The 71897-nt window shown below is 38.8% G+C and overlaps 6 protein-coding genes across 6 annotated transcripts; 5 read left to right on the forward strand and 1 right to left on the reverse strand.

The window, feature by feature from the left end:
* Positions 1-7709: 7709 nt before the first annotated feature.
* Positions 7710-20481, reverse strand: LOC132888881 (ladderlectin-like). The gene is made up of 9 exons (XM_060924977.1): positions 20435-20481; positions 9239-9315; positions 9066-9110; positions 8857-8898; positions 8717-8755; positions 8506-8597; positions 8155-8280; positions 7869-7992; positions 7710-7780 (listed from the first exon to the last, which is right to left on the reverse strand). The coding sequence occupies exons 1-9, from the start codon at positions 20479-20481 to the stop codon at positions 7710-7712; spliced, it is 663 nt and encodes a 220-aa protein (XP_060780960.1).
* Positions 20482-35433: 14952 nt separating this feature from the next.
* LOC132888882 (ladderlectin-like) lies at positions 35434-37464 on the forward strand. The gene is made up of 8 exons (XM_060924978.1): positions 35434-35482; positions 36054-36083; positions 36267-36308; positions 36410-36448; positions 36570-36661; positions 36886-37011; positions 37205-37304; positions 37394-37464. The coding sequence occupies exons 1-8, from the start codon at positions 35434-35436 to the stop codon at positions 37462-37464; spliced, it is 549 nt and encodes a 182-aa protein (XP_060780961.1).
* A 7142-nt stretch (positions 37465-44606) lies between these two features.
* On the forward strand, positions 44607-46641 carry LOC132888883 (ladderlectin-like). Its single transcript, XM_060924979.1, has 8 exons — positions 44607-44655; positions 45227-45256; positions 45444-45485; positions 45587-45625; positions 45747-45838; positions 46063-46188; positions 46382-46481; positions 46571-46641. The coding sequence occupies exons 1-8, from the start codon at positions 44607-44609 to the stop codon at positions 46639-46641; spliced, it is 549 nt and encodes a 182-aa protein (XP_060780962.1).
* Positions 46642-53781: 7140 nt separating this feature from the next.
* LOC132888884 (ladderlectin-like) lies at positions 53782-55806 on the forward strand. Its single transcript, XM_060924980.1, has 8 exons — positions 53782-53830; positions 54402-54431; positions 54611-54652; positions 54752-54790; positions 54912-55003; positions 55228-55353; positions 55547-55646; positions 55736-55806. Exons 1-8 carry the CDS (start codon positions 53782-53784, stop codon positions 55804-55806), a joined length of 549 nt encoding a protein of 182 aa, XP_060780963.1.
* Positions 55807-62947: 7141 nt separating this feature from the next.
* On the forward strand, positions 62948-64977 carry LOC132888885 (ladderlectin-like). The gene is made up of 8 exons (XM_060924981.1): positions 62948-62996; positions 63567-63596; positions 63780-63821; positions 63923-63961; positions 64083-64174; positions 64399-64524; positions 64718-64817; positions 64907-64977. Exons 1-8 carry the CDS (start codon positions 62948-62950, stop codon positions 64975-64977), a joined length of 549 nt encoding a protein of 182 aa, XP_060780964.1.
* Positions 64978-67804: 2827 nt separating this feature from the next.
* LOC132888886 (ladderlectin-like) lies at positions 67805-69098 on the forward strand. The gene is made up of 4 exons (XM_060924982.1): positions 67805-67903; positions 68522-68647; positions 68839-68938; positions 69028-69098. The coding sequence occupies exons 1-4, from the start codon at positions 67805-67807 to the stop codon at positions 69096-69098; spliced, it is 396 nt and encodes a 131-aa protein (XP_060780965.1).
* Positions 69099-71897: the final 2799 nt, after the last annotated feature.

Genomic DNA, 71897 nt, shown 5'->3' on the forward strand with positions numbered 1-71897 from the left:
CCACACGCTACCTTTTAATGTCCACTGCAGCAGTCCGGACTTTACCGTCATCACTAGTAATGACCTTACTGACCCGTCCTACTGGCCACATAGCTCTTGGCAGCTGACTGTCCATTACCAGGACAACCTGTCCAACCTTTAGGTCTTCTGATGAACCCTTCCACTTCTGTCGCAGTTGAAGATTGGGAAGGTATCTCTGGATGAACTGGTTCCAGAAGTGGTCGGCGATGACCTGGCTGTGTCGGTAGAGTCGTCGTCCCAGCGGAGCTTCAGGCCCGTACAAGGCCTGTGGCAGGGAGGCATCCCGTCGCCCCATAAGGAGTAGGTTTGGCGTGATCGGGTCCGCCACGTCTGACACGTAGCCCAGAGGTTTTGAATTAAGAATCCCTTCCACCTCCACCAACACGGTGGCAAGGACCTCCTCTGGAACAATTTGGTCGCGTAGCACAACCTGGAGAGAAGCCTTGACAGACTTGATCTCTCTTTCCCACGCTCCTCCGAAATGAGGCGCATGAGGTGGATTGTATCTGAAGGATATGCTCTGTCCGGCGAGCTGCTCCCTCAGGGAAGGTTCAAGTTGAGCAAAGGCTTCCTTGAGTTCTCTGTCTCCCCCTCGGAAGTTAGTGCCCTGGTCACAGAGAATCTCAAATGGCTTTCCCCGTCTTGCTACAAACCTCCGTAGGGCAAGGAGGAAAGAGTCACTGTCCATATGGCAAAGGAGGTCTAAGTGGACACACCTTGTACTCAGGCACTTAAATATGATGCCCCACCCTTTCTCCTGTCTTCTGCCTATTTTGATTGCATAGGGGCCAAAACAATCAACCCCAGTGGACCAGAAAGGAGGCTTATTCAAACGAAGTCGTGCAGAGGGTAAATCGGCCATTTGGGGAATCCCCGGTTTCTTGCGCCACTTGCAACACTCTGTACACTGCCTCTGATGCTTACGGATGGCTTGACGTCCACGCAGTATCCAATACGATCTTCGGACCTCTGCATAGACTCTTTCTGGTCCAGGATGAAGGAGATGATTGTCATACTCTCTAATCAGTAGGCGTGTGACCATGTGATCAGGTGATAGTACAATAGGATGAAGAGTGTCGTCCTCTAGATCCTCAGCCTTGCGAAGCCTCCCACCAACTCTTATCAGTCCAAGTTGGTCGAGCATTGGTGAGAGTGAGCTCAGTCGGCTATTGGTTGGTATGGCCTTTCCAGCTTTGAGAGCTGTCACCTCCTCTGGGAAGCTCTCTGTGTTCTCTGTAGGAGAGCCAGTTCGGCTGCAATGCGTTCAGAGGCGCTTGGGGGTGTGGAAGCCACCCCGTGAAGAGCCTGATGTGTGGTAAGTAGGAGGTCCTCCCAGGTCTGACAGGCAACCAAGTCAGGTAATGGTATGTCTGTAGTGGAGACGGTACCACAGAAACTGCCATGTCGGAGCTCGGTCGCATCATCCAGGACAGTGGAGGGACAGACAGGCCAGTGCTCTGGTGAGAGCTGTAGGAATGGAGGACCGCAATGCCAGTGACCAGGCTGTGAGAGCTGAGACAAAGTTAGACCTCGGGTTATGTCATCAGCTGGGTTATTCTTTGAATCAACATGCCTCCAGTTACTAGTCTCGACTAGGTCTTGGATTTCTGCAACGTGTTCCTACGAACACTTTGTATTGCTGGGACTCTGACTGAATCCATTTCAGAACAGTGGTGGAATCAGACCACATGATGGAGTGTGTAACGGGTACTGTGAGCTCAGTACTCAGTAATTTGGCAAGTTGTGCTCCAGTTAGGGCTGCACATAATTCCAAGTGTGGGATTGAAAGCTGGCGCTTGGGTGCAACACGGGACCGAGCCAGGATGAAGGAGACATGGGTCTGACCAGCTGGATCCAACACCTGGAGGTAAGCTACAGCTCCATAAGCGTTCTCGGATGCATCACAGAACACGTAACTCCACGTCTTCAGTTGTGATGTTGAATGGGGTGTAACGCCGAGGAATGGTAACATCCTGGAGATCAGTCAGCTCAGATTCCCATGCCTTCCACAGTGGGAGCAAGTCATCCTGAATGGGGTCATCCCATTGTCGCTCAGTCCGCCACAATGCCTGCACTAGTACTTTAGCCCTGGTGGTGTATGGGATAATGAACCCCAAAGGGTCGTACTGGCTAGCGAGTATGCGGTACACCGTTCTCATGGTCACTTCGGTGGTAGAGACTGATCTCTTCTTGTAACCGAGGACATCAAGTAGGCAGTTCCACTTCAGGCTGAGAGTGGATTCTTGGGGCTCCATTTTGTCTGCAGAGAGCCAAAGCTCACAGGCCTCGGATCTGGCCTCAGAAGGAAGATGAGCTACCACCTCTGGTACATTACAGGCCCACTGTCTGATGTCGAAGCCACCTTTGGCGAGAACTGCTCTCAACTTGTCGATGAGTGAGTGCTGCGGCCTGCTTAGGACATGATAAGGACTGGAGACAGTTGTCCACATAAAAGGCTGTCAAGACTGATTCCATCACATCTTCGTTGCCTTTCACATGGTCCTTGACGTGCCTTTGGACTGCGTAAGTGGTGCAACAGGGGCTGCATGTAGTCCTGAACGGTAGTACACGCCGCTCATAAATGTCCGGCGGACGGTCTTGCTCCATGTCTCTCCACAGGAAACGCAAGAAAGGCTGGTCTGAGGATAAAAGCCTAACTTGGTGAAACATTGCATGAATGTCACCACTGATAGCGACAGCATGCTCTCTGAATCGGAGCAGTATTCCTAGTAAAGGAGGGCCTAAGGTAGGGCCAGGCAACAGGTTGGCGTTGAGGTTGTGCTCCTGATATGTGAAGGAGCAATTAAACACTACTCTTGCCTTCCCATTATGGAACACCATGTGATGGGGAATATACCATGAGCCAGCGGTACTGTTAGCCTCCTCACTGGTGATCTTCACGGCGTATCCCTCCTCCAGCTTGTGTATTTCTCCGTTGTAGATGGTGGCCTGCTCAGGGTTGTGCGACAGCCGTCTCTCAGCCCTTCGTAGGAGAGGCATCACAGCAGAGGGTGAAGCTTGGAGTAAGGTATGGTCCTCTTTCCACAGGAGAGGTGTCACGTATCTCTCCACGCCATCCACATTGATCCGTACCGTGTCACTTTCCAACAGAGCAAGTGCGGAGCTGTCCTGCTTTGAGCGTATGATCTCTTTCTCATTGCGACGAGGCAGAGTGTCGAGTTGCCATAATTTCTCCACATTGTGTCGTAGCTCTTGAGCGGGCGACAGGAAGGAGGTGTGTAGGCATGAACTCTGATGACAGAGCTGTTGCAGGAACATCGCAGGCCCTTGGATGGCCCATCCCAGCTTTGTGCATACAGCAACAGGAGAGCCAGGTGAGCCCATGCGGACTGGATATATGGCAGTGATCAAATGTGAATTGTCCGACCCAATGAGGATCATCGGCTTAGCTTTGTGGAAAGGCTCGACTGGAACATCCCTCAGGTAGTGGTATTTCCTCTTCAGGACATCAGCTGGGCAGGACTGTTCAGCAAGGTTCAGCTCTGAAGCAGTGAATACATTCTTGAGCTTATGTCTGATGCCCAAGTTCGACATGGTTGATACCTCAAGTGTCACCGAGGCTCCTTTCAGGTGCACTATGTCCTGCCTGACAGTTCTCAAAGTTAGGAACTCGCACTCCCTCTTCAGGCCAAGCTTGTCAACTGCAGTGGGAAGTATGATCGTCCTTTCAGATCCATCATCAAGCAGGGTATGGGTATCCAGGATCTTGTTCCCATTGCGCAAGCGAACGGGAACAACTTTGAGCATCACTCAGCGTGAGTGACTTGCTTGATCCATGTAAACAACTGTGGATACAGTGCTGACGGTAAGGACACTGGGCTGTTGCGTAGATGCGACCTCATGCAAAGTCAATAGGTGCTGCTCTCCACCATACCTGTCAACCCTCCCGTTTTTCCCGGGAAATCCCTTATTTTGACTTATTTCCCGCTGTCTTCCCGTTTTTTTTTTTCCCGAAAATATCCTGTATTTTCACATTTATATAAAAGTCCCGTATTTTCACAATATAAAAAAGTCGGTAGGTCCAGAATTCATGACGCGCCTCTGACAGGAGTTTACAGCAGGAAGTCGGGCCATGAATTCACGTCCCCACCCTCTCAGGCATCAGTAATTACATAACTACGTCCGGAGGCGAGGCTGAACAAGTGATTAGGTCTGAGGTGAAGATGGCGATGCTAATAGCTAAGAAAAACATTAGCCTCTCTTTCTTTGATGATTTCAACAAGTGCGTGGCTGGAATGTTCCCAGACTCTTCCATCGCAAAGAAATTTTCCATGGGGAAAACGAAAGCCTCCCAAATAATCAAAGGTAAGCTACGCATGTTTACATTAAGTATGTCCTGGCTAAGACCTCATAAATAGCCTAGTGTAAACTAATTGGTGTATTAACTGTTTTATCCACTCATTGTCTATTTTATTTTCTATCTGAAACTTACCCATTTTAAATCACTCTTGGTTTAATATCTTATATTACTCCTATCTATCTATCTATCTATCTATCTATCTATCTATCTATCTATCGTTCTGAGGCCATGACTATTGTAAAGCCATAATAAATTGCAATGGAATTGAATTTATTGACTGGTTATATAATGACCTTTCTTATTTTAACATGCGTATTTTAGCCCTTAATTTGGGAAATAACTGGTACCACTGAAAGCAAATAAAAATAAATGTATAGTTTATTCACAAATGCACTCTATAAACCATAAGCATATTGAGTTTGGGTCTTGGCTATCACCAACATGCACCAGAGTACAGGAAATCACAAATACTAGATAGAAAATTGCCCCCCATTCAACTACACACCCACTTTTGGTGAAGGGTATGACTTTCCCTTATTTTGAGTTAAAAATCTGGGAAATATCCCTTTTTTTCAAACCTCAAAGTTGACAGGTATGCTCTCCACATGTGGCGCAAGGCTTCTTCAGAGTGCACTTGTCGGGTTTATGCCCTCTACCACACCTCTAGCAGTGGTTCTGTTCCTTTATCCAATCTGACTTCTGAGATGTATTCATGCTGGTGAATTCTGAACATCCACTCAGGTAGTGCTCGTTGGACTTGCAATATGGGCAAAAGGGCTTGAATCGCTCACGCTTGTGTCAGGACTATTTCATGTTTTTTCATGCTAGCATTTTTGTCTTTGTCTACCTTGTTTTTTGTCTGGATTATTTTGCTATTTTTTGTTTGTTTACTCTTTTTTGACTTTAATTAAATTATTTTTAATTTATTGGATTTTCTGGTGGGAGGCACGGTGGTGTAGTGGTTAGCGCTGCTGCCTCACAGCAAGAAGGTCTGGGTTCGAGCCCCGTGGCTGGCGAGGGCCTTTCTGTGCGGAGTTTGCATGTTCTCCCCGTGTCCACGTGGGTTTCCTCCAGGTGCTCTGGTTTCCCCCACAGTCCAAAGACATGCAGGTTAGGTTAACTGGTGACTCTAAATTGACCGTAGGTGTGACTGTGCCTGTGAATGGTTGTCTGTGTCTGTGTCAGCCCTGTGGTGACCTGGTGACTTGTCCAGGGTGTACCCCGCCTTTCGCCTGTAGTCAGCTGGGATAGGCTCCAGCTTGCCTGCGACCCTATAGAACAGGATAAAGTGGCTAGAGATGATATGAGATTTTCTGGTCTGTGTTCTGCTTTGGATCCAAACTCACCACATCTCACCATCCCTAACAGTTTATTCATCAGTTCTTTTCTTACTTTAATTCTGCTGCACCTTTAGCTTTCTGTCCTTCATCCACTATCTTTCAAAGGTGTAAACTTCTGCATTTTAAGATTTTGGTTATAGTTGTTCAGGTATTTACCTCAGCATTGCCTCAGCAATAATCGATGACAGTGTGATGTAAATAATAATGTGGAACGTCCATGAAAATTATTTCCTGTTGAGTTTATTCGCAAAGATTTTCATCCATCTGAATGAACTCATTCTTACTTCTAATTCAAACTGAGCTGTTTATATGGCCCTAAATTGGACACTCTCTATAGATAATCTTCATGTATATCCATGTTGCATGTAATTTGATTCAAAGTTATAGGCGTGAGGGGTTTAGTGCCAACCTTACCTTTACATGGAAATGCATGCGAGTCTGATCCCTAAGTTTAGAACTTTAATGAGATTGCTTGTGTTTTCTAAGGAGCTTTAAATTGCATCCTTCGCAGTAGAATATTATACAAGTGTCACTAGTAAATGGACAGCAAGAAGAAGACTTACTGATGACAGTTACATGACTCATAATTTCATAATTTCCCTGAACATGTTTCTGCTTGTTGAAAATTCCAAAAAATGCACACATCATCCACTTGTAAAACAGATATATAATGTCTTCAGTTGTCGTCAAATGCTAAATGGATGAAAGGCCATTGTTTCAGAATGAACCATAAAATAAAGCTTTTATCAATGTTTTACTTCAGTTTTTATTGTGTGATCTGCATCCTTGCTGAATTTCTCAGGTTGAATGAAGTAAGTCCACATCCTGTATCTGCCTCAGAATGTTAGTTTAATGTCAACCCTACTTCACAATCATTTTAAATAGGTTTATATGTGTAATATGAACTGTGTTTTCTTTCTGCACTGCAGAATGTCAGTCATCAGATATAAATGTTTATATGACTACCATTTTTATTTTTAATGGATTATATATAAATGAGCTTTAGGAAGGTGCTGCAACTTTACAGTACCCACAAGCAGGTTCCTTTAAGCTGTATAATAGTTTCAATGATGATCTTCACTCTATATTTATGGTTGGATTGAGTGATATCTACACAGTCTCCACTTCTCATCCCAATTGATCACTTAGAGGAGATTTAGGACTGATGTCACCATCACCAGAATGAAGACACAAACTGAAAGAATATCTTTAGGATGAATGGTGTTCATCTCTCCAGTACAATTCCAGAGACTTGTCAAATCTAAGGCAAGGCACACTGATGCTGTTGTGGTGGCTCATGGTGGCCCAACACCTTAGTAAGGCACTTTATGTTGGTTTTTATTTTAATTTGTCACCACTCATGCATTACGGTTGTCATTTGTTTGTTTTCAAAGTGCAATCAACTTAACCACTTTCTTCTAATTATTCATATATTTGAAATGTCTGTATTTAGTGCATGGAAACCCAACATTTAGAAAGATCACAATCAGCATAATATACATTTTTGATGCCATTGAACATTATTGGTTGAATTTCTGTATTCTATGAATGCTGCTGTTGACTACTATCAGGAATATTAAGTCTCAAGTGGGGGCAGTGATCAGGTTGCAGGAAGAAAAAATGAAATGAGTCTGAAATAACCTGGCAACTGTTTCTGATTTACTGCTTGGTAAAATCAATACCGGGTAACTGGTGCAGTTACGTTTATCCTGTGTTAGTTTCCCTACACTGTCTAATTCTATCTTGCATGTCTAGCATTATTTATTTTACCTCCTAAAGTTTTCATGTGACATATAATTTTAGCCATAAAATCCTTCTCATGTGGGAACAAAAGACTCATTCAGTGCACTTTTCATTTCACACAAAATGAGCATTACACACATCAAGTAGGAAAATGGTTATTTTATTCATTCAGCAACATATAGTGTTCATCAATCAAGTGTTCTCAAAACAAATAAAAAAAATTGTCTGATAATGAAATCAAATGATTGTTGATCTTCCTATTACCATGTACTCATTAATGTACTTTAGCATTTGCTTGGGTCAGTAGAACAGAAGAATGGATATCTATTTGCACAGTTAGTGTTAGACCAGCCAACTGGAAAAGAGAAAGCACAAACATTACAACCATGTTTAATCTGAATGAAAGCAGTCAACAACATAAATCAAGTGAGAACAAACTTTACCATTGTTCCTCATGATAACACACGGGTAGCTGGATACACTGCTTAGTGAGTACCAGTTACTGTAGGAGAACCAAGTTCTGTCAATCCAGCGCCATGTTCCATACAAAATCACATGTATTACATACTCATAAAAACAACTGACATCAACATAAATGGCTTAAGTAGTGCCTTTTTGGTCATTTTTATATCATTTTAATAAAGGAACATTTTATCATTTCAGGCGTGTAAATTCTCTAGATTAATTCAGATGCCTTTCAGTGATCATTGTAATTTGTAAGTGTATTACCTGGAGGTTGTAGGCACCAAGCCAAGTGTATGATATGCCCGTGACTCGAAGCAAATTCTGCAGGAAGCTATGTTCATCCAGGTTGTGTACAGATGCCAAACTTGCCTGTTCAGCTACACACTGTGTCTAACGACATAATTGGAAAGATAGAAGAAGACAATCAGCACAGCCCTGAAGCTAATCAGACTTTGTCATAAACAAATGCTTCATTTTTAAAACTATGCTTATTAATCAGTTCTTTTCTTACATTAATTCTACTGCACCTTTAGCTTTCTGTCCTTCATCCACCATCTTTCAAAGGTGTAAACTTCTGCATTTTAAGATTTTGGTTATAGCTGTTCAGGTATTTACCTCAGCGTTGTTCCAGGACTGAGTTGACCTCACAAACAGAAAGCAGCGTGTTCCATGTCTAAACCAGCCAGGACGACAGTAGCCTGACTTATCTGTGGACAATAATACACATCTCTGTGATATACATAGTGTTTCTACTGGTTTCACAGAATTTACAAATTTAAAAAATCTGTTTGATTGAGCAGTTTTTTCACTTGGTTATTCCAGTTACCTTCAGCAGCAAGTAGTTGTCTGAGCGCTTCCTCCTTATCTTCAGCAGAAAAATGATAATATATTATTACAGTCTTATTTATGGTTTTCAAAGCACCACAGGTATGCTTATAGCAAGAACTAATATACCAGTATACTGACCTGCATCAACCAACTTATCAACAACCAGCTCAGTAGTTTCCTCTGGAGAAAAGAGCCAGTTTAAGAATGAATGAATGTGTATTTATTTGTATGGAACTACCAGGAACTACCTTTATCTTTCACATGATGATAATAGTAACACAGTATAGAAAATATTTATTAGAGCATTTTATTTCATCCCAAACTGTTCACTGTTGATGGTCACTTACCTGGAAGTTTCTGATTCTGCTCAGGCTGAGTCTCATTTGCTGCAGCTACAAGAACAACATAAACAACAGTAACATTACCAACAACACTACACGAGTCACAATACAATTCACTGCATCACTGTTCCAGAGCAGCTGAAGTGTGTTATTCTCTGTAGTACTTCTTGCTGTCTCACCTGCAGCAGTCCTCAGTGTAAAGGCAGCACACACACAATCCAAACCTTCATGATGATGGTGATGGTGATCAGTGCAACTATAGAGAAAAGGACAAATAAATACATTTTTACGAATGTGATTCAAATCAAACAATTTCAGTTCAACATGTCCATCTTCCATCTCTCTTTATGATCATAGTATTAGAAGGTTCCATCTCGTATTCATTTTCAATCCAAATAGAAGCTTCACAAGATAGCGTTTTTAGTTCCCAATGCAGCTTAGAATAAGTTGAAAAGGTGTTTCAGTCTCATTAAGAAAAAGAGAAAATGTACCAATTTTTTAGGTCTCAGGTTGTATCTCTGTGGCTGATTGAGGGTAATCTGTTGAATGAAGCTCCCAGAGTGCTATATATACCAGTCCATCTCATTCGTTGCACTCAGCTCACCAGGAAACTTTGCTGAACATCCAGGAATATTTACCGCCAATTCATTCATGGTTAACTGTAAAATCCATTATCAAAGCCAGATCAGATATCTCTATGCCTACTCAAAAGTGATATCGACCCTGTTTTTCTGTGTTGACCTCTGTGCACTGGCAAACTAATTGAGATTGGGTCGCCAAAACAAAACCACTCAAGTGATGATAAATGCTATGTGCTACTGATGTGCAATAACACTGTCTTAAAATTGGATAGAGTTCAAACATAAATCACGTTCAGGAAGTTGTTGCACCAGTACAATAGCAGTAATCCTGAAAGCTCTATAATATTCTGAGTAATCATCTTCACCTTACCTTTATTGTTCCCTTTCATGACAAGTTTTTCTCGACATTGTTATTAATTCAGGACACACACATTTTCCCAATAAACAACTTTTTTTATATTTGTATGCCTTTTAATAATTTTTAATTGTTAAATGAATTGTTAAATTTTTTTTCAAAGGATAAGACACTTAATATTTTACAGTGTTTATAATATCTAAAATGTCAAAGGTGATTTCTTTAAAAATATGTTGTTTATTATTGAGGGGGTGGCATGGTGGTGTAGTGGTTAGCACTGTCGCCTCACAGCCGGAAGGTCCTTGGTTCAAGTCCAGTGGCCGACGAGGGCCTGTCTGTGTGGGTTTGCTCTGGTTTCCACTGAAGACATAGAGGTTAGGTTAGTTGGTGACTCTAAATTGACTGTAGGTGTGAATGGTTGTTTGTGTCAGCCCTGTGATGACCTGGTGACTTGTCCATGGTGTTCCCTGCCTCTTGCCCATAGTCAGCTGAGTTGGGCTGCAGCTTGTCTGCGACCCTGTACAGGATAAGCGGCTACGGATAATGGATGGATGATATTATTGATAGAAAAAATGTCTCATGATCCACCAGCAACCAACTGTTGTTCAAGGAAAATAATCAATGCCAGTATGGTCTAAATAATAATATGGAACATCCATGAAAATGCTTTCCTGTTAAGTTTATTCACAAAGATTTTTATCAAACTTAATGAACTCATTCTTATTTCAGACTCAAAGTGAGCTGTTTATATGTCCCTAAACTGGACACTCTGTAGATAATCTTCACGTATATCCATGTTGCATGTAATTTGATCCAAAGTCATAAGCGTGAGGGGTTTAGTGCCAACTTTACCTTCACAAGGAAATGCGTGTGAGTCTGATCCCCACATTTAGAACTTTAATGGGATTGCTTGTGATTTCTAAAGAGCTATAAATTATATTCTTCACTGTAGAATATTATATAGGTGTCACTTGTAAATGGACAGCAAGAAGAAGACTTCCTGACCTCAGTTAAGTGGCTCATCATTTCATAATTTCCCTGAACATGTTTCTGCTTGCTGAAAATTATAAAAAAAAAAAATGCACACACCGTCCACTTGTAAAACAGATAATGTCTTCACTTGTCTTCAAATGCTAAATGAATGAAAGGCCATTATTTCGGAATGAACCATAAAATAAAGCTTTTATCAATATTTTACTTCAGTTTTTATTGTGTGATCTGCATCCTTGCTGAATTTCTCAGGTTGAATGAAGTAAGTCCACATCCTGTATCTGCCTCAGAATGTTAGTTTAATGTCAACCCTACTTCACAATCATTTTAAATAGGTTTATATGTGTAATATGAACTGTGTTTTCTTTCTGCACTGCAGAATCCCAAAGTCAAAGTCATCAGATATAAATGTTTATATGACTACCATTTTTATTTTTAATGGATTATATATAAATGAGCTTTAGGAAGGTGTTGCAACTTTACAATACCCACAAGCAGATTCCTGTAAGCTATATAATAATGAGATGAGATCATCTTCACTCTATGTTTATGGTTCACTAGAGTGATATCTACACAGTCACCAACAGTCCAATAAATGTTATTTACCAGCTGGGAGGTTCGTATCGTGAAATACCGTGACCAAGGTCTTATTCAAGGCCGAGGTCACAGTATTTCACCATACGGACTGACCTTAAGCTGCTAAATAATATATTTATTTTTTTTTCTTTACCAAATTCTAACCGAAAACGAGAGCGCCCGAAAGGGAAAACCGAGCCGAGGTGAGCCGCCATTTTGAATCCTCATTCACGGCTGTAATGCAAATTGCTTCCTGCTCGGTATACAAGTGCACTTACATGGCAGGAAAAAAACTACATTTTGCCGCCTATCTAGTCCCCTATTTACAATCCCGATTCCAAAAAAGTTGGGACAAAGTACAAATTATAAATAAAAACGGAATGCAATGATGTGGAAGTTTCAAAATTCCATATTTTATTCAGAATAGAACATCGATGACATATCAAATGTTTAAACTGAGAAAATGTATCTTTTAAAGAGAAAAATTAGGTGATTTTAAATTTCATGACAACACATCTCAAAAAAGTTGGGACAAGGCCATGTTTACCACTGTGAGACATCCCCTTTTCTCTTTACAACAGTCTGTAAACGTCTGGGGACTGAGGAGACAAGTTGCTCAAGTTTAGGGATAGGAATGTTAACCCATTCTTGTCTAATGTAGGATTCTAGTTGTTCAACTGTCTTAGGTCTTTTTTGTCTCATCTTCTGTTTTATGATGCGCCAAATGTTTTCTATGGGTGAAAGATCTGGACTGCAGGCTGACCAGTTCAGTACCCGGACCCTTCTTCTACGCAGCCATGATGCTGTAATTGAAGCATACAAAAGTTTAGTGCAAGTTTACTGTAAGGATCTAGTAGGTTTCTGACATGGGCAAATGTTACACAAAACACAAACCAAAAAAAAAATACCCCCTAATTATTGACATTTTCTAAGGCAAGATTTTTCCGAGGTCAACTACCTATATTTTACTGGGGCTTTGTGCTATGCATTTGTAACTGCATTATAAATTGGAGTAGTGCTTACATGTATATCGCTTACAGTATGTCGCATCTTTATATTTTGTCTATGGTTCACATAAATGGTAGAAATATACGAAATGATCTGCACATACTCGTACATATTTGTAGTTGGTCTCGTTTATGTCTGATCTGTTCAGATTTGCAAGCCACTCTCTCTGTTGTCTACAGGTTAGATCTTCCATTTGGCGGCTTTCTCGCATTTTAACAGTGGGTAAACTAAAAATCTGGCTCCTGCATTAGCAGAATTGTTTGAGTAGCCGATAACTGCGCAATTTTGTGGCATTTTGTATGAAGGTACTTGTTCGCATGTGTTATTCCACAAAGATGGTGGACACAGCTAAATCAGAGAAGGTCATGGGACATGTGATGTCATGTGCAAACAGTCTATATGATTTCCTGTACAAAGTGAATGGGAGATATTTATCATGTTTATATTTCACTGACAGTTGATCAGGAAATATGACATAAATTGGGAAACTTTATATATTACTATAAAGATATGTACCTGTAAGGAACATGGGTTAAGTTGAGAAAATAAGGAGGTAATTAAAAAGAATAAAAAGTCAAGAGATCAGGGTTCCTACGCAGTATGTGTCAAGTGTATGTGAGCATCAGGGTTTCCCACACTTGAAAGGGAAGGACTCGGACACAGGATTCCACTCGTCTTGTGTTTTATTGGGTTTCAGTGGAACTGACGTTATAGTAGAATTGTGGTAGTAGTGGGTTTTCCCTGAAGAAAAGGTAGAAGTAGAACCAGAATCAGAAGTAGAAGCTAGAAGGTTGGAGCTTGAAGCCGAAGCTAGAAGGTGAAAAATCTTTAAACATACAAACATAAAATAAATGTATGAATAAATGCCTGTTTTTCTACAACAAAGCATGTATGAGTAAATGCTTGTTTTTCTATAACAAAGCCCAAGTTAATTAGGCAACAATATATAAATATTTATGTATAAGGTAAATTAAGTATATTTTAACCATTTTTAATCATTCAGGTAATATGTTGCTGAACAAATATAAATGAACAGAAAACCAGTTTTAAACTAAGAACCATTTTAACCATTAGCCCTTTCACAGGCAGTTTGTTCACTTTAACTGAAGATATTTTACTACACGCCACTGAGAAAGAAAGTTTAAACCATTAAACCAATCGCAGGTAAGGAACAAACATTTCTCATGCCCACGGATTACTGCGAGCGCAGCGTTTGCATATAAAAAAGTTCAGTGGGTTTACCGGTAGCCTTTTTTGTCCTTTTTTCCCTGATGTGCTGTAAAGTTTGTGTTAGTAGCGAATTCTCTTTGCAACTGCTGCGCTGCTGCTTCGTTACAAACTGAATGTCAATTCTGCCTATCGGTCTAGAACAGGGGTGCCAGGGTGAAATTGGTAAGGGGGCCAGATTTTTTTCAAGTGGGACCTTGGGGGCCGAATTACACTTTTGGCCTGAAAAGACCAGACACTAACTCAACAAAAGGACATTATTTTATATGATTTTTGAAGGCCTATACGCCCAAAAGGAATTGTAAAGCTATAGCCTCAAAATGAGGCGCACAATAACATGGCAGACAAAAGCAATTTACCCTCTGAAAATGTGACAGTCTAAGCATGCAAGTAGCCTACATTTATAAAAAAAAAATGCTACAGAAATGGACTAAGACACAAATAACACAAGTGTAAACTGTAAATGACTTAGATCAGATTTATTGATCTTGCACATCAAAAACATGTCAATGCATAGGCCTAATTAGGCCAATTAAAACGATTGGCAAGTAGGCCTAAACGAGTCAAAAGAAAGAAGAAGTGCCAGGGTAAATAATTCCACCAATAGGTCAAGTGACTAAATATCCAGTTGCATTAGTTTAAAAGAGCCAAATATGACTGAACATACCAATAAAAACAAACTACAGATGGCACATTAACTTTGCTGGTCAAGTCCCACATATATTTCCACACACCCATCCTGTTTATTCCCCCTCAAGCACACAGCACAAGGTTACATGGGGGAGAAATACCAGCTACATTTTACATGTGGAAGCCAGAAGTCTTTTACTTTTTACCAGCTTGTCGACATTGGGGGACAGACTCTGGGCAGTTGCTATTTTCATGACATCGTTGAGATGTCCATGGGTCAGACGACTACGCAGTTTCGATTTATTAATATTCATTACTGAAAATGCCTGTTCACATAAATATGTTGTCCCGAACATACAGAGTATTTTACCGGCAAAGGCCGTGATAATTGGGTACTCTGGTGGCAATGACTGATAGAAAGATTGGATTCCAACAGATGCGTATTTATCCTTGACGAATGCACCCTCCGAAAATGGCTTGGACACTTTTGCGATCTCCCACGCGATGATGTAGCTCGCCTTCACTGCCCCTAACATGAAATAAAATGTACAACAGAGATATTGAGATACCCCTCTTTGAAAACAGCCGCATTTAACATTAAAGGAGAACTGAAGATGATGTATGATATTAAAACGAACCTTCATGTGTCTCTCGAGACTTTGAGAAAGCTGCTTGCTGTTTTTGAAGGTTTGAGGCAAGCTCATTTAGCTTTTCAGTCCTGCGTTGCCCGGTGAATTGGCTGTATTTGTCGGCGTAATGTCTTTTGACATTGTATTCCTTCGGTACAGCCACTTGTTGCGAACAAATCAGACAAACAGGTTTTCCCCCTACTTCCCATAAAAAGTATTTCTCTCTCCATTTTTCCTGAAAGATGCGACCCTCAGAATCAACTTTTCTCTTTTTAGACAACATCTTGTGAACGAGCAACAACTAGCCTACTCTACATTAAATCCGGGTCATTGCACCTGCGTGTGCTGCAGCAAGCAGAGAGCAGCTAAAAACGAACCGATGGATTACACGAAAATGGAATCAAATTGAAACATTAGATTTAAAATCATTACGAAAAAAAAAACACAAAACATTAGATTTTTATTAATTTATTATTTAAAAAAAAAAAGTCTCATGAACCACCGGGCCGGATGTGATGACCAATCGGGCCGTATCCGGCCCGCGGGCCGTTACCATGGCACCCCAGGTCTAGAACGACCGCTGCCCTGCTAACTAGTGTTGTGATTGGCTGCCCTGCTAACTAGCGTTGTGATTGGCTGCCTGTTCAGCGCAGCGTGCGTGCGCTGGTAGCGCAGCGATTCAGCGTAGCAGGAAGTGGCGGAGGCAGCTGTCAATCATGTGAGCCTGCGTTCAGGCACTCCTTGTGGCAGGTCACCGCAACAGTATGGAAAATGGAAATTAGGGTATGGAGAAATATTTGTGTTTCCAGACCTTTGCCGCTACATAGTAAAATGAAGCTCAACATTCCGACATTCAGTTGAATTTTGCCAAAGAAATGTGTTGAAATGCGGAGGGAGGGAAACGGGTGTTCTGTTGTACTGGCATGCGCTCCGCCACACCCCCTGAACCTGCTTGCTTCTTGCAAGACTTTGGACAAGACGCGGGAAACCCCCCTGCTACAAAACGCCCCTTGAACACGCGTGAACACACATCATAGCTCCAGTCAGTGTAAAAATGCTTATGGCTTATTTGGCAGTGTTGCCAGAATTTGCTAGAAAAATAAGGCACATGGACCCTGAAAACAAGCGACCCAAGACAAAAAAACTGCCAACAAAAATATGAAGGCTGTGTACGCAAACATACATATAAAAATGTATACACACTTTGAATCATTGTGAAGTAGGTGGTTATTAAAATTCATTTCATTTTCAAGGTGTAATAGAATTTACAGACATCACTTTATTGTTTTATCACTGCCTCTAACTGATGTTTATAGTCTACGCTATGAGACCTGCAACAGTCACTGAAAGTGAATGTCCAAAAATACCAAGAGAATTGAATGTGATTTGCATTGTCAGCAGTGACTGGACCAGAATGGATGTCAGTTTGAGAACAGGCGGTGACTAAATAATATGTCTGTAAATTCTATTACTCTTTGAAAATTACATGGATTTTAACAAACACATACAGTACTTTACAGTGATTAAAAGTGTGTATACATTTTTTTCGGGACATCCTGTATGTGCTTGACATCTTCACACACCTGTGTTTTCATGTCTTGAAGTGTGCATCAGATATGTGTGCGTCAGAGTGGCATCCTGTATTTTGTGTAATGTGTATATATATTTATGACAAAAACAGGGCACTGATACAAATTTTAGGCCAAGCTAAATATGGTATGCATTTTGGTGGTATGTCATAATGTGAGTACCCGTTTGATTTTCAAGTAATTCTTTTAAATATATGAGTAGTTGTTTGTTCGCTGAAGTCTCCAAACCTGAGAATTTGAGTATGGAAAAAGTCTGGAATTTTAAATTTGAAAATGTGTAGGAACCCTGAGAGATACTTTTTTGGGGGCAAGTTTGATTGGATACGACAAACCAAACACGCAATACCTGTGGCAAGATGGTGACCAGCTGGCTTCACTATTCTCTACAGCAGGGGAACAGGTTATGAGCTCTCCAGATTTTTACATAGCGCTCAGTGGTTGATATACTGATGTCCTATCAACTGAGCTAACCAGGATGGGGGTTAATGCAAATGCAGAGACTGTTTTGTTGAACTGAGGGGTTCTTTATTCCATAAAAGTTCACCAATCCAGAAGCTTAGAAGTTCTCAGAAAAAAAAAATTCCAAATGCTAGGGGAGAGGTTTCAAGGTCATAACTCAAAAAACCAATTCAAATCCACAGTTTCGCAAACATGTAAATAACAGAGTCCAAGAGGGCAATCCACAGAGACAGACAAGACTGACAAACCAGGATATAGTCCGGGAGCCATGGGGTCGGACCCGGAATTTTTGGTTAAAGTTTTTTTTTTTGCTTTATCTTATAGATTTGAGGTAGCTCTTCAAGATTTAAGAGGGTGCCCGGTGATATCCCTTGGGCAATTTAATATATTAACCCTTTAATGCCCTATATGCCCAAATAATGGAAGAAAATACAAAAAAAAATAATATCAGTGTAAATACTGATATTAAATGCACCAAGTTGGCTGTATCTGATAGGTATTCACATTTTTCTCTATATTTGTCATTCAAATACATCAAATGTGGATTAATGAACCCTTTCATAACTTTTCCAAATTAGCGATTTTTATACAAGTATTACATAAACTCTACAGTTAATACAAAATAATGATCAATATCTATGTAAGAACTATACAGCATGCAAAAGAACTATATACAGCATGCACACACACACACACACACACACACACACACACACACACTAATGACCAATAACTATGTAAAAGAACTATATACAGCATGCATACACTCACACCAATGATCCACTATGTAAACGAAATATACAGCATGTATACACTCACACCAGTGATCCACTATGTAAAAGAACTACAGCATGCAATAGAACTATATACAGCATGCATACACTCACACCAGTGATCCACTATGTAAAAGAACTACTGTATATACAGCATGAAATAGAAATATATACAGCATGCATATACATTCACACCAGTGATCCACTATGTAAAAGAACTATATACAGCATGCAATATAACTACATACAGCATGCATATACACTCACACCAGTGATCCACTATGTAAAACTACAGTATGCAATATATCAAGCATGCAAAATGGCATATACAGCATGCGCACACACAAGAATAGCAAAAGATACTGATTTTCAATTAACCAAATTGGCTGTACAGTATTCACGCTTTACTGTCATTCAAATTAGTCAAACGTGTAATTGACCCTTTCATAAATTTGCAAAATTAACAATTTTGATACAAGAACTACAGTACATAAAGCATGTACGTGGATGCATGCATGCACACGCACACACATACACATGCACACACACTAATGAGCAATAATTATGTAAAATAATTACATACAGTATGCAAACACACACACAAAACACAAAAACTATTTAAGGAAAGAACTAAGAGTTCAGATGAAAAAAAAAACCCTCTAAACCCTTTGCCATTGCTTAGTGTCTGTAAAAATATGCTTATGTACTGGATGCCAGCTAGTACAGAGGAGAATGTTAAGTAAACCTTACTCCCCAACGTTTTAAAAGTCGTGCTAGTCAGTGGAAGAGCAGTGTGGTTTGGAGTGGGGGTGAATCGGGGACAATGCCCTGAATTTTACTAGGGAACCAGGAACATTACTATTTCAACAGTCAATATCGTAAAAATAAGCAATCTATTAGCTTAATGTATTAGCTTAAGGAAACCTTACTGCCCAACGTTTTAAAAGTCGTGCTAGTCAGTGGACTGGCTAGTGCACATGACTCTCAGTCCACAAGCAGTGTGGTTTGGAGTGGGGGTGAGGGTAAGGTTAACAGACTTTTGAGATGATAATCGGGGACAATGCCCTGAATTTTACTAGGGAACCAGGGACATTACTATTTCAACAGTCAATATCGTTAAAATAAGCAATCTATTAGCTTAATGTATTAGCTTAAAAAAATCAGTGACTAGCATTTACTAGGTGAGAGTTGGGTGTGCTAGCCAGTGTTGTGAAACTATGGGTCTAGTTCACTGGTGAGCAGTGAGTACATGTCACTGCTCTTTCATGATTACAGTCAAATAGTTTCTCTGCTTAGCTTATGCGTGCTGTGATCTTTTGGGGGAAGTGTGATTGACAGAGTTAGCAAGATAGCTACACAAGTTGGCTTGAATTAGCTAATTGTGTCCCTCAAATGCCCCTGCAGAAGTAAACACAAGGATGACAATGGAGTGTATGCCTAATAATTTAAGGCTCGCATTAACAACCAAAGTAATAGAGTAATAAAGGGCTTTTTGGTATAAGTCCCGCCCCCAATTGCATGGCCACACCCCCAACCATGGCTGGAACCCCACCCCCAGGCCTTAAACTCATCCTATTATGTTAACAAACACAAAAATAAGTATGATATATAGACTTTGGTGAACATAAAGTGAAGAATGTCAAAATGTCAGAATTTAGGCTATGACTGCAGCACATCCAACAATAAAGGGCCAATATCCGGAATTGCCCAAGGGATATCACCGGGCACCCTCTCTTATCTTAATGAGTAGACCTTGGACAACAACAAACAGCAAAAAAAAAAAAAACTTTAACCGACGAAGCCAGGTTCAGCCAAATTTGGGCCTTTGGCTCCCGGACTAATAGCACAGAGTCATAAAGCAGGAGGCTTGGGATAACAGGTTCCTTCCCAGAACAACAAAGAAAGACTAAGCAAGGAATAGTACTGATGGCTTGGTTTAAAAAGGGGTAAATGAGGTCACATGACAGACAACGAGGCACAGGTGAGGAGAGTTCGCACAAAGACACATAACAAATGGCAGATCATAATCTAAAATGGCCACCAGATGGCGACAACATTCCACAACCTTGACAGTTTCAGCTTTTTCCAGAGATATTCAGTAATAGGATTCAGATCAGGACTCATAGAAGGCCTCTTCAGAATGGGCCAATGTTTTTTTCTTCACCATTCTTGGATGCTTTTAAGGGTGTCCTTATCCTGTTGGAGGACCCATGTCTTGTGACCAAGACAGAGCTTTCTGACACTGGGTAGTACGTTTTGCTCCAGAATGCCTTGATAATTTCTGTTTTAAACTTTCTCTTTGAAGATATAGTTATAAAAATGTCCCTACTACTCCTCTTTCACGACTACTCACTCCCGCCACACCTTTTTGCCTGCGTCCTTGATGAAAAGTATAGTATTTTGTAAATTCATTTAGTTTAGTTTGTGGTACCACAACAAAAGATGACTTGTTGCTATAAGAAATAAATAATAATCTGTTATCTATTGATGAAAATCAATATACAGATTAATATGATGTCTGTTTTGACGACCTGCTTGGGGTATGCCTTGCCTCTCACCTGAAGTCAGCTGGGTCTAGCCCCAGCTTCACCCATGACCCGGCCATATCTGTGATATAGATAACAGATGAACAGATGAAATCTGATGTCACATAGTGACTGAGTGTGCTGCAGCTACAGTGGTGCTTGAAAGTTTGTGAACCCTTTAGAATTTTCTATATTTCTGCATAAATATGACCTAAAACATCATCAGATTGTCACACAAGCCCTAAAAGTAGATAAAGAGAACCCAGTTAAACAAATGAGACCAAAAGATTATACTTGGGCATTTATTTACTGAGGAAAATGATCGAATATTACATGTCGGGCGGCACGATGGTGTAGTGGTTAGCGCTGTTGCCTCACAGCAAGAAGGTCCGGGTTTGAGCCCTGTGGCCGGCGAGGGCCTTTCTGTGTGGAGTTTGCATGTTCTCCCCATGTCCGCGTGGGTTTCCTCCGGGTGCTCCGGTTTCCCCCACAGTCCAAAGACATGCAGGTTAGGTTAACTGGCGACTCTAAATTGACCGTAGGTGTGAATGTGAGTGTGAATGGTTGTCTGTGTCTATGTGCCAGCCCTGTGATGACCTGGCGACTTGTCCAAGGTGTACCCAGCCTTTCGCCCATAGTCAGCTGGGATAGGCTCCAGCTTGCCTGCGACCCTGTAGAACAGGATAAAGCAGCTAGAGATAATGAGATGAGATGTCTGTGAGTGGCAAAAGTATGTGAACCTCTAGGATTAGCAGTTAATTCGAAGGTGAAATTAGAGTCAGGTGTTTTCAATCAATGGGATGACAATCAGGTTTGAGTGGACACCCTGTTTTATTTAAAGAACAGGGATCTATCAAAGTCTGATCTTCACAATACATGTTTGTGGAAGTGTATCATGGCATGAACAAAGGAGATTTCTGAGGACCTCAGAAAAAGCGTTGTTGATGCTCATCAGGCTGGAAAAGGTTACAAAAGCATCTATAAAAAGTGTTTGGACTCCACCAATCTACAGACAGACAGATTGTGTACAAATGGAGGAAATTCAAGACCACTGTTACCCTCCCCAGGAGTGGTCGACCAACAAAGATCACTCCAAGAGCAAGGTGTGTAATAGTCGGCGAGATCACAAAGGACCCCAGGGTAACTTCTAAGCAACTGAAGGCCTCTCTCACATTGGCTAATGTTAATGTTCATGAGTCCACCATCAGAAGAACACTGAACAACAATGGTGTGCATGGCAGGGTTGCAAGGAGAAAGCCACTGCTCTCCAAAAAGAACATTGCTGCTCATCTGCAGTTTGCTCAAGATCATGTGGACAAGCCAGAAGGCTATTGGAGAAATGTTTTGTGGACAGATGAGATCAAAATAGAACTTTTTGGTTTAAATGAGAAGCCTTACGTTTGGAGAAAGGAAAACACTGCATTCCAGCGTAAGAACCTTATCCCATCTGTGAAGCATGGTGGTGGTAGTATCATGGCTTGGGCCTGTTTTGCTGCATCTGGGCCAGGACGGCTTGCCATCGTTGATGGAACAATGAATTCTGAGTTATACCAGCAAATTCTAAAGGAAAATGTCAGGACATCTGTCCATGAACTGAATCTCAAGAGAAGGTGGGTCATGCAGCAAGACAACGACCCTAAGCACACAAGTCATTCTACCAAAGAATGGTTAAAGAAGAAAAGTTAATGTTTTGGAATGGCCAAGTCAAAGTCCTGACCTTAATCCAATCGAAATGTTGTGGAAGGACCTGAAGCAAGCAGTTCATGTGAGGAAACCCACCAACACCGAGTGAAGCTGTTCTGTACGGAGGAATGGGCTAAAATTCCTCCAAGCCAGTGTGCAGGACTGACCAACAGTTACCAGAAACGTTTAGTTGCAGTTATTGCTGCACAAGGGGGTCACACCAGATACTGAAAGCAAAGGTTCACATACTTTTGCCACTCACAGATAAGTAATATTGGATCACTTTCCTCTATAAATAAATGACCAAGTATAATATTTTTGTCTCATTTGTTTAACTGGGTTCTCTTTATTTTTAAGACTTGTGTGAAAATCTGATGATGTTTTAGGTCACATTTATGCAGAAATATAGAAAATTCTAAAGGGTTCACAAACTTTCAAGCACCACTGTACTTTTTTTTGAGAAAGAGTTGGCAATACCATTCGTAATGACTTTGTTGACCTTTTATGAGTATTGTTACTGTGTAGAACACTGCTATTTGACATGTATATTATCTGTTGGTTATTTTTAACTACCCACGAATAAGCACTTAGAATGATCATAAAATATTTCAGAAAGGGTTCAAACCCACATTGCTGAATTTTTTTTTTTATTTTAAAATTTTGTAAAATAGATCCAAATTATAACCTTACTGTGCCCTCTTGAGTGAGACAAAAATCTAGTTATTTTTCATTTAAGCAAATCAAAAAAATAAAAGACAGCAGCACACAACCAATTAGGAAGGAAAAAAAAAATCTAGTTTTCAGATGTAGACCCAACACACTTAAATGTTATGTTCGACATAATACTGCACTGTTGGTACCAAGATTTTAAATACCATTTATTTAGTTTGTTGGGGTTTTATTTTGAATTTATTCCTTCCAATAAAAACAGAGTACCCAAATGTATTAATATGTTTTGGTATAACACCACCACCAGAGTAAAAAGAGATATCATCTAATTTGCACTCAATTTCTTCAACTTCAGGCATTTATTTGAGGTCAGGGTGAAAATTAATAAACAGACAAACATGACCAAGATAGCTAAACCAGAAAAAAAAATACCAAAACATAAAAAAAAAAAAACTACAGATTTTCTTGCAAAGGTTCCATTTATTGCGTACATTAGAGGACATCAGTACCTGCAAGACACACACCACACTTCATTATGGGAACATAAGCATCAATTAACAGGGTTTACAAAAAGAAGATGAAAAATAATATTTTAGGGCATTTCCTTTCATAGAAAGGACTTTAATAACTGCAGACAGATACATTAAAAAGGGTTTGGAATAAAGGTGGACATTATTAGTGGGCCTGTTTCAGTCCAATCATGCTTGCTTGTAAATCATTACTGAGTTTGAGATGTTTTGTTCCATTTCATTTATCTGTCATTAACTTGTGAACTGCAGTTTTAGTAACTAAATAATATGACAACATATATTATCAAAACATTTACAATATTGATTGCTGTGTTAACAACTATTAGTTGTCAAATACAAAGAGGGAGACATGTATAATTACTCTTTAGAAATGTGAATTAATAATGCAATTGCAAGTATGAGGGAAATATCACCATGGTGCAATGTGATGAGAAAAGACTGCACATGGACCTGAATAGATACCGACATGCATGAGAGTTTAAAAGTGCTGCTGATAACCCAAAAAAGACAAATTTGTGAAAGAAATCTAGGTTATTTTTCTGAGCACACAGGTGGGAGCACAATGCAGCTTTAACTGACATCATTTGATATCTCACAGGTTCACCTGAAGTACATTAAAAAAAAAAATCTTCATTCGGTATTTGATACGTTATAGATTATATATGTTACTGAATAATTTCATACTGAGAATAAACACAAACAAGCACACTGGTTAATGTGGGAGAACAGGGATTTCTAATACTGACCTCCATTCGAGTGTAATACTGTCAATGTGGCAAACAAAAATGTAAAAAAAAAAAGACATGGCTCCCACTTTTATGACAACAACAGTTTCACAAAATACTTATAAAAAGTTCCAGTTCATAAAAATAATTAAAGAAACAAAATCACCAACACTTAACCAAAAAGACAAACATAAAGCATATGGTCTTATGGTAAATATAGATTAGCAGGAAAGATTTGGTTGATCAATTGATAATGGGCTGCAATGTCTTGGAAATCCCCCCCCCCCCCCCCCCCCAACACCACTGTGGTTAGAACTCCAGCTCTGGCCATTTTTTTCTATCTCCATATTTTTCCACTTTGCCTGGCAGTTGGTCAAGTGTAAACACCATAGTTTTATAGTAATTGATAAAACAACCATTGGGCACCAATATTTATTTTTGAAGGACTTCATCAGCCCATTATTCTGTGTGTATGACCTCAGTATTCTGTCCTTCCGGGCTTAAAACACAAGTAACCTGTGGTTTGGTTATTTTGGAGAGGATTAAAGAAGACAAAATTATGATTGCATCTGTGCAACTCACCACAACTTGATTTGGTTGAACATTAGGGCAGAAACTTCTCAAGCATCACTGAGAGCTGTGTGACCACCAAAACACTAAACAGTCTCTGCTTGTTTCCTTAGTGTAGGGTTAAAAATGTACTTGGTGCACAGAGGAGAGACTTGGGAGACTCCCAGTAACAGGGTCTCAAGCTTGCATTAGTGTAACAAAGGCACAGGCGGTCCAAATCAGAGCAGCCAGCACAACAGTACACACACCAAAAACACATACACACACACCAGCCAACAGTTTGAACACACCTGCTCATAGGAGGATTTTCTTCATATGTACTATTTTACAACAAAAAGGATGTTACCATTATCAAATAACACAGATGGAATTATACAGTGGCCAAGAAGCATTTTTTTTTTTAATTCTTAACACTATTCCTGATAATGTTTTGCACACTCTTGGCATCTTCTCAACCAGCTTCACTGTGAATAAGCTTCACCAAGGAGGCATTTCGCAAACTTCCCAGCTAAGCCAGGCACTTGTTGGTTGCTTATCCAATGTTCAAAATGAAAACTACTTTTTGGGGGAAACATTTTACTCCAATCAATCAATCAATCAATCAATCAACTTCTTAAAATATATTCTAATTTAGAAATAGATTCATACAAGGGCATTAACTTCACTATTTACATTTGTCTTAGAAACCAGTTTCATCCATTAATCAAAATATCTTTAAGACAATGAAAAATATGCATCTAGTGTGTGTCCAAACTTTGCCTGGTAATCCATTCCTGTCCATTATGTACAACCCCAATTCCAAAAAAGTTGGGACACTGTGTAAACTGTAAATAAAAACAAAAGTGTGATAATTTGCAAATCATGGAAACCCTATATTTCTTTGAAAATAGTACAAAGACAGCAGATCACATGTTGAAACTGAGAAATTTTATTGTTTTTTGAATATGTGCTCATTTTGAATTTGATGTCAGCAACACGTTTCAAAAAAGTTGGGACGGGGCGTGTCTACCACTGTGTTGCATCACCTCTACTTTTAACAACACTCTGTAAACGTTTGGGAACTGAGGAGAGCAATTGCTGTAGTTTTGAAAGAGAAATGTTGTCCCATTTTTGCACGATACACAATTTCAGTTGCTCAACAGTTCGGGTCTCCTTTGTCATATTTTCAGCTTCATAATGCGCCAAATGTTTTAAATGGGAGATAGGTGTCGATTGCAGGCAGGCCAGTTTAGCACCCAGACTCTTACTACAGAACCATGCAGTTTTAATATGTGCAGAAAGCAGTTTGGCATTGCCTTGCTGAAAGAAGGAAGGCCTTCCCTGAAAGATATTTTGTCTGGATGGCAGCATGTTGTTCTGAAAATATGTATATCTCATTCAGCATTCATAATGCCTTCCAAGATGTGCAAGCTACCCAATGTCACGTACATTAATGCACCCTCATACCATCACAGACGCTGGCTTTTGAACTGTGCACTGATAACAAGCCGGATGGTCCCTCTCCTTTTTAGCCTGGAGGACGTGATGTCCAAGATTTCTAAAAAGAATTTCAGATTTCGATTCATCAGATCTCGGGACAATTTTCCACTTCACCTCAGTCCATCGTAAAAGAGCTCGGGCCCAGAGAAGGTAGCTGTGTTTCTGGATATTGTTTATATCTAGTTTTAACTTGCATTTGTGGATGCAGTAATGAACTGTTTTCACAGACGATGGTTTTCTGAAGTGTCCCTGAGCCCATACAGTGATTTCCACTACAGACATGTGTCTGCTTTTAATGCAGTGTCGCCTGAGGGCCTGAAGATCACAGGCATCCAATGTCAGTTTTCAGCTTTGTCTCTTGCATACAGAGATTTCTCCAGATTCTCTGAATCTTTTAATGATATTATGTACCATAGATAATGTGATCCCCAAATTCTTTGCAATTTTACATTGAGGAATGTTATTCTTAAATTGTTGTACTGTTTGCCCAAGCAGTCTTTTACAGAGCGGTGAACCCCTCCCCATCTTTACTTCTGACAGACTCCGCCTCTCTGGGATGCTCTTTTTATACCCAATCATTTTACTGACCTGTTGCCAATTAACCAAATTACTTTTTTTTTTAGCATTACACAACTTTTTCAGTCTTTTGTTGTCCCTGTCCCAAGTTTTCTGAAATGTGTTGCTGGCATCAAATTCAAAATGAGCATATATTTTTCAAAAAGCAATAAAATTTTTCAGTTTCAACATTTGATATGTTGTCTTTGTACTATTTTCAATGCAATACAGGGCTTCCATGATTTGCAAATTATCGCATTCTGATTTTACTGATGTTTTACAGAGTGTCCCAACTTTTTTGGAATCGGGGTTGTATTATGATATGGCTTGTATGTTCAGTTGTGTATTGAACACGGAGGACTGCTCATCTTTGGTTAATACAGTGGTTCCCAAACTTTTTGGCTGGGGACCCCCTTTTGGAATTCAGAATATTTTTGGGACCCCCTGACATCGACCCCCCACCACCACCCATTATGCAGTGGAATAAGTTCTTACCGGTACTACAATCTCCAGTGCGTCACTTTATTGTTTTCTTAAAACTCATTTTACCCGGTTTTTTTCCACAGGCGTTTTACACCTTTTTCATGAGATAGATAACTTCTTAATATTCTTAACTAGGGCCTACCTTGTTGTACCTATGTACAAAAAAGGACATTATAAAATATTTCAGTTTGTAAATATTTTACTGTGAGAACTTTCTTGTCAGGTCATTTAATTTGGAACTTGACTGAAAAATGCAAAATGATGGATTCCCTCCATGAGAACAAAAAAAAAAAATTCCAAACAGGGCTGAAGTAGTTGTCCTCTTCAGGGTGCTGACGAGCCATGCCACATGTGGAATGTGCTGCTCGTCTCCCTTTGGCCAGCCAAGTCACTTTGCAAAGCATGCTCACATTTAAATCACGAGCTTGCGCTCCTGTAGCCTACTAAAGCGGACTTAGTAAAACTGTGCGCTCAATGCTATTCAGCCGTGCCCCAGTTATAACAAGTTAAGTTAATTAAACTTAAATGCTTGATGGGAATGGAATTGCTATTTTAAGTACAACACACTAAATACCAAGTTGATTTAACTTAAAATATTTTGCTAAACCAATTGCTTTGTATAATCATTAAATGTAACATATTAAGTTCATTACACTAAATGCCAAGTTGGTTTAATGCAATATAAATAGCAATATTAACTTTAATGAACAAAAAAAGAAAACAAATGTACATTCTTTTTCTCTTTTATTGTAGATAGCACATTTACAAAAAAAAAGGAGCAGAAAAAAAAAACAATCAAATCCTGGATTCACAAGACTGACAGCATGGTGTTCATCTTTCTTAATGGCAGGACTGAGAAAATATGCATATACTATATAAGATTTTCACTGAAAGAAATATTTACTTTCAGAGAGAGAGAGGGAGAGAGAGACAGGAGGGCAGAGAGAGAGAAAGGATGGAAAAGGTAAGCAATAGTGATGAACTGACACACCAAAAACCTACTTAACCAAATAACATGTCCAAATAAATCCAAACAGTGATACACCAATGGACCGTCCCCCGATAGCAGAGGGTCGTTGAAACGACGTAGAGTTTTGGTCAGAATGGTCGGTTTCCGTTGTACGTCAGAAAATCAACGTTGAAACGGCGCCGTGAAACGTCGATTTCTCCGCCGTCTGAGAGGGTCGATTTATCACCGTTGAATCAACGTGGGTAAAGGTTGATCTGTCGACCGTCAGAGAAGGTTGAATATACGACGTTGAACCATCGTCACTTTTGCCGGCCAGTTTTCAACATTGGTAGGATGAGCAACTAATTTGGCCCGTAGCCAGGGGGGATCGGAGGGTTCGTTCGATCCCCCCCGCGACACCGCGCCCCGGACACACACGCCCCTCAAGAGCGATTACTGAAGATTTATTCATTTGTTCATGTCCGATGAATATACATTGATTCACATTTAAATTTACAATATCAAATCCAGACTAATCAAAAAAGAAAAGTAGACTAAGTGAGGACGAGTTAGAAAAACGGGTTCATTTCTCCTATGTTTATGTTTACACGTTTTGTTCAGACTGCTTTACACCCCAATCCAGTGGGTGGCGGTAATGCCCCCATTAGACCCCTTTCACTGACGTCACCCGAAACCGGAAGTAAACAAACCCTGCGCCACATTGGAAGACCAACAAACTCGTGATTTGGGGGAAATAAAGGCAGCGCGCGGTATGTGAACCCACGAGGCACTTGGTTCATCAAAAACCTACAATGGTAAACTTTTGTGCTGTGTTAGGGTTCTAACAAAGCTGATGGGAAAGGTGAAAAGAAGTCTTTCTACAGAATACCAGCTGTGATTGAGACAACAAGTAAACCAAGGAGCTTTCTGCCAGGAGACAGAGAGAGGATTTAGCTGCTTTATGCAGAGCGGATCTGAATACTTCTAGTCTATTTTGTTACTGGTAAGTCACTAGGCTAGAGTGTTGTAGAACATTTTTTTAAATGTTTACTGAATAAAAAACATCCTTAATTTTATCAAATATTCTCTACTCTTCATTTATTTCTTTTGTTTTAATTTTCCTCCCTCCATCCCTCTTTGGATTTTAAATATAGTTTTCCCCATGTCCAAATAATGAGGTAGGGTGGCATTTAGAAACCCATAGCCTACTGCTGACTTTCTTTATCAATGCTGCATCAAATTAATTTTGGTTATGTTTTTCTGTTTCCATGTACAGGTGTCTGCGCCGCAGGAGGAATAGGCCACAATTATAAATAAATCATAAAATGTTTCTAAGAACTTGTTCAAGTGTGTTCTGTTCCTTATAAATGTTAAAAGTTATGCCTCATTAGATAGCTTGACAAACATTAGGAGAGGTGCATTGTTGCATGCATTTTTATATCCTGTTGTACATTAAACAGGACGTAGCCTACGCACATTGATATAAATTAAGTTTCACTTTCATGGTTGAAGTATGCATGTGTGTGTTCATCCTAGGCAAGAGCCCCGATGCTTTATTGTTAGCTAGTTTAATTTAGCCTGTTTTGCTTAATTTGTAGCCTTACTGTTGTACATAAAACAGGAAGTAAAGTTGGATGAATCATCGCCGAAAATTCAACTATAAATCAACCGAAATACGTAGTTGAATAAAGGGTGAAAGGGGGTCTATTCTCTGTCGACCACCAGCCACTTTTCAACGTCGTTTCAACGGAAACTCGTATGAGCAAAGCGGTGTTGAATCAACGTCGGTGATCGACGGTGATTCGACGGCGTATAGGTCGAAGAACATGCCGATGATTCCACGTCGAATCAACGACCCTCTGCTATCTGGGTCGCCTTCCTTTCTCTCTCCTTCTCCCTTGTGCTGCGCAACGTGGAAGAGCGCGTTTTCTGTGCTGTCGGTCGGGTGTTCAATGCAGCTAACAGCAAGTGAGCACTTAGCTAATAGGGGAAGAATGTCAATTCTAACGTTAGCTACTTAATCGTACAATATATAATGATTAAACCTATGATATGGTTGTGCTGTATACTTACATTATCCGAAAAGTTTTCAAAAGTGTCCCATTCCAAATGTGCGCAGCTTCCCGATTTAAACTGTTTTTTTCTCATCCTTATACTTCCTGTTTCATGGACAGTAACGGATTTGCTTATTTAGTAATTTTAATACAGAATTTACTTTGCAATTATAATCAGACATTCCAACGCCCCCCCTAAAAAAAAAATTCGGATCTGCGCGATTCAGCCGTGAAAAAGGCGGCATCCGCCAAAAGGCGCGCTGTTTGCATCCCTGAACTGGGTTCTCTTTATCTACTTTTAGGACCTGTGTGAAAATCTGATGATGTTTTAGGTCATATTTATGCAGAAATATAGAAAACTCTAAAGGGTTCACAAACTTTCAAGCACCACTGTAAATTAAAAGCTCATGTTTCATATCTCAACACAATTGTAATTTTTGGAAATCAAGGTTTATTAATACCTGAGAAGCCATTGCTTTGTGCAGACGTTAGCATGTCCTCAGTGATGTGAATACAGAGGTCTTGACTGAGCTCCAATGCTAAATCTGTGAGCTCTTCATAGTCTTTAGGGTCATCAACCAACATCTCAATCTCTGCAGAAACACAAATGGTAAACACAAATGGTACTAAAATTGACCATGCAGATTATACAGCTCTGACTTAACATATTCTGTGTTGCTCCATACATCTCATCTCATTATCTCTAGCCGCTTTATCCTGTTCTACAGGGTCGTAGGCAAGCTGGAGCCTATCCCAGCTGACTACGGGCGAAAGGCGGGGTACACCCTGGACAAGTCGCCAGGTCATCACAGGGCTGACACAGACAACCATTCACACTCACATTCACACCTACGGTCAATTTAGAGTCACCAGTTAACCTAAACTGCATGTCTTTGGACTGTGGGGAAAACCGGAGCACCCGGAGGAAACCCACACGGACACGGGGAGAACATGCAAACTCCGCACAGAAAGGCCCTCACCGGCCACGGGGCTCGAACCCGGACCGTCTTGCTGTGAGGCGACAGCGCTAACCACTACACCACCGTGCCCCCCCACAGGCAATTATTTAAACAAAAAATCATATTAAAAAATTATTTATTTCAAATTTTAAAAGCGGCATGCATATGTAATAGCAGAGCAGTGCAGGATTGTGTCGCTTATCTATGCCGACTCATAAAATACTTAGTATTTTAGAAAATACTGAAATAGATGAAATAAAATCACAATTCCACCTTACCTTTGCATAGTTTTAGACCAAACTTTGTAGCATCTTTAGTGCTTTTCGGAACAGCATTTTCTTTCAAAATTTGTAATTCTTCCTCACTTATGGTAACAAAGTGTTTGGCTACCATTTTGCCGAGTCGCTTGCGGTGATTATTGAGAAATAGTCTGAATTTCTCGACCAATCAGCGTGCGCGATTTCCTATAAAATCACCTGCATATTTATACCAATACTACTTAGCTGTCAAGTGATAACACTCATCATTCCTCTTTACAATCCATTTTCCAGGAAATAATTTATTTTTAATACAACCCCGATTCCAAAAAAAGTTGGGACAAAGTACAAATTATAAATAAAAACGGAATGCAATAATTTACAAATCTCAAAAACTGATATTGTATTCACAATAGAACATAGACAACATATCAAATGTCGAAAGTGAGACATTTTGAAATTTCATGCCAAATATTGGCTCATTTGAAATTTCATGACAGCAACACATCTCAAAAAAGTTGGGACAGGGGCAATAAGAGGCTGAAAAAGTTAAAAGGTACAAAAAAGGAACAGCTGGAGGACCAAATTGCAACTCATTAGGTCAATTGGCAATAGGTCATTAACATGACTGGGTATAAAAAGAGCATCTTGGAGTGGCAACGGCTCTCGGAAGTAAAGATGGGAAGAGGATCACCAATCCCCCCTAATTCTGCGACGACAAATAGTGGAGCAATATCAGAAAGGAGTTTGACAGTGTAAAATTGCAAAGAGTTTGAACATATCATCATCTACAGTGCATAATATCATCAAAAGATTCAGAGAATCTGGAAGAATCTCTGCGTGTAAGGGTCAAGGCCGGAAAACCATATTGGGTGCCCGTGATCTTCAGGCCCCTAGACGGCACTGCATCACATACAGGCATGCTTCTGTATTGGAAATCACAAAATGGGCTCAGGAATATTTCCAGAGAACATTATCTGTGAACACAATTCACCGTGCCATCCGCCATTGCCAGCTAAAACTCTATAGTTCAAAGAAGAAGCCATATCTAAACATGATCCAGAAGCGCAGACGTCTTCTCTGGGCCAAGGCTCATTTAAAATGGACTGTGGCAAAGTGGAAAACTGTTCTGTGGTCAGACGAATCAAAATTTGAAGTTCTTTATGGAAATCAGGGACGCCGTGTCATTCGGACTAAAGAGGAAAAGGACGACCCAAGTTATCAGCGCTCAGTTCAGAAGCCTGCATCTCTGATGGCATGGGATTGCATTAGTGCGTGTGGCATGGGCAGCTTACACACCTGGAAAGACACCATCAATGCTGAAAGGTATATTCAGGTTCTAGAGCAACATATGCTCCCATCCAGACGACGTCTCTTTCAGGGAAGACCTTGCATTTTCCAACATGACAATGCCAAACCACATACTGCATCAATTACAGCATCATGGCTGCGTAGAAGAAGGATCCGGGTACTGAACTGGCCAGCCTGCGGTCCAGATCTTTCACCCATAGAAAACATTTGGCGCATCATAAAACGGAAGATACAACAAAAAAGACCTAAGACAGTTGAGCAACTAGAATCCTACATTAGACAAGAATGGGTTAACATTCCTATCCCTAAACTTGAGCAACTTGTCTCCTCAGTCCCCAGACGTTTACAGACTGTTGTAAAGAGAAAAGGGGATGTCTCACAGTGGTAAACATGGCCTTGTCCCAACTTTTTTGAGATGTGTTGTTGTCATGAAATTTAAAATCACCTAATTTTTCTCTTTAAAAGATACATTTTCTCAGTTTAAACATATGATATGTCATCAATGTTCTATTCTGAATAAAATATGGAATTTTGAAACTTCCACATCATTGCATTCCGTTTTTATTTACAATTTGCACTTTGTCCCAACATTTTTGGAATCGGGGTTATACATAGGGGACTAGATAGGCGGCAAAATGTAGTTTTTTTCTTGTCATGGAAGTGCACTTGTATACCGAGCAGGAAGCAATTTGCATTACAGCCGTGAATAAGGATTCAAAATGGTGGCTCGCCTCGGCTCGGTTTTCCCTTTCAGGCGCTCTCGTTTTCTGTTACAATTTGGTAAAGAAAAAAATAAATATATTATTTAGCAGCTTAAGGTCGGTCCGTATGTTGAAATACTGTGACCTCGGCCTTGAATAAGACCTTGGTCACGGTATTTCACGATACGGACCTCCCAGCTGGTAAATAACATATATTTATTGGACTGTTATTTGGTGACTGTGTAGATATCACTCTAGTGAACCATAAACATAGAGTGAAGATGATCTCATCTCATTATTATATAGCTTACAGGAATCTGCTTGTGGGTATTGTAAAGTTGCAGCACCTTCCTAAAGCTCATTTATATATAATCCATGAAAAATAAAAATGGTAGTCATATAAACATTTATATCTGATGACTTTGACTTTGGGATTCTGCAGTGCAGAAAGAAAACACAGTTCATATTACACATATAAACCTATTTAAAATGATTGTGAAGTAGGGTTGACATTAAACTAACATTCTGAGGCAGATACAGGATGTGGACTTGCTTCATTCAACCTGAGAAATTGAGCGAGGATGCAGATCACACAATAAAAACTGAAGTAAAACATTGATAAAAGCTTTATTTTATGGTTCATTCCGAAACAATGGCCTTTCATTCATTTAGCATTTGAAGACATTATATATCTGTTTTACAAGTGGATGGTGTGTGTATTTTTTTTTATAATTTTCAACAAGCAGAAACATGTTCAGGGAAATTATGAAATGATGAGCCACTTAACTGACGTCAGGAAGTCTTCTTCTTGCTGTTCATTTACAAGTGACACCTATATAATATTCTACAGTGAAGAATATAATTTAAAGCTCTTTAAAAAACACAAGCAATCCCATTAAAGTTCTAAATGTGAGGATCAGACTCACACGCATTTCCTCGTAAAGGTAAGGTTGGCACTAAACCCCTCACACCTATGACTTTGGATCAAATTACATGCAACATGGATATACGTGAAGATTATCTACAGAGTGTCCAGTTTAGGGACATATAAACAGCTCACTTTGAGTCTGAAATAAGAATGAGTTCATTCAGTTTGATGAAAATCTTTGTGAATAAACTTAACAGGAAATCATTTTCATGGATGTTCCATATTATTATTTAGACCACACTGGCATTGATTATTTTCCTCGAACAACAATTGGTTGCTGGTGGATCATGAAACATTTTTTCTATCAATAATATCATCCATCCATTATCCATAGCCGCTTATCCTGTACAGGGTCGCAGACAAGTTGCAGCCCATCTCAGCTGACTATGGGCAAGAGGCAGGGAACACCATGGACAAGTCACCAGGTCATCACAGGGCTGACACAAACAACCATTCACACCTACAGTCAATTTAGAGTCACCAACTAACCTAACCTCTATGTCTTCAGTGGAAACCAGAGCAAACCCACGCAGACAGAGCATGCAAACGCCACACAGAAAGGCCCTCATCGGCCACTGGACTTGAACTCAGGACCTTCCGGCTGTGAGGCGACAGTGCTAACCACTACACCACCATGCCACCTCCTCAATAATAATCAACATATTTTTAAAGAAATCACCTTTGACATTTTAGATATTATAAGCACTGTAAAATATTAAAAGTGTCTTATCCTTTGAAAAAAATTGAACAATTCATTTAACAATTAAAGCAAATTATTAAAGGCATACAAATATAAAAAAAGTTTGTTGATTGGGAAAATATATGTGTCCTGAATTAATAACAATGTCGAGAAAAACTTGTCATGAAAGGGAACGATAAAGATAAGGTGAAGATGATTACTCAGAATATTATAGAGCTTTCAGGATTACTGCTATTGTACTGGTGCAACAACTTCCTGAAGGTGATTTATGTTTGAACTCTATCCAATTTTAAGACAGTGTTATTGCACATCAGTAGCACATAGCATTTCTTATCGCTTGAGTGTTTTTGTTTTGGCGACCCAATCTCAATTAGTTTGCCAGTGCACAGAGGTCAACGCAGAAAAACAGGGTCGATATCACTTTTGAGTAGGCATAGAGATATCTGATCTGGCTTTGATAATGGATTTTACAGTTAACCATGAATGAATTGGCGGTAAATATTCCTGGATGTTCAGCAAAGTTTCCTGGTGAGCTGAGTGCAACTAATGAGATGGACTGGTATATATAGCACTCTGGGAGCCTCATTCAACAGATTACCCTCAATCAGCCACAGAGATACAACCTGAGAACCTGAGACCTAAAAAATCGGTACATTTTCTCTTTTTCTCAATGAGATTGAAACACATTTTCAACTTATTCTAAGCTGCATTGGGAACGAAAAACACTATCTTGTGAAGCTTCTATTTGGATTGAAAATGAATACGAGATGGAACCTTCTAATACTATGATCATAAAGAGAGATGGAAGATGGACATGTTGAACTGAAATTGTTTGATTTGAATCACATTCGTAAAAATGTATTTATTTGTCCTTTTCTCTATAGTTACACTGATCACCATCACCATCATCATGAAGGTTTGGATTGTGTGTGTGCTGCTGTGTGCTGCCTTTACACTGAGGACTGCTGCAGGTGAGACAGCAAGAAGTACTACAGAGAATAACACGCTTCAGCTGCTCTGGAACAGTGATGCAGTGAATTGTATTGTGACTCGTGTAGTGTTGTTGGTAATGTCACTGTTGTTTATGTTGTTTCTGTAGCTCAGCCTGAACAGAATCAGAAACTTGCAGGTTAGTGACCATTAACAGTGAACAGTTTGGGATAAAACAAAATGCTCTAATAAATATTTTCTAGGCTGTGTTACTATTATCATCATGTGAAAGTTAAAGGTAGTTCCTGGTAGTTCCATACAAATAAATACACATTCATTCATTCATTCATTCATTCATTCTTAAACTGGCTCTTTTCTCCAGAGGAAACTACTGAGGTGGTCGTTGATAAGTTGGTTGATGCAGGTCAGTATACTGGTATATTAGTTCTTGCTATAAGCATACCTGTGTTGCTTGGAAAACCATAAATAAAACTGTAATAATATATTATCATTTTTCTGCTGAAGATAAGGAGGAAGTGCTCAGACAACTACTTGCTGCTGAAGGTAACTGGAATAACCAAGTGAAAAAACTGCTCAATCAAACAGATTTTTAAAAATTGTAAATTCTATAAAACCAGTAGAAATACTGTATGCATGGAACAGAGATGTGTATTATTGTCCACAGATAAGTCAGGCTACTGTCGTCCTGGCTGGTTTAGACATGGAACACGCTGCTTTCTGTTTGTGAGGTCAAGTCAGACCTGGAACAACGCTGAGGTAAATACCTGAACAACTATAACCAAAATCTTAAAATGCAGAAGTTTACACCTTTGAAAGTTGGTGGATAAAGGACAGAAAGTTAAAGGTGCAGTAGAATTAAAGTAAGAAAGAACTGATGAATAAACATAGTTTTAAAAATGAAGCATTTGTTTATGACAAAGTCTGATTAGCTTCAGGGCTGTGCTGATTGTCTTCTTCTATCTTTCCAATTATGTCGTTAGACACAGTGTGTAGCTGAACAGGCAAGTTTGGCATCTGTACACAACCTGGATGAACATAGCTTCCTGCAGAATTTGCTTCGAGTCACGGGCATATCATACGCTTGGCTTGGTGCCTACAACCTCCAGGTAATACACTTACAAATTACAATGACCACTGAAAGGCATCTGAATTAATCTAGAGAATTTACACGCCTGAAATGATAAAATGTTCCTTTATTAAAATGATATAAAAATGACCAAAAAGGCACTACTTAAGCCATTTATGTTGATGTCAGTTGTTTTCATGAGTATGTAATACATGTGATTTTATATTTTGTAGGGAACATGGCGCTGGATTGACAGAACTCGGTTCTCCTACAGTAACTGGTACTCACTAAGCAGTGTATCCAGCTACCCGTGTGTTTTCATAAGGAACAATGGTAAAGTTTGTCCTCACTTGATTTACGTTGTTGACTGCTTTCATTCAGATTAAACATGATTGTAATGTTTGTGCTTTCTCTTTTTCCAGCTGGCTGGTCTAACACTAACTGTGCAAATAGATATCCATTCTTCTGTTCTACTGACCCAAGCAAATGCTAAAGTACATTAATGAGTACATGGATATAGGAAGATCAACAATCATTTGATTTCATTATCAGACACATATTTTTTTTATTTGTTTTGAGAACACTTGATTGATGAACACTATATGTTGCTGAATGAATAAAATAACCATTTTCCTACTTGAAGTAAGTGTGTAATGCTCATTTTGTGTGAAATGAAAAGTGCGCTGAATGAGTCTTTTGTTCCCACATGAGAAGGATTTTATGGCTAAAATTATATTTCACATGAAAACTTTAGGAGGTAAAATAAATAACGCTAGACATGCAAGATAGAATTAGACAGTGTAGGGAAACTAAACACAGGATAAACGTAACTGCACCAGTTACCCGGTATTGATTTTACCAAGCAGTAAATCAGAAACAGTTGCCAGGTTATTTCAGACTCATTTCATTTTTTCTTCCTGCAACCTGATCACTGCCCCCACTTGAGACTTAACATTCCAGCAGCATTTATAGAATACAGAAATTCAACCAAGAATGTTCAATGGCATCAAAAATGTATATTATGCTGATTGTGATCTTTCTAAATGCTGGGTTTCCATGCACTAAATACAGATATTTCAAATATATGAATAATTAGAAGAAAGTGGTTAAGTTGATTGCACTTTGAAAACAAACAAATGACAACCATAATGCATGAGTGGTGACAAATTAAAATAAAAACCAACTTAAAGTGCCTTACTAAGGTGTTGGGCCACCATGAGCCACCACAACAGCATCAGTGCACTGTAAACCCGGATAAGTTGAGTACACTTAAACGACTTTAGTAAAGCGATTGCCTTAAGTGGTTTAAGTTATGAAGAGTAGAGAAAATGAATTTGTCAAGTACAATCAACTTGAACGACTTAATTAATGAACTAAACAAAAACTGTGCAGTCTACTTAAGACTAGAATGCTCAGAACTTAATATGATAAGTCTAATTCACTTAACTGCTTTAATATTTAAAATCTTAATATCCTCTTCACTGTAAGCCCGGATAAGTTGAGTTTACTTAAAAAATTTGAGGAAACCAGTTGCCTTAAAAAAAATTAAGTAATGTATAATCAAAACTTGAGTGAATTAAACTTAAATGCTTGATGGGAATGGAATTGCTATTTTAAGTACAACACACTAAATACCAAGTTGATTTAACTTAAAATATTTTGCTAAACCAATTGCTTTGTATAATCATTAAATGTAACATATTAAGTTCATTACACTAAATGCCAAGTTGGTTTAATGCAATATAAATAGCAATATTAACTTTAATGAACAAAAAAAGAAAACAAATGTACATTCTTTTTCTCTTTTATTGTAGATAGCACATTTACAAAAAAAAAAGGAGCAGAAAAAAAAAACAATCAAATCCTGGATTCACAAGACTGACAGCATGGTGTTCATCTTTCTTAATGGCAGGACTGAGAAAATATGCATATACTATATAAGATTTTCACTGAAAGAAATATTTACTTTCAGAGAGAGAGAGGGAGAGAGAGACAGGAGGGCAGAGAGAGAGAAAGGATGGAAAAGGTAAGCAATAGTGATGAACTGACACACCAAAAACCTACTTAACCAAATAACATGTCCAAATAAATCCAAACAGTGATACACCAATGGACCGTCGCCTTCCTTTCTCTCTCCTTCTCCCTTGTGCTGCGCAACGTGGAAGAGCGCGTTTTCTGTGCTGTCGGTCGGGTGTTCAATGCAGCTAACAGCAAGTGAGCACTTAGCTAATAGGGGAAGAACGTCAATTCTAACGTTAGCTACTTAATCGTACAATATATAATGATTAAACCTATGATATGGTTGTGCTGTATACTTACATTATCCGAAAAGTTTTCAAAAGTGTCCCATTCCAAATGTGCGCAGCTTCCCGATTTAAACTGTTTTTTTCTCATCCTTATACTTCCTGTTTCATGGACAGTAACGGATTTGCTTATTTAGTAATTTTAATACAGAATTTACTTTGCAATTATAATCAGACATTCCAACGCCCCCCCTAAAAAAAAAATTCGGATCTGCGCGATTCAGCCGTGAAAAAGGCGGCATCCGCCAAAAGGCGCGCTGTTTGCATCCCTGAACTGGGTTCTCTTTATCTACTTTTAGGACCTGTGTGAAAATCTGTATAAAGTTTAAGGAGACGAGCAAAAATATTACTGTTACTGAATTCACAGAAGGAAAAGGAAAAGTACTGAGTTATGAAAAAATACTGATTATAATTCAAGATATTTAAAATGATTTAATCACTGAATTATAAAATTGTGTCACAATCAAATAAATAATGGGAATAATTGTTAAAATGTGGGGAACGCACATTATTATAATTATTATAGAGGGTGAGAGAGACAGACAGACGACACAGAGAGAGAGAGAGAGAGAGAGAGAGAGAGAGGAGACAGACAGACGACAGAGAGAGAGAGACAGACAGACAGATGACACACACACACACCAGGTTACAGACAACTTAACATATTCTGTGTTGCTCCATACATCTCATCTCATTATCTCTAGCCGCTTTATCCTGTTCTACAGGGTCGTAGGCAAGCTGGAGCCTATCCCAGCTGACTACGGGCGAAAGGCGGGGTACACCCTGGACAAGTCGCCAGGTCATCACAGGGCTGACACAGACAACCATTCACACTCACATTCACACCTACGGTCAATTTAGAGTCACCAGTTAACCTAAACTGCATGTCTTTGGACTGTGGGGAAAACCGGAGCACCCGGAGGAAACCCACACGGACACGGGGAGAACATGCAAACTCCGCACAGAAAGGCCCTCACCGGCCACGGGGCTCGAACCCGGACCGTCTTGCTGTGAGGCGACAGCGCTAACCACTACACCACCGTGCCCCCCCACAGGCAATTATTTAAACAAAAAATCATATTAAAAAATTATTTATTTCAAATTTTAAAAGCGGCATGCATATGTAATAGCAGAGCAGTGCAGGATTGTGTCGCTTATCTATGCCGACTCATAAAATACTTAGTATTTTAGAAAATACTGAAATAGATGAAATAAAATCACAATTCCACCTTACCTTTGCATAGTTTTAGACCAAACTTTGTAGCATCTTTAGTGCTTTTCGGAACAGCATTTTCTTTCAAAATTTGTAATTCTTCCTCACTTATGGTAACAAAGTGTTTGGCTACCATTTTGCCGAGTCGCTTGCGGTGATTATTGAGAAATAGTCTGAATTTCTCGACCAATCAGCGTGCGCGATTTCCTATAAAATCACCTGCATATTTATACCAATACTACTTAGCTGTCAAGTGATAACACTCATCATTCCTCTTTACAATCCATTTTCCAGGAAATAATTTATTTTTAATACAACCCCGATTCCAAAAAAAGTTGGGACAAAGTACAAATTATAAATAAAAACGGAATGCAATAATTTACAAATCTCAAAAACTGATATTGTATTCACAATAGAACATAGACAACATATCAAATGTCGAAAGTGAGACATTTTGAAATTTCATGCCAAATATTGGCTCATTTGAAATTTCATGACAGCAACACATCTCAAAAAAGTTGGGACAGGGGCAATAAGAGGCTGAAAAAGTTAAAAGGTACAAAAAAGGAACAGCTGGAGGACCAAATTGCAACTCATTAGGTCAATTGGCAATAGGTCATTAACATGACTGGGTATAAAAAGAGCATCTTGGAGTGGCAACGGCTCTCGGAAGTAAAGATGGGAAGAGGATCACCAATCCCCCCTAATTCTGCGACGACAAATAGTGGAGCAATATCAGAAAGGAGTTTGACAGTGTAAAATTGCAAAGAGTTTGAACATATCATCATCTACAGTGCATAATATCATCAAAAGATTCAGAGAATCTGGAAGAATCTCTGCGTGTAAGGGTCAAGGCCGGAAAACCATATTGGGTGCCCGTGATCTTCAGGCCCCTAGACGGCACTGCATCACATACAGGCATGCTTCTGTATTGGAAATCACAAAATGGGCTCAGGAATATTTCCAGAGAACATTATCTGTGAACACAATTCACCGTGCCATCCGCCATTGCCAGCTAAAACTCTATAGTTCAAAGAAGAAGCCATATCTAAACATGATCCAGAAGCGCAGACGTCTTCTCTGGGCCAAGGCTCATTTAAAATGGACTGTGGCAAAGTGGAAAACTGTTCTGTGGTCAGACGAATCAAAATTTGAAGTTCTTTATGGAAATCAGGGACGCCGTGTCATTCGGACTAAAGAGGAAAAGGACGACCCAAGTTATCAGCGCTCAGTTCAGAAGCCTGCATCTCTGATGGCATGGGATTGCATTAGTGCGTGTGGCATGGGCAGCTTACACACCTGGAAAGACACCATCAATGCTGAAAGGTATATTCAGGTTCTAGAGCAACATATGCTCCCATCCAGACGACGTCTCTTTCAGGGAAGACCTTGCATTTTCCAACATGACAATGCCAAACCACATACTGCATCAATTACAGCATCATGGCTGCGTAGAAGAAGGATCCGGGTACTGAACTGGCCAGCCTGCGGTCCAGATCTTTCACCCATAGAAAACATTTGGCGCATCATAAAACGGAAGATACAACAAAAAAGACCTAAGACAGTTGAGCAACTAGAATCCTACATTAGACAAGAATGGGTTAACATTCCTATCCCTAAACTTGAGCAACTTGTCTCCTCAGTCCCCAGACGTTTACAGACTGTTGTAAAGAGAAAAGGGGATGTCTCACAGTGGTAAACATGGCCTTGTCCCAACTTTTTTGAGATGTGTTGTTGTCATGAAATTTAAAATCACCTAATTTTTCTCTTTAAAAGATACATTTTCTCAGTTTAAACATATGATATGTCATCAATGTTCTATTCTGAATAAAATATGGAATTTTGAAACTTCCACATCATTGCATTCCGTTTTTATTTACAATTTGCACTTTGTCCCAACATTTTTGGAATCGGGGTTATACATAGGGGACTAGATAGGCGGCAAAATGTAGTTTTTTTCTTGTCATGGAAGTGCACTTGTATACCGAGCAGGAAGCAATTTGCATTACAGCCGTGAATAAGGATTCAAAATGGTGGCTCGCCTCGGCTCGGTTTTCCCTTTCAGGCGCTCTCGTTTTCTGTTACAATTTGGTAAAGAAAAAAATAAATATATTATTTAGCAGCTTAAGGTCGGTCCGTATGTTGAAATACTGTGACCTCGGCCTTGAATAAGACCTTGGTCACGGTATTTCACGATACGGACCTCCCAGCTGGTAAATAACATATATTTATTGGACTGTTATTTGGTGACTGTGTAGATATCACTCTAGTGAACCATAAACATAGAGTGAAGATGATCTCATCTCATTATTATATAGCTTACAGGAATCTGCTTGTGGGTATTGTAAAGTTGCAGCACCTTCCTAAAGCTCATTTATATATAATCCATGAAAAATAAAAATGGTAGTCATATAAACATTTATATCTGATGACTTTGACTTTGGGATTCTGCAGTGCAGAAAGAAAACACAGTTCATATTACACATATAAACCTATTTAAAATGATTGTGAAGTAGGGTTGACATTAAACTAACATTCTGAGGCAGATACAGGATGTGGACTTGCTTCATTCAACCTGAGAAATTGAGCGAGGATGCAGATCACACAATAAAAACTGAAGTAAAACATTGATAAAAGCTTTATTTTATGGTTCATTCCGAAACAATGGCCTTTCATTCATTTAGCATTTGAAGACATTATATATCTGTTTTACAAGTGGATGGTGTGTGTATTTTTTTTTATAATTTTCAACAAGCAGAAACATGTTCAGGGAAATTATGAAATGATGAGCCACTTAACTGACGTCAGGAAGTCTTCTTCTTGCTGTTCATTTACAAGTGACACCTATATAATATTCTACAGTGAAGAATATAATTTAAAGCTCTTTAAAAAACACAAGCAATCCCATTAAAGTTCTAAATGTGAGGATCAGACTCACACGCATTTCCTCGTAAAGGTAAGGTTGGCACTAAACCCCTCACACCTATGACTTTGGATCAAATTACATGCAACATGGATATACGTGAAGATTATCTACAGAGTGTCCAGTTTAGGGACATATAAACAGCTCACTTTGAGTCTGAAATAAGAATGAGTTCATTCAGTTTGATGAAAATCTTTGTGAATAAACTTAACAGGAAATCATTTTCATGGATGTTCCATATTATTATTTAGACCACACTGGCATTGATTATTTTCCTCGAACAACAATTGGTTGCTGGTGGATCATGAAACATTTTTTCTATCAATAATATCATCCATCCATTATCCATAGCCGCTTATCCTGTACAGGGTCGCAGACAAGTTGCAGCCCATCTCAGCTGACTATGGGCAAGAGGCAGGGAACACCATGGACAAGTCACCAGGTCATCACAGGGCTGACACAAACAACCATTCACACCTACAGTCAATTTAGAGTCACCAACTAACCTAACCTCTATGTCTTCAGTGGAAACCAGAGCAAACCCACGCAGACAGAGCATGCAAACGCCACACAGAAAGGCCCTCATCGGCCACTGGACTTGAACTCAGGACCTTCCGGCTGTGAGGCGACAGTGCTAACCACTACACCACCATGCCACCTCCTCAATAATAATCAACATATTTTTAAAGAAATCACCTTTGACATTTTAGATATTATAAGCACTGTAAAATATTAAAAGTGTCTTATCCTTTGAAAAAAATTGAACAATTCATTTAACAATTAAAGCAAATTATTAAAGGCATACAAATATAAAAAAAGTTTGTTGATTGGGAAAATATATGTGTCCTGAATTAATAACAATGTCGAGAAAAACTTGTCATGAAAGGGAACGATAAAGATAAGGTGAAGATGATTACTCAGAATATTATAGAGCTTTCAGGATTACTGCTATTGTACTGGTGCAACAACTTCCTGAAGGTGATTTATGTTTGAACTCTATCCAATTTTAAGACAGTGTTATTGCACATCAGTAGCACATAGCATTTCTTATCGCTTGAGTGTTTTTGTTTTGGCGACCCAATCTCAATTAGTTTGCCAGTGCACAGAGGTCAACGCAGAAAAACAGGGTCGATATCACTTTTGAGTAGGCATAGAGATATCTGATCTGGCTTTGATAATGGATTTTACAGTTAACCATGAATGAATTGGCGGTAAATATTCCTGGATGTTCAGCAAAGTTTCCTGGTGAGCTGAGTGCAACTAATGAGATGGACTGGTATATATAGCACTCTGGGAGCCTCATTCAACAGATTACCCTCAATCAGCCACAGAGATACAACCTGAGAACCTGAGACCTAAAAAATCGGTACATTTTCTCTTTTTCTCAATGAGATTGAAACACATTTTCAACTTATTCTAAGCTGCATTGGGAACGAAAAACACTATCTTGTGAAGCTTCTATTTGGATTGAAAATGAATACGAGATGGAACCTTCTAATACTATGATCATAAAGAGAGATGGAAGATGGACATGTTGAACTGAAATTGTTTGATTTGAATCACATTCGTAAAAATGTATTTATTTGTCCTTTTCTCTATAGTTACACTGATCACCATCACCATCATCATGAAGGTTTGGATTGTGTGTGTGCTGCTGTGTGCTGCCTTTACACTGAGGACTGCTGCAGGTGAGACAGCAAGAAGTACTACAGAGAATAACACGCTTCAGCTGCTCTGGAACAGTGATGCAGTGAATTGTATTGTGACTCGTGTAGTGTTGTTGGTAATGTCACTGTTGTTTATGTTGTTTCTGTAGCTCAGCCTGAACAGAATCAGAAACTTGCAGGTTAGTGACCATTAACAGTGAACAGTTTGGGATAAAACAAAATGCTCTAATAAATATTTTCTAGGCTGTGTTACTATTATCATCATGTGAAAGTTAAAGGTAGTTCCTGGTAGTTCCATACAAATAAATACACATTCATTCATTCATTCATTCATTCATTCATTCTTAAACTGGCTCTTTTCTCCAGAGGAAACTACTGAGGTGGTCGTTGATAAGTTGGTTGATGCAGGTCAGTATACTGGTATATTAGTTCTTGCTATAAGCATACCTGTGTTGCTTGGAAAACCATAAATAAAACTGTAATAATATATTATCATTTTTCTGCTGAAGATAAGGAGGAAGTGCTCAGACAACTACTTGCTGCTGAAGGTAACTGGAATAACCAAGTGAAAAAACTGCTCAATCAAACAGATTTTTAAAAATTGTAAATTCTATAAAACCAGTAGAAATACTGTATGCATGGAACAGAGATGTGTATTATTGTCCACAGATAAGTCAGGCTACTGTCGTCCTGGCTGGTTTAGACATGGAACACGCTGCTTTCTGTTTGTGAGGTCAAGTCAGACCTGGAACAACGCTGAGGTAAATACCTGAACAACTATAACCAAAATCTTAAAATGCAGAAGTTTACACCTTTGAAAGTTGGTGGATAAAGGACAGAAAGTTAAAGGTGCAGTAGAATTAAAGTAAGAAAGAACTGATGAATAAACATAGTTTTAAAAATGAAGCATTTGTTTATGACAAAGTCTGATTAGCTTCAGGGCTGTGCTGATTGTCTTCTTCTATCTTTCCAATTATGTCGTTAGACACAGTGTGTAGCTGAACAGGCAAGTTTGGCATCTGTACACAACCTGGATGAACATAGCTTCCTGCAGAATTTGCTTCGAGTCACGGGCATATCATACGCTTGGCTTGGTGCCTACAACCTCCAGGTAATACACTTACAAATTACAATGACCACTGAAAGGCATCTGAATTAATCTAGAGAATTTACACGCCTGAAATGATAAAATGTTCCTTTATTAAAATGATATAAAAATGACCAAAAAGGCACTACTTAAGCCATTTATGTTGATGTCAGTTGTTTTCATGAGTATGTAATACATGTGATTTTATATTTTGTAGGGAACATGGCGCTGGATTGACAGAACTCGGTTCTCCTACAGTAACTGGTACTCACTAAGCAGTGTATCCAGCTACCCGTGTGTTTTCATAAGGAACAATGGTAAAGTTTGTCCTCACTTGATTTACGTTGTTGACTGCTTTCATTCAGATTAAACATGATTGTAATGTTTGTGCTTTCTCTTTTTCCAGCTGGCTGGTCTAACACTAACTGTGCAAATAGATATCCATTCTTCTGTTCTACTGACCCAAGCAAATGCTAAAGTACATTAATGAGTACATGGATATAGGAAGATCAACAATCATTTGATTTCATTATCAGACACATATTTTTTTTATTTGTTTTGAGAACACTTGATTGATGAACACTATATGTTGCTGAATGAATAAAATAACCATTTTCCTACTTGAAGTAAGTGTGTAATGCTCATTTTGTGTGAAATGAAAAGTGCGCTGAATGAGTCTTTTGTTCCCACATGAGAAGGATTTTATGGCTAAAATTATATTTCACATGAAAACTTTAGGAGGTAAAATAAATAACGCTAGACATGCAAGATAGAATTAGACAGTGTAGGGAAACTAAACACAGGATAAACGTAACTGCACCAGTTACCCGGTATTGATTTTACCAAGCAGTAAATCAGAAACAGTTGCCAGGTTATTTCAGACTCATTTCATTTTTTCTTCCTGCAACCTGATCACTGCCCCCACTTGAGACTTAACATTCCAGCAGCATTTATAGAATACAGAAATTCAACCAAGAATGTTCAATGGCATCAAAAATGTATATTATGCTGATTGTGATCTTTCTAAATGCTGGGTTTCCATGCACTAAATACAGATATTTCAAATATATGAATAATTAGAAGAAAGTGGTTAAGTTGATTGCACTTTGAAAACAAACAAATGACAACCATAATGCATGAGTGGTGACAAATTAAAATAAAAACCAACTTAAAGTGCCTTACTAAGGTGTTGGGCCACCATGAGCCACCACAACAGCATCAGTGCACTGTAAACCCGGATAAGTTGAGTACACTTAAACGACTTTAGTAAAGCGATTGCCTTAAGTGGTTTAAGTTATGAAGAGTAGAGAAAATGAATTTGTCAAGTACAATCAACTTGAACGACTTAATTAATGAACTAAACAAAAACTGTGCAGTCTACTTAAGACTAGAATGCTCAGAACTTAATATGATAAGTCTAATTCACTTAACTGCTTTAATATTTAAAATCTTAATATCCTCTTCACTGTAAGCCCGGATAAGTTGAGTTTACTTAAAAAATTTGAGGAAACCAGTTGCCTTAAAAAAAATTAAGTAATGTATAATCAAAACTTGAGTGAATTAAACTTAAATGCTTGATGGGAATGGAATTGCTATTTTAAGTACAACACACTAAATACCAAGTTGATTTAACTTAAAATATTTTGCTAAACTAATTGCTTTGTATAATCATTAAATGTAACATATTAAGTTCATTACACTAAATGCCAAGTTGGTTTAATGCAATATAAATAGCAATATTAACTTTAATGAACAAAAAAAGAAAACAAATGTACATTCTTTTTCTCTTTTATTGTAGATAGCACATTTACAAAAAAAAAGGAGCAGAAAAAAAAAACAATCAAATCCTGGATTCACAAGACTGACAGCATGGTGTTCATCTTTCTTAATGGCAGGACTGAGAAAATATGCATATACTATATAAGATTTTCACTGAAAGAAATATTTACTTTCAGAGAGAGAGAGGGAGAGAGAGACAGGAGGGCAGAGAGAGAGAAAGGATGGAAAAGGTAAGCAATAGTGATGAACTGACACACCAAAAACCTACTTAACCAAATAACATGTCCAAATAAATCCAAACAGTGATACACCAATGGACCGTCGCCTTCCTTTCTCTCTCCTTCTCCCTTGTGCTGCGCAACGTGGAAGAGCGCGTTTTCTGTGCTGTCGGTCGGGTGTTCAATGCAGCTAACAGCAAGTGAGCACTTAGCTAATAGGGGAAGAACGTCAATTCTAACGTTAGCTACTTAATCGTACAATATATAATGATTAAACCTATGATATGGTTGTGCTGTATACTTACATTATCCGAAAAGTTTTCAAAAGTGTCCCATTCCAAATGTGCGCAGCTTCCCGATTTAAACTGTTTTTTTCTCATCCTTATACTTCCTGTTTCATGGACAGTAACGGATTTGCTTATTTAGTAATTTTAATACAGAATTTACTTTGCAATTATAATCAGACATTCCAACGCCCCCCCTAAAAAAAAAATTCGGATCTGCGCGATTCAGCCGTGAAAAAGGCGGCATCCGCCAAAAGGCGCGCTGTTTGCATCCCTGAACTGGGTTCTCTTTATCTACTTTTAGGACCTGTGTGAAAATCTGATGATGTTTTAGGTCATATTTATGCAGAAATATAGAAAACTCTAAAGGGTTCACAAACTTTCAAGCACCACTGTAAATTAAAAGCTCATGTTTCATATCTCAACACAATTGTAATTTTTGGAAATCAAGGTTTATTAATACCTGAGAAGCCATTGCTTTGTGCAGACGTTAGCATGTCCTCAGTGATGTGAATACAGAGGTCTTGACTGAGCTCCAATGCTAAATCTGTGAGCTCTTCATAGTCTTTAGGGTCATCAACCAACATCTCAATCTCTGCAGAAACACAAATGGTAAACACAAATGGTACTAAAATTGACCATGCAGATTATACAGCTCTGACTTAACATATTCTGTGTTGCTCCATACATCTCATCTCATTATCTCTAGCCGCTTTATCCTGTTCTACAGGGTCGTAGGCAAGCTGGAGCCTATCCCAGCTGACTACGGGCGAAAGGCGGGGTACACCCTGGACAAGTCGCCAGGTCATCACAGGGCTGACACAGACAACCATTCACACTCACATTCACACCTACGGTCAATTTAGAGTCACCAGTTAACCTAAACTGCATGTCTTTGGACTGTGGGGAAAACCGGAGCACCCGGAGGAAACCCACACGGACACGGGGAGAACATGCAAACTCCGCACAGAAAGGCCCTCACCGGCCACGGGGCTCGAACCCGGACCGTCTTGCTGTGAGGCGACAGCGCTAACCACTACACCACCGTGCCCCCCCACAGGCAATTATTTAAACAAAAAATCATATTAAAAAATTATTTATTTCAAATTTTAAAAGCGGCATGCATATGTAATAGCAGAGCAGTGCAGGATTGTGTCGCTTATCTATGCCGACTCATAAAATACTTAGTATTTTAGAAAATACTGAAATAGATGAAATAAAATCACAATTCCACCTTACCTTTGCATAGTTTTAGACCAAACTTTGTAGCATCTTTAGTGCTTTTCGGAACAGCATTTTCTTTCAAAATTTGTAATTCTTCCTCACTTATGGTAACAAAGTGTTTGGCTACCATTTTGCCGAGTCGCTTGCGGTGATTATTGAGAAATAGTCTGAATTTCTCGACCAATCAGCGTGCGCGATTTCCTATAAAATCACCTGCATATTTATACCAATACTACTTAGCTGTCAAGTGATAACACTCATCATTCCTCTTTACAATCCATTTTCCAGGAAATAATTTATTTTTAATACAACCCCGATTCCAAAAAAAGTTGGGACAAAGTACAAATTATAAATAAAAACGGAATGCAATAATTTACAAATCTCAAAAACTGATATTGTATTCACAATAGAACATAGACAACATATCAAATGTCGAAAGTGAGACATTTTGAAATTTCATGCCAAATATTGGCTCATTTGAAATTTCATGACAGCAACACATCTCAAAAAAGTTGGGACAGGGGCAATAAGAGGCTGAAAAAGTTAAAAGGTACAAAAAAGGAACAGCTGGAGGACCAAATTGCAACTCATTAGGTCAATTGGCAATAGGTCATTAACATGACTGGGTATAAAAAGAGCATCTTGGAGTGGCAACGGCTCTCGGAAGTAAAGATGGGAAGAGGATCACCAATCCCCCCTAATTCTGCGACGACAAATAGTGGAGCAATATCAGAAAGGAGTTTGACAGTGTAAAATTGCAAAGAGTTTGAACATATCATCATCTACAGTGCATAATGTCATCAAAAGATTCAGAGAATCTGGAAGAATCTCTGCGTGTAAGGGTCAAGGCCGGAAAACCATATTGGGTGCCCGTGATCTTCAGGCCCCTAGACGGCACTGCATCACATACAGGCATGCTTCTGTATTGGAAATCACAAAATGGGCTCAGGAATATTTCCAGAGAACATTATCTGTGAACACAATTCACCGTGCCATCCGCCATTGCCAGCTAAAACTCTATAGTTCAAAGAAGAAGCCATATCTAAACATGATCCAGAAGCGCAGACGTCTTCTCTGGGCCAAGGCTCATTTAAAATGGACTGTGGCAAAGTGGAAAACTGTTCTGTGGTCAGACGAATCAAAATTTGAAGTTCTTTATGGAAATCAGGGACGCCGTGTCATTCGGACTAAAGAGGAAAAGGACGACCCAAGTTATCAGCGCTCAGTTCAGAAGCCTGCATCTCTGATGGCATGGGATTGCATTAGTGCGTGTGGCATGGGCAGCTTACACACCTGGAAAGACACCATCAATGCTGAAAGGTATATTCAGGTTCTAGAGCAACATATGCTCCCATCCAGACGACGTCTCTTTCAGGGAAGACCTTGCATTTTCCAACATGACAATGCCAAACCACATACTGCATCAATTACAGCATCATGGCTGCGTAGAAGAAGGGTCCGGGTACTGAACTGGCCAGCCTGCGGTCCAGATCTTTCACCCATAGAAAACATTTGGCGCATCATAAAACGGAAGATACAACAAAAAAGACCTAAGACAGTTGAGCAACTAGAATCCTACATTAGACAAGAATGGGTTAACATTCCTATCCCTAAACTTGAGCAACTTGTCTCCTCAGTCCCCAGACGTTTACAGACTGTTGTAAAGAGAAAAGGGGATGTCTCACAGTGGTAAACATGGCCTTGTCCCAACTTTTTTGAGATGTGTTGTTGTCATGAAATTTAAAATCACCTAATTTTTCTCTTTAAAAGATACATTTTCTCAGTTTAAACATATGATATGTCATCAATGTTCTATTCTGAATAAAATATGGAATTTTGAAACTTCCACATCATTGCATTCCGTTTTTATTTACAATTTGCACTTTGTCCCAACATTTTTGGAATCGGGGTTATACATAGGGGACTAGATAGGCGGCAAAATGTAGTTTTTTTCTTGCCATGGAAGTGCACTTGTATACCGAGCAGGAAGCAATTTGCATTACAGCCGTGAATAAGGATTCAAAATGGTGGCTCGCCTCGGCTCGGTTTTCCCTTTCAGGCGCTCTCGTTTTCTGTTACAATTTGGTAAAGAAAAAAATAAATATATTATTTAGCAGCTTAAGGTCGGTCCGTATGTTGAAATACTGTGACCTCGGCCTTGAATAAGACCTTGGTCACGGTATTTCACGATACGGACCTCCCAGCTGGTAAATAACATATATTTATTGGACTGTTATTTGGTGACTGTGTAGATATCACTCTAGTGAACCATAAACATAGAGTGAAGATGATCTCATCTCATTATTATATAGCTTACAGGAATCTGCTTGTGGGTATTGTAAAGTTGCAGCACCTTCCTAAAGCTCATTTATATATAATCCATGAAAAATAAAAATGGTAGTCATATAAACATTTATATCTGATGACTTTGACTTTGGGATTCTGCAGTGCAGAAAGAAAACACAGTTCATATTACACATATAAACCTATTTAAAATGATTGTGAAGTAGGGTTGACATTAAACTAACATTCTGAGGCAGATACAGGATGTGGACTTGCTTCATTCAACCTGAGAAATTGAGCGAGGATGCAGATCACACAATAAAAACTGAAGTAAAACATTGATAAAAGCTTTATTTTATGGTTCATTCCGAAACAATGGCCTTTCATTCATTTAGCATTTGAAGACATTATATATCTGTTTTACAAGTGGATGGTGTGTGTATTTTTTTTTATAATTTTCAACAAGCAGAAACATGTTCAGGGAAATTATGAAATGATGAGCCACTTAACTGACGTCAGGAAGTCTTCTTCTTGCTGTTCATTTACAAGTGACACCTATATAATATTCTACAGTGAAGAATATAATTTAAAGCTCTTTAAAAAACACAAGCAATCCCATTAAAGTTCTAAATGTGAGGATCAGACTCACACGCATTTCCTCGTAAAGGTAAGGTTGGCACTAAACCCCTCACACCTATGACTTTGGATCAAATTACATGCAACATGGATATACGTGAAGATTATCTACAGAGTGTCCAGTTTAGGGACATATAAACAGCTCACTTTGAGTCTGAAATAAGAATGAGTTCATTCAGTTTGATGAAAATCTTTGTGAATAAACTTAACAGGAAATCATTTTCATGGATGTTCCATATTATTATGTAGACCACACTGGCATTGATTATTTTCCTCGAACAACAATTGGTTGCTGGTGGATCATGAAACATTTTTTCTATCAATAATATCATCCATCCATTATCCATAGCCGCTTATCCTGTACAGGGTCGCAGACAAGTTGCAGCCCATCTCAGCTGACTATGGGCAAGCGGCAGGGAACACCATCGACAAGTCACCAGGTCATCACAGGGCTGACACAAACAACCATTCACACCTACAGTCAATTTAGAGTCACCAACTAACCTAACCTCTATGTCTTCAGTGGAAACCAGAGCAAACCCACGCAGACAGAGCATGCAAACGCCACACAGAAAGGCCCTCGTCGGCCACTGGACTTGAACTCAGGACCTTCCGGCTGTGAGGCGACAGTGCTAACCACTACACCACCATGCCACCTTCTCAATAATAATCAACATATTTTTAAAGAAATCACCTTTGACATTTTAGATATTATAAACCCTGTAAAATATTAAAAGTGTCTTATCCTTTGAAAAAAATTGAACAATTCATTTAACAATTAAAACAATTATTAAAGGCATACAAATATAAAAAAAGTTTGTTGATTGGGAAAATATATGTGTCCTGAATTAATAACAATGTCGAGAAAAACTTGTCATGAAAGGGAACGATAAAGATAAGGTGAAGATGATTACTCAGAATATTATAGAGCTTTCAGGATTACTGCTATTGTACTGGTGCAACAACTTCCTGAAGGTGATTTATGTTTGAACTCTATCCAATTTTCAGACAGTGTTATTGCACATCAATAGCACATAGCATTTCTTATCGCTTGAGTGTTTTTGTTTTGGTGACCCAATCTCAATTAGTTTGCCAGTGCACAGAGGTCAATGCAGAAAAACAGGGTCGATATCACTTTTGAGTAGGCATAGAGATATCTGATCTGGCTTTGATAATGGATTTTACAGTTAACCATGAATGAATTGGCGGTAAATATTCCTGGATGTTCAGCAAAGTTTCCTGGTGAGCTGAGTGCAACTAATGAGATGGACTGGTATATATAGCACTCTGGGAGCCTCATTCAACAGATTACCCTCAATCAGCCACAGAGATACAACCTGAGAACCTGAGACCTAAAAAATCGGTACATTTTCTCTTTTTCTCAATGAGATTGAAACACCTTTTCAACTTATTCTAAGCCGCATTGGGAACGAAAAACACTATCTTGTGAAGCTTCTATTTGGATTGAAAATGAATACGAGATGGAACCTTCTAATACTATGATCATAAAGAGAGATGGAAGATGGACATGTTGAACTGAAATTGTTTGATTTGAATCACATTCGTAAAAATGTATTTATTTGTCCTTTTCTCTATAGTTACACTGATCACCATCACCATCATCATGAAGGTTTGGATTGTGTGTGTGCTGCTGTGTGCTGCCTTTACACTGAGGACTGCTGCAGGTGAGACAGCAAGAAGTACTACAGAGAATAACACGCTTCAGCTGCTCTGGAACAGTGATGCAGTGAATTGTATTGTGACTCGTGTAGTGTTGTTGGTAATGTCACTGTTGTTTATGTTGTTTATGTAGCTCAGCCTGAACAGAATCAGAAACTTGCAGGTTAGTGACCATTAACAGTGAACAGTTTGGGATAAAACAAAATGCTCTAATAAATATTTTCTAGGCTGTGTTACTATTATCATCATGTGAAAGTTAAAGGTAGTTCCTGGTAGTTCCATACAAATAAATACACATTCATTCATTCATTCATTCATTCTTAAACTGGCTCTTTTCTCCAGAGGAAACTACTGAGGTGGTTGTTGATAAGCTGGTTGATGCAGGTCAGTATACTGGTATATTAGTTCTTGCTATAAGCATACCTGTGTTGCTTGGAAAACCATAAATAAAACTGTAATAATATTATCATTTTTCTGCTGAAGATAAGGAGGAAGTGCTCAGACAACTACTTGCTGCTGAAGGTAACTGGAATAACCAAGTGAAAAAACTGCTCAATCAAACAGATTTTTAAAAATTGTAAATTCTATAAAACCAGTAGAAATACTGTATGCATGGAACAGAGATGTGTATTATTGTCCACAGATAAGTCAGGCTACTGTCGTCCTGGCTGGTTTAGACATGGAACACGCTGCTTTCTGTTTGTGAGGTCAAGTCAGACCTGGAACAACGCTGAGGTAAATACCTGAACAACTATAACCAAAATCTTAAAATGCAGAAGTTTACACCTTTGAAAGTTGGTGGATAAAGGACAGAAAGTTAAAGGTGCAGTAGAATTAAAGTAAGAAAGAACTGATGAATAAACATAGTTTTAAAAATGAAGCATTTGTTTATGACAAAGTCTGATTAGCTTCAGGGCTGTGCTGATTGTCTTCTTCTATCTTTCCAATTATGTCGTTAGACACAGTGTGTAGCTGAACAGGCAAGTTTGGCATCTGTACACAACCTGGATGAACATAGCTTCCTGCAGAATTTGCTTCAAGTCACGGGCATATCATACGCTTGGCTTGGTGCCTACAACCTCCAGGTAATACACTTACAAATTACAATGACCACTGAAAGGCATCTGAATTAATCTAGAGAATTTACACGCCTGAAATGATAAAATGTTCCTTTATTAAAATGATATAAAAATGACCAAAAAGGCACTACTTAAGCCATTTATGTTGATGTCAGTTGTTTTCATGAGTATGTAATACATGTGATTTTGTATTTTGTAGGGAACATGGCGCTGGATTGACAGAACTCGGTTCTCCTACAGTAACTGGTACTCACTAAGCAGTGTATCCAGCTACCCGTGTGTTTTCATAAGGAACAATGGTAAAGTTTGTCCTCACTTGATTTACGTTGTTGACTGCTTTCATTCAGATTAAACATGATTGTAATGTTTGTGCTTTCTCTTTTTCCAGCTGGCTGGTCTAACACTAACTGTGCAAATAGATATCCATTCTTCTGTTCTACTGACCCAAGCAAATGCTAAAGTACATTAATGAGTACATGGATATAGGAAGATCAACAATCATTTGATTTCATTATCAGACACATATTTTTTTTATTTGTTTTGAGAACACTTGATTGATGAACACTATATGTTGCTGAATGAATAAAATAACCATTTTCCTACATGAAGTAAGTGTGTAATGCTCATTTTGTGTGAAATGAAAAGTGCGCTGAATGAGTCTTTTGTTCCCACATGAGAAGGATTTTATGGCTAAAATTATATTTCACATGAAAACTTTAGGAGGTAAAATAAATATCGCTAGACATGCAAGATAGAATTAGACAGTGTAGGGAAACTAAACACAGGATAAACGTAACTGCACCAGTTACCCGGTATTGATTTTACCAAGCAGTAAATCAGAAACAGTTGCCAGGTTATTTCAGACTCATTTCATTTTTTCTTCCTGCAACCTGATCACTGCCCCCACTTGAGACTTAACATTCCAGCAGCATTTATAGAATACAGAAATTCAACCAAGAATGTTCAATGGCATCAAAAATGTATATTATGCTGATTGTGATCTTTCTGAATGCTGGGTTTCCATGCACTAAATACAGATATTTCAAATATATGAATAATTAGAAGAAAGTGGTTAAGTTGATTGCACTTTGAAAACAAACAAATGACAACCATAATGCATGAGTGGTGACAAATTAAAATAAAAACCAACATAAAGTGCCTTACTAAGGTGTTGGGCCACCATGAGCCACCACAACAGCATCAGTGCACTGTAAACCCGGATAAGTTGAGTACACTTAAACGACTTTAGTAAAGCGATTGCCTTAAGTGGTTTAAGTTATGAAGAGTAGAGAAAATGAATTTGTCAAGTACAATCAACTTGAACGACTTAATTAATGAACTAAACAAAAACTGTGCAGTCTACTTAAGACTAGAATGCTCAGAACTTAATATGATAAGTCTAATTCACTTAACTGCTTTAATATTTAAAATCTTAATATCCTCTTCACTGTAAGCCCGGATAAGTTGAGTTTACTTAAAAAATTTGAGGAAACCAGTTGCCTTAAAAAAAATTAAGTAATGTATAATCAAAACTTGAGTGAATTAAACTTAAATGCTTGATGGGAATGGAATTGCTATTTTAAGTACAACACACTAAATACCAAGTTGATTTAACTTAAAATCTTTTGCTAAACCAATTGCTTTGTACAATCATTAAATGTAACATATTAAGTTCATTACACTAAATGCCAAGTTGGTTTAATGCAATATAAATAGCAATATTAACTTTAATGAACAAAAAAAGAAAACAAATGTACATTCTTTTTCTCTTTTATTGTAGATAGCACATTTACAAAAAAAAAAGGAGCAGAAAAAAAAACAATCAAATCCTGGATTCACAAGACTGACAGCATGGTGTTCATCTTTCTTAATGGCAGGACTGAGAAAATATGCATATTCTATATAAGATTTTCACTGAAAGAAATATTTACTTTCAGAGAGAGAGAGGGAGAGAGAGACAGGAGGGCAGAGAGAGAGAGAGGATGGAAAAGGTAAGCAATAGTGATGAACTGACACACCAAAAACCTACTTAACCAAATAACATGTCCAAATAAATCCAAACAGTGATACACCAACGGACCGTCGCCTTCCTTTCTCTCTCCTTCTCCCTTGTGCTGCGCAACGTGGAAGAGCGCGTTTTCTGTGCTGTCGGTCGGGTGTTCAATGCAGCTAACAGCAAGTGAGCACTTAGCTAATAGGGGAAGAACGTCAATTCTAACGTTAGCTACTTAATCGTACAATATATAATGATTAAACCTATGATATGGTTGTGCTATATACTTACATTATCCGAAAAGTTTTCAAAAGTGTCCCATTCCAAATGTGCGCAGCTTCCCGATTTAAACTGTTTTTTTCTCATCCTTATACTTCCTGTTTCATGGACAGTAACGGATTTGCTTATTTAGTAATTTTAATACAGAATTTACTTTGCAATTATAATCAGACATTCCAACGCCCCCCCTAAAAAAAAAATTCGGATCTGCGCGATTCAGCCGTGAAAAAGGCGGCATCCGCCAAAAGGCGCGCTGTTTGCATCCCTGAACTGGGTTCTCTTTATCTACTTTTAGGACCTGTGTGAAAATCTGATGATGTTTTAGGTCATATTTATGCAGAAATATAGAAAACTCTAAAGGGTTCACAAACTTTCAAGCACCACTGTAAATTAAAAGCTCATGTTTCATATCTCAACACAATTGTAATTTTTGGAAATCAAGGTTTATTAATACCTGAGAAGCCATTGCTTTGTGCAGACGTTAGCATGTCCTCAGTGATGTGAATACAGAGGTCTTGACTGAGCTCCAATGCTAAATCTGTGAGCTCTTCATAGTCTTTAGGGTCATCAACCAACATCTCAATCTCTGCAGAAACACAAATGGTAAACACAAATGGTACTAAAATTGACCATGCAGATTATACAGCTCTGACTTTACATATTCTGTGTTGCTCCATACATCTCATCTCATTATCTCTAGCCGCTTTATCCTGTTCTACAGGGTCGCAGGCAAGCTGGAGCCTATCCCAGCTGACTATGGGCGAAAGGCGGGGTACACCCTGGACAAGTCGCCAGGTCATCACAGGGCTGACACAGACAACCATTCACACTCACATTCACACCTACGGTCAATTTAGAGTCACCAGTTAACCTAAACTGCATGTCTTTGGACTGTGGGGGAAACCGGAGCACCTGGAGGAAACCCACACGGACACGGGGAGAACATGCAAACTCCGCACAGAAAGGCCCTCACCGGCCACGGGGCTCGAACCCGGACCGTCTTGCTGTGAGGCGACAGCGCTAACCACTACACCACCGTGCCCCCCCACAGGCAATTATTTAAACAAAAAATCATATTAAAAAATTATTTATTTCAAATTTTAAAAGCGGCATGCATATGTAATAGCAGAGCAGTGCAGGATTGTGTCGCTTATCTATGCCGACTCATAAAATACTTAGTATTTTAGAAAATACTGAAATAGATAAAATAAAATCACAATTCCACCTTACCTTTGCATAGTTTTAGACCAAACTTTGTAGCATCTTTAGTGCTTTTCGGAACAGCATTTTCTTTCAAAATTTGTAATTCTTCCTCACTTATGGTAACAAAGTGATTGGCTACCATTTTGCCGAGTCGCTTGCGGTGATTATTGAGAAATAGTCTGAATTTCTCGACCAATCAGCGTGCGCGATTTCCTATAAAATCACCTGCATATTTATACCAATACTACTTAGCTGTCAAGTGATAACACTCATCATTCCTCTTTACAATCCATTTTCCAGGAAATAATTTATTTTTAATACAACCCCGATTCCAAAAAAAGTTGGGACAAAGTACAAATTATAAATAAAAACGGAATGCAATAATTTACAAATCTCAAAAACTGATATTGTATTCACAATAGAATATAGACAACATATCAAATGTCGAAAGTGAGACATTTTGAAATTTCATGCCAAATATTGGCTCATTTGAAATTTCATGACAGCAACACATCTCAAAAAAGTTGGGACAGGGGCAATAAAAGGCTGAAAAAGTTAAAAGGTACAAAAAAGGAACAGCTGGAGGACCAAATTGCAACTCATTAGGTCAATTGGCAATAGGTCATTAACATGACTGGGTATAAAAAGAGTATCTTGGAGTGGCAACGGCTCTCGGAAGTAAAGATGGGAAGAGGATCACCAATCCCCCCTAATTCTGCGACGACAAATAGTGGAGCAATATCAGAAAGGAGTTTGACAGTGTAAAATTCCAAAGAGTTTGAACATATCATCATCTACAGTGCATAATATCATCAAAAGATTCAGAGAATCTGGAAGAATCTCTGCGTGTAAGGGTCAAGGCCGGAAAACCATACTGGGTGCCCGTGATCTTCAGGCCCCTAGACGGCACTGCATCACATACAGGCATGCTTCTGTATTGGAAATCACAAAATGGGCTCAGGAATATTTCCAGAGAACATTATCTGTGAACACAATTCACCGTGCCATCCGCCATTGCCAGCTAAAACTCTATAGTTCAAAGAAGAAGCCATATCTAAACATGATCCAGAAGCGCAGACGTCTTCTCTGGGCCAAGGCTCATTTAAAATGGACTGTGGCAAAGTGGAAAACTGTTCTGTGGTCAGACGAATCAAAATTTGAAGTTCTTTATGGAAATCAGGGACGCCGTGTCATTTGGACTAAAGAGGAAAAGGACGACCCAAGTTATCAGCGCTCAGTTCAGAAGCCTGCATCTCTGATGGCATGGGATTGCATTAGTGCGTGTGGCATGGGCAGCTTACACACCTGGAAAGACACCATCAATGCTGAAAGGTATATTCAGGTTCTAGAGCAACATATGCTCCCATCCAGACGACGTCTCTTTCAGGGAAGACCTTGCATTTTCCAACATGACAATGCGAAACCACATACTGCATCAATTACAGCATCATGGCTGCGTAGAAGAAGGGTCCGGGTACTGAACTGGCCAGCCTGCGGTCCAGATCTTTCACCCATAGAAAACATTTGGTGCATCATAAAACGGAAGATACAACAAAAAAGACCTAAGACAGTTGAGCAACTAGAATCCTACATTAGACAAGAATGGGTTAACATTCCTATCCCTAAACTTGAGCAACTTGTCTCCTCAGTCCCCAGACGTTTACAGACTGTTGTAAAGAGAAAAGGGGATGTCTCACAGTGGTAAACATGGCCTTGTCCCAACTTTTTTGAGATGTGTTGTTGTCATGAAATTTAAAATCACCTAATTTTTCTCTTTAAAAGATACATTTTCTCAGTTTAAACATATGATATGTCATCAATGTTCTATTCTGAATAAAATATGGAATTTTGAAACTTCCACATCATTGCATTCCGTTTTTATTTACAATTTGTACTTTGTCCCAACATTTTTGGAATCGGGGTTATACATAGGGGACTAGATAGGCGGCAAAATGTAGTTTTTTTCTTGCCATGGAAGTGCACTTGTATACCGAGCAGGAAGCAATTTGCATTACAGCCGTGAATAAGGATTCAAAATGGTGGCTCGCCTCGGCTCGGTTTTCCCTTTCAGGCGCTCTCGTTTTCTGTTACAATTTGGTAAAGAAAAAAATAAATATATTATTTAGCAGCTTAAGGTCGGTCCGTATGTTGAAATACTGTGACCTCGGCCTTGAATAAGACCTTGGTCACGGTATTTCACGATACGGACCTCCCAGCTGGTAAATAACATATATTTATTGGACTGTTATTTGGTGACTGTGTAGATATCACTCTAGTGAACCATAAACATAGAGTGAAGATGATCTCATCTCATTATTATATAGCTTACAGGAATCTGCTTGTGGGTATTGTAAAGTTGCAGCACCTTCCTAAAGCTCATTTATATATAATCCATGAAAAATAAAAATGGTAGTCATATAAACATTTATATCTGATGACTTTGACTTTGGGATTCTGCAGTGCAGAAAGAAAACACAGTTCATATTACACATATAAACCTATTTAAAATGATTGTGTAGTAGGGTTGACATTAAACTAACATTCTGAGGCAGATACAGGATGTGGACTTGCTTCATTCAACCTGAGAAATTGAGCGAGGATGCAGATCACACAATAAAAACAGAAGTAAAACATTGATAAAAGCTTTATTTTATGGTTCATTCCGAAACAATGGCCTTTCATTCATTTAGCATTTGAAGACATTATATATCTGTTTTACAAGTGGATGGTGTGTGTATTTTTTTTTTTTTTATAATTTTCAACAAGCAGAAACATGTTCAGGGAAATTATGAAATGATGAGCCACTTAACTGACGTCAGGAAGTCTTCTTCTTGCTGTTCATTTACAAGTGACACCTATATAATATTCTACAGTGAAGAATATAATTTAAAGCTCTTTAAAAAACACAAGCAATCCCATTAAAGTTCTAAATGTGAGGATCAGACTCACACGCATTTCCTCGTAAAGGTAAGGTTGGCACTAAACCCCTCACACCTATGACTTTGGATCAAATTACATGCAACATGGATATACGTGAAGATTATCTACAGAGTGTCCAGTTTAGGGACATATAAACAGCTCACTTTGAGTCTGAAATAAGAATGAGTTCATTCAGTTTGATGAAAATCTTTGTGAATAAACTTAACAGGAAATCATTTTCATGGATGTTCCATATTATTATTTAGACCACACTGGCATTGATTATTTTCCTCGAACAACAATTGGTTGCTGGTGGATCATGAAACATTTTTTCTATCAATAATATCATCCATCCATTATCCATAGCCGCTTATCCTGTACAGGGTCGCAGACAAGTTGCAGCCCATCTCAGCTGACGATGGGCAAGAGGCAGGGAACACCATGGACAAGTCACCAGGTCATCACAGGGCTGACACAAACAACCATTCACACCTACAGTCAATTTAGAGTCACCAACTAACCTAACCTCTATGTCTTCAGTGGAAACCAGAGCAAACCCACGCAGACAGAGCATGCAAACGCCACACAGAAAGGCCCTCGTCGGCCACTGGACTTGAACTCAGGACCTTCCGGCTGTGAGGCAACAGTGCTAACCACTACACCACCATGCCACCTCCTCAATAATAATCAACATATTTTTAAAGAAATCACCTTTGACATTTTAGATATTATAAGCACTGTAAAATATTAAAAGTGTCTTATCCTTTGAAAAAAATTGAACAATTCATTTAACAATTAAAACAATTATTAAAGGCATACAAATATAAAAAAAGTTTGTTGATTGGGAAAATATATGTGTCCTGAATTAATAACAATGTCGAGAAAAACTTGTCATGAAAGGGAACGATAAAGATAAGGTGAAGATGATTACTCAGAATATTATAGAGCTTTATTACTGCTATTGTACTGGTGCAACAACTTCCTGAAGGTGATTTATGTTTGAACTCTATCCAATTTTAAGACAGTGTTATTGCACATCAGTAGCACATAGCATTTCTTATCGCTTGAGTGTTTTTGTTTTGGCGACCCAATCTCAATTAGTTTGCCAGTGCACAGAGGTCAATGCAGAAAAACAGGGTCGATATCACTTTTGAGTAGGCATAGAGATATCTGATCTGGCTTTGATAATGGATTTTACAGTTAACCATGAATGAATTGTCGGTAAATATTCCTGGATGTTCAGCAAAGTTTCCTGGTGAGCTGAGTGCAACTAATGAGATGGACTGGTATATATAGCACTCTGGGAGCCTCATTCAACAGATTACCCTCAATCAGCCACAGAGATACAACCTGAGAACCTGAGACCTAAAATTCGGTACATTTTCTCTTTTTCTCAATGAGATTGAAACACCTTTTCAACTTATTCTAAGCTGCATTGGGAACGAAAAACACTATCTTGTGAAGCTTCTATTTGGATTGAAAATGAATACGAGATGGAACCTTCTAATACTATGATCATAAAGAGAGATGGAAGATGGACATGTTGAACTGAAATTGTTTGATTTGAATCACATTCGTAAAAATGTATTTATTTGTCCTTTTCTCTATAGTTACACTGATCACCATCACCATCATCATGAAGGTTTGGATTGTGTGTGTGCTGCTGTGTGCTGCCTTTACACTGAGGACTGCTGCAGGTGAGACAGCAAGAAGTACTACAGAGAATAACACGCTTCAGCTGCTCTGGAACAGTGATGCAGTGAATTGTATTGTGACTCGTGTAGTGTTGTTGGTAATGTCACTGTTGTTTATGTTGTTTCTGTAGCTCAGCCTGAACAGAATCAGAAACTTGCAGGTTAGTGACCATTAACAGTGAACAGTTTGGGATAAAACAAAATGCTCTAATAAATATTTTCTAGGCTGTGTTACTATTATCATCATGTGAAAGTTAAAGGTAGTTCCTGGTAGTTCCATACAAATAAATACACATTCATTCATTCATTCATTCATTCATTCTTAAACTGGCTCTTTTCTCCAGAGGAAACTACTGAGGTGGTCGTTGATAAGTTGGTTGATGCAGGTCAGTATACTGGTATATTAGTTCTTGCTATAAGCATACCTGTGTTGCTTGGAAAACCATAAATAAAACTGTAATAATATATTATCATTTTTCTGCTAAAGATAAGGAGGAAGCGCTCAGACAACTACTTGCTGCTGAAGGTAACTGGAATAACCAAGTGAAAAAACTGCTCAATCAAACAGATTTTTAAAAATTGTAAATTCTATAAAACCAGTAGAAATACTGTATGCATGGAACAGAGATGTGTATTATTGTCCACAGATAAATCAGGCTACTGTCGTCCTGGCTGGTTTAGACATGGAACACGCTGCTTTCTGTTTGTGAGGTCAAGTCAGACCTGGAACAACGCTGAGGTAAATACCTGAACAGCTATAACCAAAATCTTAAAATGTAGAAGTTTACACCTTTGAAAGTTGGTGGATGAAGGACAGAAAGTTAAAGGTGCAGTAGAATTAAAGTAAGAAAGAACTGATGAATAAACATAGTTTTAAAAATGAAGCATTTGTTTATGACAAAGTCTGATTAGCTTCAGGGCTGTGCTGATTGTCTTCTTCTATCTTTCCAATTATGTCGTTAGACACAGTGTGTAGCTGAACAGGCAAGTTTGGCATCTGTACACAACCTCGATGAACATAGCTTCCTGCAGAATTTGCTTCGAGTCACGGGCATATCATACGCTTGGCTTGGTGCCTACAACCTCCAGGTAATACACTTACAAATTACAATGACCACTGAAAGGCATCTGAATTAATCTAGAGAATTTACACGCCTGAAATGATAAAATGTTCCTTTATTAAAATGATATAAAAATGACCAAAAAGGCACTACTTAAGCCATTTATGTTGATGTCAGTTGTTTTCATGAGTATGTAATACATGTGATTTTGTATTTTGTAGGGAACATGGCGCTGGATTGACAGAACTCGGTTCTCCTACAGTAACTGGTACTCACTAAGCAGTGTATCCAGCTACCCGTGTGTTTTCATAAGGAACAATGGTAAAGTTTGTCCTCACTTGATTTACGTTGTTGACTGCTTTCATTCAGATTAAACATGATTGTAATGTTTGTGCTTTCTCTTTTTCCAGCTGGCTGGTCTAACACTAACTGTGCAAATAGATATCCATTCTTCTGTTCTACTGACCCAAGCAAATGCTAAAGTACATTAATGAGTACATGGATATAGGAAGATCAACAATCATTTGATTTCATTATCAGACACATATTTTTTTTATTTGTTTTGAGAACACTTGATTGATGAACACTATATGTTGCTGAATGAATAAAATAACCATTTTCCTACTTGAAGTAAGTGTGTAATGCTCATTTTTTGTGAAATGAAAAGCGCGCTGAATGAGTCTTTTGTTCCCACATGAGAAGGATTTTATGGCTAAAATTATATTTCACATGAAAACTTTAGGAGGTAAAATAAATATCACTAGACATGCAAGATAGAATTAGACAGTGTAGGGAAACTAAACACAGGATAAACGTAACTGCACCAGTTACCCGGTATTGATTTTACCAAGCAGTAAATCAGGAACAGTTGCCAGGTTATTTCAGACTCATTTCATTTTTTCTTCCTGCAACCTGATCACTGCCCCCACTTGAGACTTAACATTCCTGATAGTAGTCAACAGCAGCATTTATAGAATACAGAAATTCAACCAAGAATGTTCAATGGCATCAAAAATGTATATTATGCTGATTGTGATCTTTCCAAATGCTGGGTTTCCATGCACTAAATACAGATATTTCAAATATATGAATAATTAGAAGAAAGTGGTTAAGTTGATTGCACTTTGAAAACAAACAAATGACAACCATAATGCATGAGTAGTGACAAATTTAAATAAAAACCAACATAAAGTGCCTTACTAAGGTGTTGGGCCATCATGAGCCACCACAACAGCATCAGTGCGCCTTGCCTTAGATTTGACAAGTCTCTGGAATTGTACTGGAGAGATGAACACCATTCATCCTAAAGATATTCTCTCAGTTTGTGTCTTCATTCTGGTGATGGTGACATCAGTCCTAAATCTCCTCTAAGTGATCAATTGGGATGAGAAGTGGAGACTGTGTAGATATCACTCATCTCATTATCTCTAGCCGCTTTATCCTTCTACAGGGTCGCAGGCAAGCTGACTACGGGCGAAAGGCGGGGTACACCCTGGACAAGTCACCAGGTCATCACAGGGCTAGACATATAGACACAGACAACCATTCACACTCACATTCACACCTACGGTCAATTTAGAGTCACCAGTTAACCTAACCTGCATGTCTTTGGACTGTGGGGGAAACCGGAGCACCCGGAGGAAACCCACACGGACACAACATGCAAACTCCACACAGAAAGGCCCTCGCCGGACCCGGGGCTCGAACCCAGGACCTTCTTGCTGTGAGGCGACAGCGCTAACCACTAAACCACCGTGCTGCCCCGATATCACTCAATCCAACCATAAATATAGAGTGAAGATCATCATTGAAACTATTATACAGCTTAAAGGAACCTACTTGTGGGTATTGTAAAGTTGCAGCACCTTCCTAAAGCTCATTTATATATAATCCATTAAAAATAAAAATGGTAGTCATATCTGATGACTTTGACTTTGGGATTCTGCAGTGCAGAAAGAAAACACAGTTCATATTACACATATAAACCTATTTAAAATGATTGTGAAGTAGGCTTGACATTAAACTAACATTCTGAGGCAGATACAGGATGTGGACTTACTTCATTCAACCTGAGAAATTCAGCAAGGATGCAGATCACATAATAAAAACTGAAGTAAAACATTGATAAAAGCTTTATTTTATGGTTCATTCGGAAACAATGGCCTTTCATTCATTTAGCATTTGAAGACAAGTGAAGACATTATATATCTGTTATACAAATGGATGATGTGTGCATTTTTTGGAATTTTCAACAAGCAGAAACATGTTCAGGGAAATTATGAAATGATGAGCCACTTAACTGATGTCAGGAAGTCTTCTTCTTGCTGTCCATTTACAAGTGACACCTATATAATATTCTACAGTGAAGAACATAATTTAAAGCTCGTTAGAAAACACAAGCAATCCCATTAAATTTCTAAATGTGGGGATCAGACTCACATGCATTTCCTTTTAAAGGTAAGGTTGGCACTAAACCCCTCACGCCTATGACTTTGGATGCAATTACATGCAACATGGATATGCATGAAGATTATCTACAGAGTGTCCAGTTTAGGGACATATAAACATCTCACTTTGAGTCTGAAATAAGAATGGGTTCATTCAGTTTGATGAAAATCTTTGTGAATAAACTTAACATGAAATAATTTTCATGGATGTTCCATATTATTATTTAGATCATACTGGCATTGATTATTTTCCTCGGACAACAATTGGTTGCTGGTGGATCATGAAACATTTTTTCTATCAATAATATCATCCATCCATTATCCGTAGCCGCTTATCCTGTACAGGGTCGCAGACAAGCTGCAGCCCATCTCAGCTGACTATGGGCAAGAGGCAGGGAACACCATGGACAAGTCACCAGGTCATCACAGGGCTGACACAAACAACCATTCACACCTACAGTCAATTTAGAGTCACCAACTAACCTAACCTCTATGTCTTCAGGGGAAACCAGAGCAAACCCACACAGACACAGGGAGAGCATGCAAACGCCACACAGAAAGGCCCTCGTCGGCCACTGGACTTGAACTCAGGACCTTCCGGCTGTGAGGCGACAGTGCTAACCACTACATCACCATGCCACCCCCTCAATAATAATCAACATATTTTTAAAGAAATCACCTTTGACATTTTAGATATTATAAACACTGTAAAATATTAAAAGTGTCTTATCCTTTGAAAAAAATTGAACAATTCATTTAACAATTAAAACAATTATTAAACGCATACAAATATAAAAAAAGTTTGTTTATTGGGAAAATATATGTGTCCTGAATTAATAACAATGTCGAGAAAAACTTGTCATGAAAGGGGACGATAAAGATAAGGTGAAGATGATTACTCAGAATATTATAGAGCTTTCAGGATTACTGCTATTGTACTGGTGCAACAACTTCCTGAAGGTGATTTATGTTTGAACTCTATCCAATTTTAAGACAGTGTTATTGCACATCAATAGCACATAGCATTTCTTATCGCTTGAGTGTTTTTGTTTTGGCGACCCAATCTCAATTAGTTTGCCAGTGCACAGAGGTCAAAGCAGAAAAACAGGGTCGATATCACTTTTGAGTAGGCATAGAGAGATCTGATTTGGCTTTGATAATGGATTTTACAGTTAACCATGAATGAATTGGCGGTAAATATTCCTGGATGTTCAGCAAAGTTTCCTGGTGAGCTGAGTGCAACTAATGAGATGGACTGGTATATATAGCACTCTGGGAGCCTCATTCAACAGATTACCCTCAATCAGCCACAGAGATACAACCTGAGAACCTGAGACCTAAAAAATCGGTACATTTTCTCTTTTTCTACTTATAACCAAAATCTTAAAATGCAGAAGTTTACACCTTTGGAAGATGGTGGGTGAAGGACAGAAAGTTAAAGGTGTAGTAGAATTAATGTAAGAAAAGAACTGATTAATAAGCATAGTTTTAAAAATGAAGCATTTGTTTATGACAAAGTCTGATTAGCTTCAGGGCTGTGCTGATTGTCTTCTTCTATCTTTCCAATTATGTCGTTAGACACAGTGTGTAGCTGAACAGGCAAGTTTGGCATCTGTACACAACCTCGATGAACATAGCTTCCTGCAGAATTTGCTTCGAGTCACGGGCATATCATACGCTTGGCTTGGTGCCTACAACCTCCAGGTAATACACTTACAAATTACAATGACCACTGAAAGGCATCTGAATTAATCTAGAGAATTTACACGCCTGAAATGATAAAATGTTCCTTTATTAAAATGATATAAAAATGACCAAAAAGGCACTACTTAAGCCATTTATGTTGATGTCAGTTGTTTTTATGAGTATGTAATACGTGATTTTGTATTTTGTAGGGAACATGGCGCTGGATTGACAGAACTCGGTTCTCCTACAGTAACTGGTACTCACTAAGCAGTGTATCCAGCTACCCGTGTGTTTTCATAAGGAACAATGGTAAAGTTTGTCCTCACTTGATTTACGTTGTTGACTGCTTTCATTCAGATTAAACATGATTGTAATGTTTGTGCTTTCTCTTTTTCCAGTTGGCTGGTCTAACACTAACTGTGTAAATAGATATCCATTCTTCTGTTCTACTGACCCAAGCAAATGCTAAAGTACATTAATGCGTACATGTATATAGGAAGATCAACAATCATTTGATTTCATTATCAGACACATATTTTTTTTAATTTGTTTTGAGAACACTTGATTGATGAACACTATATGTTGCTGAATGAATAAAATAACCATTTTCCTAATTGAAATAAGTGTGTAATGCTCATTTTGTGTGAAATGAAAAGTGCGCTGAATGAGTCTTTTGTTCCCACATGAGAAGGATTTTCTGGCTAAAATTATATTGCACATGAAAAATATAAATAATGCTAGACATGCAAGATAGAATTAGTATAGGGAAACTAACACAGGATAAACGTAACTGCACCAGTTACCCGGTAATGATTTTACCAAGCAGTAAATCAGAAACAGTTGCCAGGTTATTTCAGACTCATTTCATTTTTTCTTCCTGCAACCTGATCACTGCCCCCACTTGAGACTTAATATTCCTGATAGTAGTCAACAGCAGCATTCATAGAATACAGAAATTCAACCAAGAATGTTCAATGGCATCAAAAATGTATATTATGCTGATTGTGATCTTTCTAAATGCTGGGTTTCCATGCACTAAATACAGACATTTCAAATATATGAATAATTAGAAGAAAGTGGTTAAGTTGATTGCACTTTGAAAACAAACAAATGACAACCATAATGCATGAGTGGTGATAAATTAAAATAAAAACCAACATAAAGTGCCTTACTAAGGTGCTGGGCCACCATGAGCCACCACAACAGCATCAGTGCGCCTTGCCTTAGATTTGACAAGTCTCTGGAATTGTACTGGAGAGATGAACACCATTCATCCTAAAGATATTCTCTCAGTTTGTGTCTGTATTCTGGTGATGGTGACATCAGTCCTAAATCTCCTCTAGGTGATCAATTGGGATGAGAAGTGGAGACTGTGTAGATATCACTCAATCCAACCATAAATATAGAGTGAAGATCATCATTGACACTATTATACAGCTTACAGGAATCTGTTTGTGGGTATTATAAAGTTGCAGCACCTTCCTAAAGCACATTTATATATAATCCATTAAAAATAAAAATGGTGGTCATAAACATTTATATTTGATGACTTTGACTTTGGGATTCTGCAGTGCAGAAAGAAAATAGTTCGTATTACACATATAAACTTATTTAAAATGATTATGAAGTTGGCTTGGCTTTAAACTAACCTTCTGAGGCAGATACAGGATGTGGACTTACCTCATTAAAGCTGAGAAATTCAGTAAGGATGCGGATCACACAATAATAATTGAAGTAAAAATTTGATAAAAACTTTATTTTATGGTTCATTCCAAAACAATGGCCTTTCATCTATTTAGTATTAGGATACAAGTGATGATATTATATATCTGTTTTACCAGTGGATGATGTGCGCATTGTATTTCATTTTCAACAAGCAGAAACATCCATCCATCTTTAAGCTGTAGCCGCTTATTCTATACAGGGTCGAAGGCAAGCTGGAGCCTATCTCAGCTGACTATGGACGAGAGGCAGGGTACACCACGCACAAGTTGCCAGGTCATCACAGGGCTGACACATAGAGACAAACAACCATTCACACCTACAGGTAATTTAGAACCACCAGTTAGCCTAACCTGCATGTTTTTGGACTGTGGGGGAAACCAAAGCACCGGGAGGAATCCCATGCAGAGAACATGCAAACTCCACACAGAAAGGCCCTCACGGTCCACTGGGCTCGAACCCAAGACCTTCTTGCTCTGAGGTGACAGTGCTAACCACTACACCACCGTGCCACCCAAGCAGAAACATGTTCAGGGAAATTATGAAATGATGAGTCACGTAACTGTCGTCAGGAAGTCTTCTTCTTGCTGTCCATTTACTAGTGACACTTGTATAATATTCTACTGTGAAGGATGTAATTTAAAGCTCATTAGAAAACACAAGCAATCTCATTAAAGTTCTAAATTTAGGGATCAGACTCATGCATTTCCATGTAAAGGTAAGGTTGGCACTAAACCCCTCACGCCTATAACTTTGAATCAAATTACATGCAACATGGATATACATGAAGATTATCTATAGAGTGTCCAATTTAGGGCCATATAAACAGCTCAGTTTGAATTAGAAGTAAGAATGAGTTCATTCAGATGGATGAAATAATTTTCATGGACGTTCCACATTATTATTTACATCACACTGTCATTGATTATTGCTGAGGCAATGCTGAGGTAAATACCTGAACAACTATAACCAAAATCTTAAAATGCAGAAGAAGTTTACACCTTTGAAAGATAGTGGATGAAGGACAGAAAGCTAAAGGTGCAGTAGAATTAAAGTACAAAAAGAACTGATGAATAAACTGTTAGGGATGGTGAGATGTGGTGAGTTTGGATCCAAAGCATAACACAGACCAGAAAATCTCATATCATCTCTAGCCGCTTTATCCTGTTCTACAGGGTCGCAGGCAAGCTGGAGCCTATCCCAGCTGACTACGGGCGAAAGGCGGGGTACACCCTGGACAAGTCACCAGGTCATCACAGGGCTGACACATAGACAACCATTCACACGCACATTCACCTCTACGGTCAATTTAGAGTCACCAGTTAACCTAACCTGCATGTCTTTGGATTGTGGGGGAAACCGGAGCACCTGGAGGAAACCCGCGCGGACACGGGGAGAACATGCAAACTCCGCACAGAAAGGCCCTCGCCAGCCACGGGGCTCGAACCCAAACCTTCTTGCTGTGAGGCAACAGCGCTAACCACTACACCACCGTGCCGCCCACCAGAAAATCCAATAAATAAAAAATGATTTAATTAAAGTCAAA

Source organism: Neoarius graeffei, chromosome 7, assembly GCF_027579695.1.
Source record: "Neoarius graeffei isolate fNeoGra1 chromosome 7, fNeoGra1.pri, whole genome shotgun sequence".
Taxonomy (NCBI): Eukaryota; Metazoa; Chordata; class Actinopteri; order Siluriformes; family Ariidae; genus Neoarius; species Neoarius graeffei.

Excerpts from the sequence above, each read along its gene's own strand:
- LOC132888884 (XM_060924980.1), top strand. The coding sequence starts at position 53,782 with ATGAATGAATTGGCGGTAAATATTCCTGGATGTTCAGCAAAGTTTCCT. Across the intron at positions 54,653-54,751 it reads TGATAAGCTGGTTGATGCAG|ATAAGGAGGAAGTGCTCAGA; the intron begins GTCAGTATACTG and ends TTTCTGCTGAAG. Across the intron at positions 55,354-55,546 it reads TTGGTGCCTACAACCTCCAG|GGAACATGGCGCTGGATTGA; the intron begins GTAATACACTTA and ends TGTATTTTGTAG.
- LOC132888883 (XM_060924979.1), top strand. The coding sequence starts at position 44,607 with ATGAATGAATTGGCGGTAAATATTCCTGGATGTTCAGCAAAGTTTCCT. Across the intron at positions 45,486-45,586 it reads TGATAAGTTGGTTGATGCAG|ATAAGGAGGAAGTGCTCAGA; the intron begins GTCAGTATACTG and ends TTTCTGCTGAAG. Across the intron at positions 45,839-46,062 it reads AGACCTGGAACAACGCTGAG|ACACAGTGTGTAGCTGAACA; the intron begins GTAAATACCTGA and ends TTATGTCGTTAG.
- LOC132888886 (XM_060924982.1), top strand. The coding sequence starts at position 67,805 with ATGAAAGGGGACGATAAAGATAAGGTGAAGATGATTACTCAGAATATT. Across the intron at positions 67,904-68,521 it reads GGTGCAACAACTTCCTGAAG|ACACAGTGTGTAGCTGAACA; the intron begins GTGATTTATGTT and ends TTATGTCGTTAG. Across the intron at positions 68,648-68,838 it reads TTGGTGCCTACAACCTCCAG|GGAACATGGCGCTGGATTGA; the intron begins GTAATACACTTA and ends TGTATTTTGTAG.
- LOC132888882 (XM_060924978.1), top strand. The coding sequence starts at position 35,434 with ATGAATGAATTGGCGGTAAATATTCCTGGATGTTCAGCAAAGTTTCCT. Across the intron at positions 36,084-36,266 it reads ACAGAATCAGAAACTTGCAG|AGGAAACTACTGAGGTGGTC; the intron begins GTTAGTGACCAT and ends TCTTTTCTCCAG. Across the intron at positions 36,662-36,885 it reads AGACCTGGAACAACGCTGAG|ACACAGTGTGTAGCTGAACA; the intron begins GTAAATACCTGA and ends TTATGTCGTTAG.
- LOC132888885 (XM_060924981.1), top strand. The coding sequence starts at position 62,948 with ATGAATGAATTGTCGGTAAATATTCCTGGATGTTCAGCAAAGTTTCCT. Across the intron at positions 64,175-64,398 it reads AGACCTGGAACAACGCTGAG|ACACAGTGTGTAGCTGAACA; the intron begins GTAAATACCTGA and ends TTATGTCGTTAG. Across the intron at positions 64,818-64,906 it reads TGTTTTCATAAGGAACAATG|CTGGCTGGTCTAACACTAAC; the intron begins GTAAAGTTTGTC and ends CTCTTTTTCCAG.
- LOC132888881 (XM_060924977.1), bottom strand. The coding sequence starts at position 20,481 with ATGGCCGGGTCATGGGTGAAGCTGGGGCTAGACCCAGCTGACTTCAG. Across the intron at positions 8,598-8,716 it reads ACAACTACTTGCTGCTGAAG|ATAAGTCAGGCTACTGTCGT; the intron begins GTAACTGGAATA and ends TATTGTCCACAG. Across the intron at positions 8,281-8,505 it reads AGTCCTGGAACAACGCTGAG|ACACAGTGTGTAGCTGAACA; the intron begins GTAAATACCTGA and ends TTATGTCGTTAG.